Here is a 72,089-nt window from a genome sequence, read left to right as displayed (position 1 = left end):
TTAAACAGTAAAAAAAAGAAGGTAATAATTAGTCAGAGTGAAACATATATATACCGGTCAAAATAACTGTAATAACTAACTTGAAGGGTTGTGAAAAACTCACCATGCCGCCTGTGACGAACTTGAGAAGCAAGCAAGCGACGGTGGAGCCCAAGCACTGGGCGATCCAGTAGAGGATGCCACTTAGAAGGCTGATGTTGCCGCCGATGAAGGCACCAAAGGTGACGGCGGGGTTGACATGGCCACCGGAGATGTTGGCTCCGACGGCGACAGCGACAAAGAGGGCGAAAGCATGGGCGATGGCGGCAGCGATGAGGCCGGACGGGGTGGTGGAGGCGTTGTCCGTGAGCTTGTTGAAGGCCATGCCGGAGCCCTCACCCGCAAAGACGAAGATTAGGGTTGAGATGAACTCGGCCAGCGCCGCCTTAAGAGTATCGGGATGCGTGGCCTCTTGCGGCCTACCGATTGCGATCCGGCTGATCGGCATGTCGTCTGATGAAGATCAAACGGTGGAGAATGAGAGATGTGTGGATAGAAACAAAGATTCTTCTACACTCTGCACTCAGAGACTGTACTGGTCTCCACATCTCATGTAATGCACCTACTTATATCCAGTGTTGAGACCATGACTACCTGTTATAGCCGGTTTCCCCGGTTGAATATATATATATGTATATATTATACGGAGTATGAAATTTGGCGGGTTTTGAAATGTTGGTGGAATACTAATAGGCATTTTAATTTGCTTTTATTTAATTTGTTGTTATTATTATTTTTCTTGAAAAATATTAAAAAATAAAAGAAATAATGGATAAAGGGCTTTATAATTGACAAGTGTGCAGGGCGGATAAGGGACCCGTAACATGGTTCTTCTGTAGTGGGGTTTTGTCTTTCTTGATTGGTCTCTAGAAAGATCGAACATATATATATATAATTATATATATTGATATAGATATGCCAATTTTATGTAAATATTAGGCATAAGAAAAGAAAAGAAAAATGTCAAAATTTACATATAAATGGGAGGGGTGTAGCAAGCATGATGAGTTGTCAAAAGTGGTACTAGTACTTGTGTGTATCTGATTTGAGCGTTCTAGCATAAACTGTGTCCCATGTGTAGTTTCAGAAAGCTACAAATTAGACGGCTCATGTTCATGTATTGGAATATAATATTAAATTATTAATATAGGCATCACTATTAATATTGACATGAAAGATCATGGAGTTCACGTTACTGTTTTCAATATTGTGATATCTCATCCACATTTTATGATAAAAGATAAGCACCAACAACTTGAATTTTTTTAATATTTTACTGCTTATTTTTTTATTATTTTTTTTTTTTTTATGTATTGTCAGTCTAAATCCAACTAGTAATATGATTAGGATAACAAAGAATTTTCAAATTTCACGGAATTTTCCGTAATGACCACTAGGGATGGATATTGAATTTGAATAATTGGAGATTTGTGTATTTATCACATCTTTAATTATTTAAAAATGTAAACCATATGCAGTTTCATATAGAATAGGGAAATTTTTAGCCTTATGGGAATTAGAAGTTCTGTTTCATTATTAACCATTATCACGTGGAATTATTCTCGCTGTTTTATTATTAACCATTATCACGTGGAATTATTCTCGTTACTTATTGTGTGAGTAAGGTTTGTAGTATTGGTCGTAATCGCGATATTGATTACATTTGCAGTGTAACATATTCAAACAAAATCAATATAAATTAACCAATACAAATTGAATTTAAAAAAAAAAAAAAATCACGTATAAATCGGTACTCTACTACTTTGTGAGTAACTTATGAAGCAGGGTAACAATGGAGTCAATTTGTGTTACTATATTTGTAGTGCAAAAATTTGAAAGAAAACTCAACTGCTACTTACAATCTAACACGTGAATTCACTAATGACAGCATTGATGTTCACGGAGGTAGAAAGGGTTAAAGATTGTAGGTGGACTTTGTTTAAATATTTTTTTTAATGGTATGGTCTCAAGAAAAGCTCTCATAATACAAAATTTTTTTTTTTTTTTTTTTTACACCTCATAATACAATTAACTATTCTAGGAGATATCAATATTGACGTGACCACCTATTTAGATATCAGATTCTAAGATAACGTGAACGAATTTTATAAGAGGAGTTAAAGATGGTTATTCTCGGTATATCCTCTAATAAACTCACATTTTTCTCTTTTTTCATAAATAATGAATTCACATTTGATTAATAATAGTATTTTTGTACACTGTTTATGTTTTTGTCTTAGACAAGAAACTGGGTTTGTCTTGATGAAGGCATTTCAATATCTTATACTGTATATGATGTATGGTCCCTTCACATAGCGTAGGGTTGTGCACATAAAATAAAAAAAAAAAAAGGCATTTTAATATCTTATATTACGGCATTGAAATTGTATTTATAAAGCATATGGGCCACAAAACATTATTTTAAAAAATGTGTATGATTAAAACACTTATTAATCACGAGAAACTATATTATTATTTTAACCATTATTTGTCAACACAAGTATTTGAATTTGTAACGATTCTTGATAATTAACTCAAAGTTTTCTTTTGATCAAATAAAAACCAGATAGGATGAATGAGAGAACTTTATTGATAATAATATGTTCATATTAATTTTGAAGGGGCATATAATATGTTCAAATTGATTGAGAACTTAATTTATTGATACTTCTCATTTATAGACTATATTGAATAGGTTACTAGTGTTGTGGTACATGGAAGGGAATGTGTCATTTATGGACATATAACCGTCATGACTCGCATTAGTAGATTATTTACCATAATATTTATGATGGCCAACTTAATGAGTCAATTTGATTTCTGGTGCACACTAATGACTATTTTACTAAATCATTACAGAAGTTATCATATGTACTAAGTGGGAGAATATAAGATTATTTATTTAATTGTAGCCCACGTGATTTGGATATGTGAAATGTTTTTCTTTTTTATTTCTTATTTTGATGGAAAGTGAAATTAGGTTACTAAAAGGAAAAGTGATCCCCTCTCTATTTTTATAAAAGTATACATATTCCATCAATTATATACAATTAATGATATAACACGTAAAAGTTTTATGTGTGTAAAAGGTCAAGAAAGAGAAATCGATTTTCCTGCTTTGACTATGGTAATTTATGACATTGTTCGTCGACGTTTGCCTTGATCTTTATAATATTTGTAATAACAAATTAAGATATTTATATTAAACTATAGAGGTGGTTGAATCAAAAGTGTCAAAATAATAACATTGTCGCAGTATCATAAGTTGGATGATGCCAACCATAAACAACATCCCTTCCGAATTCAGGGTAACATCAACATCATAACATTTATGTACACAAAAACGATGAAGAAAATTTGTTATGACCTTTTTATTTCCAAACGCCAAACAAGACGATTGTGAATAATGGGTACAGGAAATTAATTACATGAAGGTCAATAGTGCTTGTCAAGGTGGCTGAAAAAGAAAGCTTGATGAGACTTGCCCCCAATAAATAAATAAATAAAATAGCTCCATGAGCATAAATATAACTTTTTTAATATTTGAAGTGTTCATACAGGTGGCTGAAAAAGAAAGCTTGATGAGACTTGCCCCCAATAAATAAATAAATAAAATAGCTCCATGAGCAAAAATATAACTTTTTTAATATTTGAAGAGTTCATACATGTTCAATTGAGAAACAACTTTGCGAGCGAGAAAAAAAAACAGAAAGAAGAAGAAGTAGAAGAAGAAGAAGAAGAAGAAGAAAGAAACAACGTTGAAAAATGTACAAGTAAAAGTAAATTTTTTGGGAGATTATTACGTATAAATGAAACTAATGACTTATATTTATTATTTAATAGAGTCAAAGTCTCATAATTTTTAAAAGATGAATTTGACTAAAATATTAACGTGGACATGAAAAAATACTATTTACCCTCACTGAGACATAGAGGTATCACTTTTTGTGCACAGAAATATCACTTTTTGTGCACGTAGGTACTATTTTTTGTGCATCGATATCACTTTTGTTTTGGGCATAAGTACCACTTTTTATGCATCAGATACCAATTTTTTGTTCAAAATAAAAAGTGATACATGTATGCACAAAAAGTGATACTTATGTGCCTAAAATTGGTACTTCAGTAAGAATAAATAGTGTTTTTCATGTCTTCATTTTTTAAAAATTATAGAACTTTGACTTCATCAAATAATAAATATGGATCATTAACACCATTTATATATAATAATCCTTTTTTTTTTTTTTTTTTTTTTTTTTTTTTTACAGTTAATCCTTATATATATATCCATACATGTGTATCATACTTAAATAAATGGGCTTTATTAAAATAGAACTAAATCCAAGTTAGTCCTTCAACCTCCAATTCATGTGGTCCAAATTCAACTCCAATTTGATAAAGTTACTTACTATTATTATTTTGGGTAATTTTATTTTATTTTATTTTATTATTATTTTTTTAACTAAAAAACCAAACAATATAATCAGAGATGGCAATGTCTAACAGCCATTCAGCCACTGAGATCGAACACTCCACTCAAAATCACAACACTTGACATCAAAAGCCATTTTAACTTATTTTGGGTAATTAATTAAGTCACTTTTTCACGAGTCGGGGAGTGGAGTGGGGCTATTATAACTTATATCCATCTGGGAATATAAAAGTGGACCAGTTGAGATTTTAGGTGAAAATGAGTTAATTTCAAGGGAAGCTCAACGTGCAAAGTGAGACAAACAAATAAATTCAATTCCTCTTCTAAACAATATCAAGCATCAACCACATATGATTCAGAAAGTTTCAACCACGCACACTTGTGTTAAATAATACGACAATGTTTTACTCTTATTTCAAAGCTATCCAACCAAATATTAATTTCTCTTTTCTCTATCAAGACAAAATATTTAAAAAGCCCTAGTCTTAGCGCACAACTTATTTCTTTCTCCAAGGATTCTTTTTTTTTTTTTTTAATTCTTTTTATTTTTAACCAATGAACACTACTAGTCTAAGCTCGTCCTTCCAATGTGCAATTTCCGCGTTTTAATTCCAACAGAACAAAATATAATGAATGTGTATTTGCTTTACTAAGCTAAAATATACTTCCTAATCTTGTAGAAGGTTCAAAAACAAAAAAGAAAAAAAGATATTCAAATAAATGTTTTTTATTTTATTTTTTAACCATTATGCAGTTGCTATGTAGCACGTGAAAGGTCGGCCAGACACGTGAATAATTTGACATGATGCAATACCAGGCTGTCTTTGCCGAAAGTGGTAATGGGTCCACCACGTGCCCAAAGGGACCATTACCTCTTCTTAGAATTACAGGTTTGGCTACTCGAGAGCTCTCGAGTCTCAACAGATTAGGCAAGTTTTAATGGGAGTCTAATTAATTATTAAAAATTAAATCAATCCTGAGCATGTCAATCTGCTACCGCTACAACTATAAAGATAAAGTTTAAATATAATACTTTTTTTCTTTCTTAATTCGACCACACATATACTTTTAGATAAATTACATGGATCAAAAAGACATTTTGAAAAAGTAGCAATGAATTACCAAAATACCCCCGTTCCTTCCAAAAGCAACATTTTTTAGCTAGGATTATGAATTTTGCACAAACATTAAATTGAAGTGGGTTTTTTCTTTCAAATTATAGGATTATTGATAAAGTTTGTTGACTTTAGTAAGAGATAAAGAGAGTAATTTTATACCAACTCTGACTGTTTTGTATTAGTTCCTCCATTAATAAAAGCTTACAAGCCGATTTCTCCGGTTGTTTGCTAATATAGAATATATATATATATATATATCGAGTCTTCAGACCATGACTACCTGTTATAACCGGTATATATATATATATAATATATTATATGAAATTTTAAAACATGGACGTGTTGTGAAATGTTGCTGGAATGGTAGTAGTATTTTAATTTGTTTTTATTATTATTTTTCCTTCGGCCTTTCCTATCAGAAAATCTGGAAAATATTAGAAAATAAAATTAATAATGGATGAAGGGGTTTATAATTGACAAGTGTGTAGGGCGGATAAGTCATATATTATGAATTTCAAAATTTAGGGAATTTTCAGTAGCTTTTATGAATTATTTTAAGAGACAGAGAATGACATTCAATGATAGCACTAGGGGTGGATATTGAATTTGAATAATTGCAGATGGATTTGTGTATTCTTCCCATCATTAATCAGATTTAAAAAGGCAAACCATGTAAAGCTTCATACGGAATAGGGAAATTTTTAGGCTCGTGGTAATTAGAAGCTCTGTTTGATCATGATTAACCATTATCACATGTAATTCCCATTTTAAGAACTTTGGAAACAAAAGTTCACTTTAGTGTAAACTGTAAACACAATAGGTAATCTAACACGTGAATTCACTAATGACCGCATTGATGTTGATGGGGTAGAAAAGGATAAAGATTGTAGGAGGACTTGTTTAAAATATATATATATACTTTAATAGTATGATCTCATAATACAATTAAGGGTAAAGTGCATTAAACCCCCTGAATTATTGTGGTATGTGTAAGAAATCTCCCTAAATTATAAAAGTTGTAAAAAACCCCCCTAAACTATTGGGGTATGTGCAAGAAACCTCCTTGAACTATAAAAGTTGCAAAAAACCCCTCTGAACTATTGGGGTATGTGCAAGAAACTCCCCTGAACTATATATTTTTTTGCACTTTACCCCATCCGTGCAAATTGATTGACTGAAAGGGACAATGAAGCCGATGAATTTGTTGCTGGGATCGGTGGGTCTCCTGTCATAACTCCATCATAGCTGTTACACCACCCGTCAGATCTGTCGGCCATATATATCGCACTTCTCTGCATCATTGCGTCAGCCCATCGCCGTCACCGCCTTGCCCGCCGTTCAGCTCACCTTACTCGCTGGTCCATTCCAATCTCGCCGGTCCATTCCGCCATCTCCATAGCCGAGCACACCGCCGTCCGTGTTTCGAGCACACAACCGTCCACAGTTCACCGCCGAGCCCCTTTGAGCTCGTTGCCGCCTCCACAGTTCACGGTCGAAGTCAATCGAGCTTTCATCACAGCTGAGTCCTCCCCGCACAAGCCGCTATCATCTGAGACCAAGCCATCCCGCCAACCTCGAATTTCTTTGGTCTCTTCTCTCTCTCTCTAGCTCTCTGTTTTGGGTTGTGTTGGATGAAAAACATCTTTTGGCAGAAAAAAAGGTAAGAAGTGTATAAGTTAAAACGACGTAGTGTGTTATAAGGGTAAACTGGTCTTTCAAAATTTTCGATGCCGGAAGCTGATATCATGGGGGTAAATTACAACAAAATCAAAGTTCAGGGGGGTAAACTGCAACAAAATCATAGTTCAGGGGTTTTTTTTGTAGTTCAAGGAGATTTTTTGTAAATGACCAATAATTCAAGACGGTTTAATGCACTTACCCTGTAATTAATTATCCTAGGAAATAGCAATATTGACGTGACCACCTATCTAGATATCATCAAATCACATACTAGGATAACGTGGAAGAAATTTATAAGAGGAGTTAAAGAAGGTGATTCTCGGTATATCCTCTAACAAAGCCACAATTTTTTTTTTTTTTTCATAAATTTATTGTTTATGTTATTGTCTTAGACAAGAAGCTGGGCTTGTCTTGATGAAGACATTTCAATATCTTATATTATTGCATTGAAATTTTATTTATAAAAAGCATATGGACCATAAAATATTCTTTGTAGGATTAAAACAATTATTAATCAAAAGGCAGAATAAGTGAGAGTAACAGAAAAAAGAAAAGAAAATATATTATTATTTTAACCATTTTTGTCAACACAAGTAGTTGAATTTTTATGATAATTAACTCAAAATTTTCTTTTGATCAAATAAAAATCAGAAAATATGAGCTTGATTGATAATATGTTCAGATTTAATTTGAAGGGACAACAAAATCAAACGGTGGGTGAATCAAACTAAAAGTGGCAAAATAATAACATCGCTCGAATGAGGCCAACCATAAACAATAGCCCCTTCCGAATTTAGGGAAACATCAACATCCAAACATATATATATTTTTTTCCTATCAACATCATAACATTTATGACACAAAAACAAGTAAGAAAATTTGTTATAACCTATTTATTCCCAAACTCCAAACAAGACAATAATGAAATTAATTTACATGTAAGTCAATAGCACTCGTTAAGGGAGAAATTATTAGATAATTTTGGACCACTAATATTTAGTGGATTAATTAAATACAGACTTTTGATTGCGAAAATGGTCTAACAAGAGTATATTAATAAATTACAAAATTTCATAACTAGAGAATTTTTATTGAATTAGTCCACTAAGTGTCAAATAGATCAGAATCATCTAATAATTTCTCGTCGTGAAGGTGCTAAAAAAGAAAGCTTGACGGGCAAAGATATAACTTTTTAAATATTTGAAGAATTCAAATGCTCAATTGAGAAACAATTTGAAAAAATGTACAAGTTAGCTTTTTTAACAATTAATCATTTTATATATTAATATATATATATGTGTGTGTGTGTGTGTGTCATATTTATAGAGCAAAATAGAACTAAATTCAATTTAGTCCTTCAAGCTCCAATTCATGTGGTCCAAATTCAACTCCTAATTGCCCGGCTGGGAATTGAAAAGTGGACTAGAGATTGTAGGTGAAAAAGTGTTAATTCCATTGGACGCTCAACGTGCAAAAGTGAGACACACACATAAATTCAATTTCAGTTCCAAGCAATATCAAGAATCAACCACATATGATTCAGAAAGTTTCAACCACACACACTTGTGTAAATTAATACTACAACGTTTTACTTTTATTGTAAACTTACACAACCAATTATTTATATTATTTTTATTTTCACTCCAACTTGTAACATTTAGTATACTTCCTAACCTTGTAATTGGTTGGGAAAAACAAAATTTTGTTTTTTATTTTATTTTTTTACTACTCCATATTACGTAGTCATGTAGCACGTGAAAGGTCGGCCAGACACGTGAAAATTTTGGCATTACGGCAGTACCCAGTCTGTCTCTCCGAAAGTGGTGATTAGAGTTACAGGTTCGGCTGCTCTCTCGAGTCTCAACAGATTAACCAAGTTAAGGGCAGTCTAATTAATTATTAAAAATTAAATCAAGCATAAGCATGTAAAATCTGCTACAGCTTTGTAGCAATAAAGATCGATAGTCTCCTAATTTTACTTAAATAAAAATCCTTCAATAATTATGTTTTAACAATAATTAATTTGCCTATCAAGAGTCCTTTCAATTCACAAATGACTTGAATTGTAACTGCTAAATATTACAGTTGAAATTCAAGTGCATTAATCAAGTAATCTCATAAATAAATAAATAAATAAAATAATCAAGTTATCAAACATTTTATGTAAAACCAAAACAGCAATTTTAATTTAATAGACACGTTATTTACAGTAATTAATCCATGATTAAGTTTGTAAAGTAAAGTAAATATTTTTCAAATAATGACGTGAGTTGAAAATCATGAATATGTCATTAACTATGTTAAATGGTCTTTAAAATTTAATAAAAAAAATACTCCTCAGCGACTGTAAACTAAAGGTTAAATGTTTCCCTATTATGTTAAATGTTTTTTCTTCTAATAATATTAGCAGCGAACACATGGACAATCATATTAGTAAATTTTTTAAATTTTGATTGGTAGCTCCTTATTTTGAGCTAAACTTGAGTGGGTTATATTTATGGGTTTAAAAACCTTTAAAAAGATTTTCATATAACTCCAATATTTCCAAAACATCTAACCGACATTATTTGCTTCATAAATTCAAATATTTCTGTATAAGCAACCGCAGGTCGCTTTATCTTCGAATCAGACTCTGTTCTTATCATTAACCGGATAAGAACGAAGGTAAATTTTAGGGCAGAAAAATAAATACTTAGTTGGGACCCACTTAAAAACAACAAAAATTTGTGGCCACAATAAAACTTTAAGAGGTAACATTAAAAAAAAAAAAAAATTGTCAGTTGACGCACTAAATTTTAACACCATACTCTACAACATTATTAATATGTAATGAAAAGTGGATAGAATCAGAGTTCTACCTGTAGAGTATTAAACTCATCAATGAAGTTGAGCAATTGACCCCCTAACCATCAAGAATGGATTGCACTAGAAAATGTGGTTTTAACAATAAAAAATTTGTCCCATTTTATCCAGAAACCATATTTAATATATATTTAAGATAAAAAGTAATTAGCCCAATTACAAAATGCTTCAAAATCAATCTTTTTTTTCTTTTTTTTTTTTTTTTTTTTTTTTGGAAAATGAAGAAACTGATACATATATAAAGCATAATTACATGGAACGGGCCTTTGCCCAAAACAATCCAATAACTTGGAAAAAAAAAAAAAAGAAAGCCCAGCCCATTAAAACCCACAGATAACCCATTCAAAATCAATCTTACTTTCCTCATACAATGCATAGTGAAGAATAGAAATCAAAATCAGTACCGACCTGTTTAGGAAGGTCTGTTTCTCTGCCATTGTGTGCCATACATGGAAAGAAAGGAATCTTCTCAGAGGGTCGTGCTTGCTAGAGTCTGTTCCGCCATAACTGCAATTCTTAAGCTTGGCTTCCTTCAAGACTGTAATACGTCTAGAAGAATCCTCACAGAATGGAACATCTCCCACTCCTGCTGTCGCCCACCACCGCGTCCTCCGGATTGAAGAAAATACCGGCTTCCTTGCCGGAATCCTTGACCTAGGGCTCTCACCGGATTGTAGTGCTAATAACCTCCATTAACAGATACAGTCCGTTAATTCTGGTTATTAGTTATTGCTTAATGTTTGGGTTTGATATTCGGGTTGGGCCTGGTCCCTTGTTGTCCTCAATTGGGCTTGTTCTCCCCAAAGGGCTGTTTGGCCAATTGGTCAACACTGTAATTACATTTATATTTATGAAAGTTGCTTAAAATTCCAAAAAAAGAAAAAAAACAAATTCACCATTTTCACATGAATAAAATTTTGAACTAAGAATGGAATGATAAAGAAATAAAAATTGATTTTGTTCAAAGGCCCAAAATTAACATTTTAACTTCTTTCTCTGTTTGGTTTTTTTAAAATGGAACACAATTAACATTTAGCTCTTCATTTAAAAAAAAAAAAAATTATTTGAACTAGAAATCTCTAATTTTAGTCAAGGGATTGCAGATATATATAAGTGTCTAAGCTCATAGCATCAACTTTGACAGAACTTCATTGTGTTAGTGGTCTTTTGCTCCATAAATTGGATGGCCCTATTTGTGCTCTTGGAGAGTTGCACTCATGAAGAGCCGCTTTTGGGAAATCACTCTTAATTAATTGTTTATTTGGAAGAAACTTAGAAGAACTCGAACCTTGGTGGAACCTCTTTTTAACTTTCTACAACAATGGCATAAGTATTTTTAACGGGGAATAGATTTCAGTAATAAGAAACAGAGGACTCTGCTTTCTAGGAACATAATTTCAAATAGTCGCATTTGCGCAATCTTACTAATGATTTTATGAGCTTATTATAATTTTTATTTTTTTCACTTGTAATTTTTGGTCTGCTTCTTCACCATATGTTCCTTTTATACATTGTCATTCTCTTAATTGTCTCTAATGCAGACTACACTACTCTAAACCACTTTGCACAATAGTACTTGACCACTATGGTATCATTTGGTCAGGTAAAAAAAAAAAAAAAACGAAAGAAAGAAAGAAGAATAGCGATGTTAGCTAAGAATGTCTGCAAATGGTTAACTGGACTAATGGATATTGAAGCTGGCTCCTTTAGCTTTCAACTTTCAGTGGGTTTTAAGGCACATAAATAATGTTACGAAGTCCTGAAAAAGCAATGAAAAGCATGGTAATGCAAATTGCTCTCAATGGTTTTGTGATCACAGACTAACGATATGCATTACCGAGCAAGCAAGATGTAAACAGTGACGGACCTAGAAAATGTTCTAAGGGGGGGCGGCCTTTTAATTTGTTGGGAAAATTTATATAGCGGATCTATTTTTATAATTTCAATAGGGTTTTCTTCATAAATTTTAAAAAAATTAAAGTATAAAATGCAAAAGAAAAATTCAATGAGCACAAATTGTAATTTTAGTGGGGGTATCTTCATAAATTCTCAAAAAAATGAGGTGTAAAATAATAAAAAAAGAATTCTGTAAGGGCGAATTGTAATTTTAGTAGGAGTATCTTCATAAATTTTAAAACATTTGAAGTATAAAATAAAAATATTAAAAATCCATTGGGGGTGGATGTCGCCACTAATCCTATGTTGGGTCCGTGCCTAGATGTAGACAATGCAATTTCTTAATGTTGATATGGAGATTGAATAAAGTCCATTTACAATTTGAAACGAGTTGAATGTGCTTATGGTTGCACTTAAATGAAGTAGATTTGTTTCTCAAACAACATTCAAAAGCATGCCATTTTGAACTTGACCGTTCAAGTAAAACTTCATTCCTATCAATACATTGGTAATCACAATTAGTTTGTGATACGTGCAAATTAATCCGTAAAAGTATTTTAGGTGCAATATAAAATGCAGTTGGAGTGATTCATTTATGCAGCTGTGCGGAGCCTGGATTACTTAATTAGTTGAATGCAAGGCATTAGCTGAGTAATGGAATTTAGTTAATATATGTAAGCTAGTTTTATATACCAAGCAACATTGTAGTCATCGCTATAATTTATTCTACTTCTTATTTAGCAGGAGAATGGTGTGCATTAGATGAGATTAATCGCATATACATATGTCATTTGGTTACAAGAAGGAAAATTCGACGTCCAGTTAGTGAGCAACATTACTATTGTATTGTGATTTACCGTGTTTCTTTACTGGTTCACGTCTGTTTCTAGCTGTTTTGTTGTAATTTTTTGATATAATATCACAATGCTCAACTGTATAAACTTTTTTGACAAGTGAATGTTGAGTGTACTTGAAGCCAAATGTCATTTCTATATTTCAATTCCATTTGCTCATGGTATATTGCAAATAAGATACACTACTCAGTCAATGGTAAACGATTAAAATTGAATAGAAATGGTCAAATTTTAGATTAATTAATTTAGACATCCCAGAGCCATATATATACTTACACTGACATATATATATATATATATCTCTTTTTCTGATACACCCTTAGTTACTCCATTAACGGATTTCATCTAGTATCCATCAGTTGCAATTTCCAAAGTGCTTACTCAAACTACAACTACCCATACCAACACCCATAACAAAATAAAAACAGTTTTTTGAACTTGGTCCGCACATCAGCTCTACTCTGATTTCTTGCCACACCTAGATGTGTTTTAAATATTAAACATTAAACATTATATCATATTGATAATTTTCATAGTTATAATTTGGTCACGGACTTGTATGCACCTAGTTAAAAATGGTAAATGAGTAATTGACATTGTTAATTCTCAAACTAATTATGTAGTGTTAGATGACGTGATTCTCGACCAATCACAACGATTCGTGCCACCACTTGATCCAACCACTTTCTCCAATTCGGAGGCCTAAACATCCAGCGCACCACTTTACTACGGAGGTAGGGGTAATGTGGGTAATTTCGTACTCCTCTGCATATGGTATATGGTCCTCAATGATTGAGCCCTAGAAAGTGGAGCTCAACCCCATAAGACATGCTATTCTCAATCCTCTAGCTGTTTTTGAGTGGAGTGCATTTTAAACATTGTTAAAAATATGTCAGGTTGTATCTTCACCGGCATGATTGCTTGTTCCCCATTTCTTCTATGCTTCCATAACGGACATCTACGTGCTCCACTATATATTATACTCATATTTGTGTGTGTCTATATATATATATATATATATATATAGTTGTAGATGTCTGGAAGAAGAGTGTACTTGAAATAAGACAAAGTTAGGAACCAAGCCCAACAAATTAAATTGATGCAAGGAGTTGTGGGAAAGAAAAGAAAAGGATTCTTTACTTAACTGGCTCACTACTAACTATTGCTAATACATATATACATGCGTACATATATACATGGATCATGTATGTATAAATTAATGTATATATGTATGTATATGATGCTGGCATCGACCCTTAGTGCCCCTCACAAGTAACAACACCCCCTACTTCTTGAAGTTCCTTACGCCAAGAATCTATTTTCCATTGGAGCCACGCTTTGTTCTCCATTCACTTCACGCACTCTGACTGATATGGAGAAGAATTCTTGGTACAGCCACCGCCCAACACAATTTACACACACACACACACATATATATAATTTGGTTATTTAATTTGATAGTAAGTTCATTTATAGAGTTTCAAAAAAAAAAATAAAAAAAAAAAATAATAATAATAAAAAAAATAAAAAATAAAATTTTTTTAGGGACGTGCAACCCTAACTGCATGGAGTCAAGTTCAATGTAATTATTTGATTGCGTGTGACTGTGAGTAGCGCTGGTTCCGGACTTCATTATTTTTTTTTAATTCTCAGGTCACTAAAATTAAAAATGTGTTTGTGGATATCATATTATCATGCGATATAAATTTCAGAACAGTAGTTACCTCCTCATGATTAAGGGCAACTTACACAAACTACCCTTTGACCGTTTGACCACAAGGGATCAATATAAATTTATATTTTTTTACTTTAAAATTAAAATATTTGTTTTTAATGAAAAAAATAAAAAATATTATGCATTGGCAAGTTTCATTTTTGCCTCTCAAAAAGTGGTACACCCACTCACTTCCCTACACATCACCGGCACGTGCAACCACCACCAAACCCACCTAAAACATCTATTACCACCAACAACACCAGAACTAAATTGCAAAAGCTACAAAACCATCGGCAACAAAACCAATCACAGACCCAAATCCAACCACAGAGCCACAAATCATTCCGAATTCCTTCACAAAATTCCACGACCCTTAGGGGTCGAAATAGACCCAAAAACAATTAGTCGTTACTTAATCAATCAGAGTCGATGGGTAACGCTAAATGCATATTATTGCCCCTCGTCGATGCCGATGAATGCGTCGGCAATGATGGCGAACAACTGGTGGAGATAGTGGTTGTAGTAGAGGAAGGAACTGGCGTGGAGAACGTAGGTGGAGCAGCCGGAGAAGAGGGTGAGGTGTGGGCCCAAAATGTTGTAGATTCCGCCACAGAGGACGCCGAAAACGGCGAAGGTGGTGTAGAGGGCAGTGTTGGCGTTGTTCGCCACCGTGTGGTCGACTTGCCCACCATCGCCCATACCTGATAGGGCATTGAACATGCCAGGGCAACAGAAACACACCAGTCCGATAAGACCCACCTGAACAAGGGGCGAATTGTATCGGAACATGAATGATTTTTCGGCGACTTGGCTTGGCGTCGTCCCAACTTCGTTGTCTCCTTGGAAACCCATGATTCGATTGAAGTGTTTAGAGAGAGAAAAGAAAGTGATGTGGTAGGGAAGTGATGGGGTGTACTACTTTTTGAGGGGCAAAAATAAAACTTGTCAATACACAACATTTTTTATTTTTTTCATTAAAAACAAATACTTTAATTTTAAGGTCAAAAATGTAAATTTATATTGATCACTTGTGGTCAAGCGGTCAATATGGATCTTTCTGTAATATTGTTATAATTTCTATTTACATGCACAATATAAAAATCTCGAGGGTGATTTGTGTAATTTGCCCTATGATTAAAGAGGAACCTCCTAGCTCTGTTGATGCTCATGTGCATGTCATTAGATCAGTGTGCTCTGTTAATAATAAAAAAAAAATTAATAATATGATCCAATAATATTATGACACTTCAAAGAAAAGAGAGAGTTTTTCATTGCGCATAAAGTCGTATTATTGATTTAAAAGATTACTCCATACATCAGGTTTTACCAAGTTTATTTGATTTCATAAAACCAGAATTTTAAATAAAGCCTGTTTTCAATCCAAAAGTGAAGCCAATTAATAAACTTTTGGCATGCTTAGGATTGCGGTTACAAGGATTAGACGCACTATTATTAGCAAAATCTTGTGAAAGATCTAAGTATCATGTGAAAAGGTTAGGATGCATGCACCACCAAAATATATGTAATCTCAACCGTTGAAACTTATATATATATATATATATATATATATGACAGCAGTCTGACATGCAATCATTGAAATGCATTTTAAGCATAATAAGGTGAACTTTTCACACATTACAAAATCATGTCAACTTTAACGATGAAAACAATGTACTATAATTTACCCAAAAACAAAAAAACAAACAAGATTTGTTAAACAATGGACTAAGCTGGAGAAAGCACATGTTGCAGAGAATAAGAACAACCCATATTTGTCCACTAATAGGGATTAAAACAACGTAGCAAGTGATATTCGTCTTACTTACAAATTGTTTTATCCGATTCCATTTTTAACATTTAAAATATATAACACAGTGACATGATCTCACCACTCCAATTCGAGATGTAAAGTTAGCTGAAATAATAATTTTCTTTGCAAGATACATAATGTGATTGGAAATGTGCGTGGTGAGCATATATACACATACGAGTAAAAGTCAATTGCTATTGTTATCAAACAAAACTTGTGAGTGTGATTAGCGACAATTTGTTCTTTTTTATACAGTTGCATGTATGTTTGCATATCCTAAAAAGTCACTTGGTACAATAAATATATATATCATATATGTAATCTCTACTGTATAACACTGTATTCTAATAGTACTCCAGAGTATAATTCAGTGGGAACGTGGCATCTCTCCGTACCTTTACCAATCGCTAATCATTTTTATTTTACAGGAAAAAAACACTTAATCATTTGTAGGAGCATAAGATATTAGTGATCCAATAATTTGTACGCATACAGACGGCGCAAATTTTGGGTCATGGTCCATCCATCAAAGTATTTACGAATAATATTTAATATAAGGTGGATAGGGTTAATTGCACATGCAATTGCTATATGATCGAAGAAGTGTCTAATATTAAAAAAAAAAAACATGCAATTAACCAGAACCACACATTTTAAAAGTTTAAAGCACCATTAATTGTGACTCAAAAAAACACTCCCGCCATCGCTTTCAACGAGTGGGGTTGTATGAAAAAATTGTTTATATGATGGCTTGAGAAAGTCAACTTTATTAGCCTAATAAACGTGGAAAGTTATGTCATGGGTAATTGATTAATGAAGGTTAAATCAGTAAGTTCAGTGAATTTATTAGATAGTTTTGCAAAAAAACAGTCTCACAAAAATTTATTATTGTAATATTTATATTGTAAAAAAATCTCAAAATTAACTTTTGTTTGATTAATCCATGGTCCAAGACTAATTTATCGCAAGACGATACCAAGGGTGTGACCTAGGAATGCGTCACCTGACGCCACTACTACGGCTTGAAAGAGGCTTGTTTCTAACTTTGACTTTATAATTAATTAAACTTTCAAGAGTATAACTGCACCATATAAGACTAAGTTAATTAGTTCCATATGGGAGTGGTTTAACTTTAAGTATAAAAAGTCATTATTGAAAGGTTGATATTTGTAGAATAAGTTTTCGTAAGGGGCAACAATGGGTGTTTGCATTTGGCTTGTGAAAAAAAAAAATGTTAACACTTGATTTTTTTTTTTTTTTTTAAAGAACATGCAATACATGTCTTTGACAATAAAGAAAATATATATATATATTTTTGAACGGTGCATGGCTTGTAACAGAGTTGGAGCTAAGTACTATTTTATTTAATTTAATTATTGTTAGTATTTTTATAATCAATAGACTCGTTATGGAACCAATCAGAAAAAAAAAAAAGAAAAAGAAAAAAAAAACAGAGTAAGCTAGAAAGGGAAAAATGAAGAAAAAGGTTTGGGGGGTGAAGCTGCGAAATGTGTGTGGGGGTGCCAGGCTTGCACTCTAATCTTGTACAAGGAATCGCTGGCAAAAAGTAATGGGGGGAGTTTGCTTCAAAGCCAACCGAATCTCACTCCTTTCCTCCCTCTCAATCTCTTCCTACTTGTTACATTGCATTTGCACCTCTCTCTAAATATACATGTATATACAACTGTATATCTATACATTTGCATATATATATATGTATAACTTCCAAGGTTGGAAATGCTAGCTTGGACATACACATTCACGGTTACTGTTCACGGGGGCGGCTTTTTAACACACACTAACAACACCAACCCAACCCCCTCTAACCATTCACTCCTCTCTCTCTCTCTCTCTCTCTATAATAACGCCCACTCCGTTACCTTAATTGCCTGCTCTCCTCCACACACAGTCTCTCTGTCTCAGCTTTTTAATTTAGTCAGTGGTGAATGAATATGGAAGTCCAAGAAGAAGCTATGGTGTTGTCTAACGAATACACACACATCATCATCAAAGGAAAGCGCACCAAGCGTCCAAGACCCTCCTCTCCCCTTTCATTAACCATGTCTACTACTTCAATCTCATCATATACCATACCACAACTCCAAAACAGCGGTGGTGGTGGTGGTATTAGTGACAATTCAGGTGGCCGATCGTTTGATCCCACCACTTCCTCTCCAACCAACTTGGTCCAATTGACACAAACTACGACGGAAGAAGAAGACATGGCCAATTGTTTGATTCTTTTGGCTCAAGGCGGCCAAACCCCTAAACCAGCCCAGACGGTCAACAAGGCGGCGGCGGGCCCATTATACGAGTGCAAGACATGTAACCGGTGCTTCTCTTCGTTTCAAGCATTAGGTGGACACAGAGCCAGTCACAAGAAAGCCTCCGTCGCCGGAGAAGAAAAAAAGGTGTTAGCGTTTATGCAAGAAGAAGATTATAAATTCAACCACCATAGTACTACTGCCCTTTCTCTTCAAATTTCTAACAGGGTTTTATTATCAAGTAGTAATAACAAATATTCTAAGGTTCACGAGTGTTCGATATGTGGAGCTGAATTCATGTCCGGTCAAGCTTTAGGAGGTCACATGAGGAGGCATAGAAATAGAAGCATGCCATCAATGGGTACAAGTAGCAGTAGTAGTCCTGCAGACTCATCTCAAGATCAAGCCAAGAAACCAAGGAGTAGTAGTAGTAATGTTCTATCATTAGACCTTAATCTTCCAGCTCCGGAGGTGGACACTGATCATCCCGAATCCAACTTGATTCCTTTCTCCTCCAAAGGACAACTTATCGTCTTCTCACCATCGTCTTTAGTTGATTGCCATTACTAATTCATGTAATTCTTTCATGGATTTATCTTTTCCATGGCCAACATCAATATTGTGAATCGTTAGCATTTCATTTTTCATAAACATGATTAATTGATCGAATTCTTTATATATATATTTCTGTAGTAATCAGTGTAAATTGTGGCATTCATTTCATTCACACAATTCACAAAAATGTTGGTTATTCATCATCTTTTGTTTTTCTTCTTTTCGGGGTTTGAAATCCATTTTTTTGTTTTTTTCAATGTGTGGAATTTGTGTGCGTGTGTGTGAGAGAGAGTCCATTCTGAAAAGTGTTAGACACAATTAATCAACTTACCAGCACAACGAAAAGAGGTGGGGTTTGGTTCCCAAATGGTTTCATTCACGTACAAGAAAGCTGAAGTATCTGCTAGCTTCATTAAAATAACAATCAATTAAATACTGTAGTAAGTTCACGCAAACGGTGCAAGTGGTTGGTTGCTCTATATTTGCAATTCGTATTCACACCTTGCACACTCACCCTCCCCTCTAACATCTAACATTCAAGGTACTCAAAAAAAAATATAACTTCCTTTCTTTTAGTATAATTATGGTTTATGGATCTGTACTAGCTTCTCTGTCATGCCATCAAGTGACATGCCTTAATTAATGTCCAATTGAACCAAGTTTCTTTAAAACTCCCTTCGTCCCTTAATAATTATCCACCTTTTTTTTTTGAATTATTCTAAAATACTTGTCTACTTACTAAATTTAAACAAAACATTTCACAACTTTTTATAAAATATCCTTAAAATTTAAAAAAATTTCAAACTTGATTTTATATATATTTAAACTTGAAAGGGTAACTTTGTAATTTTTAAAAGAGACAATATAATAATTACATGTTCCCTCAAAAAGTTCTACTCCCCGTAAGAGACATCTATTATAAGACGAAAGAAATATATATATATATATATATGCTCTCCAGTCTCCATTAATGAAATGAGTAATTTTTTTTACTAGTGCTTCGTTTGATCATTCATTAATGAAATGAGTAATTTTTTTTACTAGTGCTTCGTTTGATCATTCAATCCAATCCTAGGGAGCATGACCACTGTTCCCACACAAACAATCACTACCTTACGTTTTGAAGAAGTTAACTATAGGTATATTTATAAGAGATTAAACGGTCTTTCTGGGAAATGACAGCAAAATTGGTCTGGCTTTTGCCTAATATCATATTATAGTATTTAATAGTTATGGAACTCTAATGATCACAAAGAGAACACATGGGTGCATCATAATCCATGCATTCTCTTGCCAACACAAAGCCGTCTTTTAGAATCATACATACAGTGCTATAATAAATTTTACTTCCATATTTATATATATATATATATATATATATTTGGAAAATTAATTTTAATTCCATATTAATAATAGACTCATACATGATTTTTCCACTTTATCACATGTGAAAAAGTACAATTCAACACTGGGAGCATGTGAATGTAGCATAGCATCCCTACTTGCTCAACACTACACTTCCAACCAAAACAACAAAACAAATCCAACCAAATTCTAATTTTTTTTTGTTCCAAAAATCAACCAAATTCATGAACTACATGGTATCCTCTATGATCAATCCTACCAAAAGGGCAAAAGTGCTTTTATGGTATCCGTGTTCAAAGTGCACACTAAAACACATTTATTGCACAGCGTACACCTGAAATTGTGAGGGTCCACAGTTCCAAAGCATTCTGTTTTTCCAGAATACTGTTGTAGATAGTAGATAGTAGATAGTGTGGACCAACGAGTCCAAAAAAGTGCAAAATACTGGAAATGTTTTTGTTGTCATAAAGTAGATAGGAAATAATGCCACCATTCAAGGTAATATAAAAGATGACAGCTTTTTTATACCTCCTTTCAATTTATTTTTCGCTCTGTTCTTTTCACTAATTAAAGAAAAAACATACTACATTTACCCCCACACACACACACACATATATATTTTATGCATAGAGAGGGAGAGGGAGAGAATTGGGGAACTTAAAAATAGAGGCGGTGTCATCCAATGCCTCTAGTGTTTGTTATATGCATTTTTTGGGGCCTTTGAAAAGCCACGCATGTCAGCATTCACATACGAGAGAGAGAGAGAGAGAGAGAGAGAGAGAGAGAGAGAGAGAGTCATTGACATTAATTAGCACATGCTTGGTGGTTAGTAGTTACATGAATGTCTTAAACTCTTCAGAAACTCTCGAGTATTAATGGGTCACAAGGAAGCACTACATTTGATATATTAAAGCTAGGGTTTTGATGCTTGGGCAGTGGATAGTACCGGTCACTCAAGGGTGGAAAATCACCTCCAGTGAAATAGTGTAAATATTTGTTCTATTTTTGTGAATGAATAGTACTTACATAGTGGGTAAAAAATTAAATTTGCCTTATACAGAATTTTTGTGTGTATATATATATATATATATATATACTCTTTTTTCCTCCCTTATTTCTTCTTCCCTCCATCCTTCATTTCAGCAACCCATTTGAAATAAAATTGAAATCCTACCACCTAGCCCTTCTTCTCTCCCAAAATATCAATCAACCCAGTTTAGAATTTGATTTCTTTCCAAATAGATTTTGATTGAAATCCCGCCACCCAGCTACCCTTCTTTTCTCCCAAAATATTAATCAACACAGTTTAGAATTTGATTTCTTTTCAAATAGATTTTGATTTCTTTCCAAATAGAAACATGAAGTAGGCTTTATTTCGAAATAGAATAAGCGATTCTATTTCCAAATTGAAAGTCAGATCAGACTTCCCTAAATTGAAGCAAGATGTACGATTTCTTTGTTTCTACCATTCTTATGGAAATAAGATGATTTCCTTAAAAATAAAATTTGAAAATCATACTTGTATCCCAAATTATCCTTATTTGCTACATCATAACAATTTCTCAACATTTTCGTAACATATATCCCAACGTATTTGTAAAGTTGTGCATCACAATATTTTCCTAAAGTACATCCCAACATTTTCGTACAAACATCCCAACTTATTTGTAAATTGCATTCCAACATTTTTCTAAAGTGAATCCCAACATTTTCTTAAGTTGCATCCTAACATTTTAATTGCTGGTGTATCATTTAAAATGGTACTATTTTCTTCTTCTTCTTCGCCTCATACCGCCGTTCTTCACTTCTTCTTTTTCGCCTCACTGCCATTCTGGTGCATCCCAACATTTTCCTACGGTGAATCCTAACATTTTCCTAAGGTGCATCCCAACTTTTCCAACCTAGCCTCAGACATTCTTCACTTCTTCTTCGTTTTCCCTTATTCGAAATTCAAACCCTAACCCTCAGACCTTCCTTTTTCCCTTCTTGTTTGCCTCAGACCTTCCTTCTTCCCTCTTCTTCTTCGCCTCAGACTTTCGATCTTCACTTCTTCTTCTTCACCTCAGACCGCCGTTCTTCACTTTTTTTTCTTCGCCTCATCACCGTTCTTTACTTCTTCTTCTTCGTCTCAGACCGCCATTGGTACTATTTTCTTCTTCCCTTTTAAAGAGAAAAAGGAAGACAGCCACTTTTAGAGAGAGAAAGAGAGACAGCATGAGAGAGAAAGGGAGACAGCCGTGTATTTTAGAAATAATATTTAAAGTTTATATACATATGAAATACAATATTTAAAGGGGTGGTAAAAAATTAGTTAACCAATTTTTTTAATTGATGTGACACATTCTCAGCCACTTATTTCAAATGATGGAAATGGTTGCACTATGCAACTGGAGGTGATCCTGGTCCCTCACTCAAGTAATGAAAGGAGCTCATGCTAGCTCCATGTTGTTCATATGAATTTCAGTTACTTCATACAAAATAAGTGCAACACTTTTTGCCAATTCCTCACTTGTGTGGTGTTACTAAACCAATCCTACAAGTATGGCTCAATATATAACTCTTCTGTATAATGCCTTTACTGATTTTTCTTTTTTATTTTTTACATAAATAAAATATCATACTAACACATACTTAACTTACTCATACACCCACTATATATTAGTCTTCTCTTCGTCTCTATCTCCTTAATAACTTTTTCGGATACAAAATTTGTGTGTACAAATTTCTGACATGCCCAGTGAGACCTCTCAACCTCTCATATCTATCTCCTTAATAATCTTTTCAACACCTATCCAATGCTCTCAACAATGGCCTCTGAGACCGTTCAACACGCTCAAGGCCCGAAGAATGCTAGTAAGAACGCCAAAAATTTCAAGTGCAAATTTCGTGTCTGAAAATCTAGGAACGAAAATGCAGATAAATAATCAATTTTATTAATATTTAGAAAAGAGGTATAATTATTCGTGGTCGATTCTATACAAATAAAATCTTCCTTTGATTAAATCTCCTTGGAAAGTCGACCTAAGGGCTGTATGAGCTTGATTTTGAACTAGTGGTTGAGCTTTCTTTCAAATCTTCGAGGTTGAAGAAGACATGATTGGATTTCTGATCAAGGGCCAATGGAGCTTGATCTCGAACGACAAATTGAAAGTTTTCAAAGAAGAATGACGTTTGTGTGATGTGCTTATTGTTCTTCATCTTCAGAATCATTGAATGTTGAAAGGCTTTGATGAAGAACGACACTTGTGTGGCGTGTTTCGTCTTTAGAATCTTTGAATGTTAAAGGGTTTCAATGAAGAACGACACTTGTATGGCGTGCTTGTTATTTTTCGTCTTCAGAGCGTTTGTTGATGCAGAGATTCAACAAGCAGGCTTTTGTGTATGTGTGTGTGTGTGTGATTTTTTTTTTTTTTTTGTCTCCATTCAGAAATTTGTATGGTGGGCTTGTATTTATAGGCCGAAAGGTGGGAAGTTTAATTTGAAAATTCCTTATAATTGTGCTATTTTCCATAAATAAGATATTTGTCTCATTTTATATGGAAATCGATTCAAATTTGAATTTGAATTAAATTGCATTTTCTTTAACGGTTTGAACCTTCAAGATTTTGACACGTGTCCATTGATAGGCCCGCTTTCATGAATTTTAATTAATCAATAATTTTGACTTCTTGACCAATTGGATGAGGATGAGACAATCTCAAAATTTTAGTCTCTACACTAGGTATTACCCAAAGGTCCTTGGTGGCTAGCCTGGTCCTTGTCTTGTACGTACATAAGCATGCAGGATCGATACTCTTAGGTGCCTAAGGGTTTATATCTCTTTATCGAACCATGCCTTTAAGTGGCATAGGGACATTAATGACTCTGTCAAAGCATTAATAGTGATGATATGGTTCTCTGTCACGTCACATTGTTCATTATCTCACTGGTCAGGGGCCATTGTTTGTGTTGGGCATCTTCTACCTTTTTATCACATCAATTGTAAATGTGCGAAAAGACACATTCATATCTCGATTTTCATTTGACAATTTGAGTCTTCAAGGTCTAGGTGAAGTCGAGATTTAACCTGATATTGTGCCAGGGTTTTTATTCGTGACTTATAATACCCCTAGTTTTCAAAAGGATAAAAAGGGAATTTAATTTTGTTTTTATAGCATTTTGATTTAATTATGTGACTTATGTGGTTTATTTGCTTAGTTGATTTAGTGTGACTTTATTTTAAATTAATTGGTTAATTGTTATTATGTATTTGTTTTATTTAATTAGTTAACTGTAATTATTTGTTGGTTGGTTTTATTTAATTGTTTAATTGTGATTAAATTTACTTCTTTGATTTATTGGTTTTAATTGACGTGTCTTTGGTATATTATATTTGGTAACTTTTATATGTTGTTTGTGTCGTAGGGTTTTATTATTTTTTTGTATTATTAGGTTGCCGACTTATATTAGGGTTTAATTAAAGCCTATAGAGATACGGATATAATCAGACTTAAGATTGGGATGCCTATATATATATCCTGATACGTCTGCTAGGGTTGGAAAGAACTCTATTCACGTGATAAAGTTTTGAGAGGAAACCAAAGAGAGGTCTTGAGAGGAAAACTAGAGAGAAGCTTAAGGGGAAACAGAGAGGGTTTTGATGATAGCTTGTGAGGCTAACGAATAATGAAGGGGTTGGTTTTGGATAGAATCAAGAAGTCACAGAGGAGGGAAACAATGGTCAGAGGAGGATAACAGTGTTGGGGTTGCCGGAATTTAGAGACCCGGCGTTAAAAGGTTTCAAACCGAAGCCAAAAGGCAAGTTTCATTCTATCTCCTTCCTATAAACTTGTGTTCTGTGCATTCTCTATAGTCTCCAGGAATCTAATTTAATTATTAAAACGGATGTTTATGCATGATAGAGTTTTTGTACAATTTTAAACCCCTCATCGCTTTCGAAACTATGAACTGTTGTGTTTTTGTTTTAAATTTTTGTCAATAATTTCACAAGGAAATTTAAGGAGTTTCTAGGGTTGAATAAACCTGAATTGAACCTTAAGAATGTAAGAAAAAGTTTTGGAATGGAGGGTTGAACTTCTCCGGAAGCGAAGAAAACAAACGGAGAAAACATAAACTGTTGCGATCATGGTTTAAGCTTTTGATAAGTAATTCATACTAGAATTGGAGACGTGTTTAGTGTTGTTAGGACTTAAATTAAACCTTAAAAATCTTTAACAAAGGTGGGACAGAGGACTGAGACCATGCCGAATGCGAAGAAGGCAATACAGAGGAAGCAGAGAAGGAAAAACGGAGGCTGGGGAAGTGGAGGCGGCTCCATTGAAGTGGAGCTGGCTCCACAAAGTGTTGAGGCGGCTCCAATATGGGTGGAGCCGGCTCAACTTAAAATTGGAGGCGGCTCCAATTTTGGTAAGTGCCCAGAACGTGTTTTTTGGTGGTTTTTGGACTGCAGGGGCTATAATGCAATACTGAAGTTTAGTTGGGGGTTTTAAAATATTACATATAACATATTTAAAGACCCAGGAGTAATGGTTTAGGCTGTGGGTAAGGGACATCATGAATTATAAACATAATTATGCATGGTGTCAAGGAAGGAGAAATATTTAAATTTCTAGTTATTTAAGCTAAATGAATGGACTGAAAGGGAAGTTGTTCTTGGAATTTTATATCAATGACCTATATAATCTAATCAAGTTCTAGGAACGATGGTTTCTGCTGTGGTTATAGATATCATGAACTTTAGATAAAAGTTACATGCTATCAGGAGTTGAAGGAATTTTAATCACTAGTTTTGTTTTAATCCAATTTATATGGATCTGTATAAAATACTTTTGGGGGTTTTATATAATGTGTAGTTTAGACTTCTGAGTGTCATTATATCCGGCACAGGATTTACAATTGAGAATTAAAGGGACGTCATGAGATTTGAAGATTAATTTACATGCCGTCAAGGATTGAGAAGGATTTAAATGCTAGTCTTCGTTTTAGCAATGTAAATGAAGTAGTATGGAAGTATTGGTTGGGAATTTTTATTATAATATGCTCAGGTTAAAATTCTGAATATTATTATGTCATGCCATGGATGATAAATGAGGAACTGCTAAAATTACTGTTCATTTAATTATGTGGATATGGATGATTTAAATTGTTGATTATGTTTTAGCAATTTAAATGGAAGTTTTATGGATATAATCATATACTGGATGCATAATGGGATCTTAATAATATCTATTTTCTATTATGCTGGTTTCTGGATATATTTGATGTTCATTTGAATGTGCATCATCTGTGGATCATATGCATGTATGTACCGGTATGGGACGGTGACATACGGAGGGACGGATTAAATCAAAATGCTAATTCCAACCCAATTATACATACGGAATGTAATACCCCGATATTTTAAAAAGGATTTATTAATTAAATTAATTTATATTATATTATTATTATTATTACTTTTAAGTGATTTGTTTTATTTAATTAGGTGCTTGATAGTTGTGATTTGTTTTATTTAATTAAGTGCGTAGGTAAATTGTATTGTTTTAATTAAATTATATTTTGTAATTTTATTTGTTAAATTTATATGGTGTTTGATTTGTGAAATGCTAGTTAGTGAAGTGTTTATTTGATTTGCGTGATTTTATGTTGGTGTAACTTTATTGTTAATTATTGGTAGCTATTAAATTTAATTTCATTATTTTAGGTATTTAAGTTATTTGGATTGGGATTAAAGGAAGTTGGACCAACGGATGTGGTATTGGGCTTGAAGGAAGCCTTGTTAGGTTAATTGGTAAAGGCCCGTGGTTGGGAGGATATTTAACAATTATCTTTGCATAATTATACCTATATAATTACATGTGTATATTAATTCATTATTAAATCATGTGTAGGGGCATATATGTCAATATAATTATATATTGATATATATAGGTATATATAATTTATTTAACTAATGGTTATATATGGAAGGTAATATATATATATTTATATTAAAATATATGTATGTATATATATTATTTAAAAGATAAATATTATTTATTTTATATGATAATCCTAATGGGAAAAGGATTTAGGTTTTTGGATGTGTATAAATAGACATATAAGACTTTAGGGTTAGGAGTTTTTCCACGTTAGAAAAATACGAGAATTAGAGAGAGAAAAAGAAGGGCTAACGAGGAGGAGGCCGGATCAAAGAACGTAAGAGGAGACCGGATCCGGAAAAGAAAAGGCGAGTTCTTCTCTACTTCTCCACTTAGAACTCATAAACTTATCACCTTGATTATTGAAATAATAATTGTATTGTATTGAATTAAATTATTAATCGAATTAGATGAGCATGTTTATTTTTTTGAAATTTTTTTTATAGATTTAAACATGTGAATATATGTATGAATTGTTTGGATAGTTTAAATATTATATGTGAGGGAAGGTTAATTAAATTTTATTTCTGAAATTTTCTTATAGTTTGTTTTAACTTTATGTAGCGTGATTAATTAAATTAAATGGACCAAAATATAATTACATATATTTAGTTATGGCCAAAATTAATAAATTAAGCTTGTGGATTTTTCCTAGAATTTTCTAGACTGATTTGATATTTTTTTAGAAAAATTCGGATATTTAGAATTATATATATATAATTATATATGTGCAAATTAATTATATATATATATACTGTATATGTTTACGCACTGGTGGTAGTTTAGAAGGGCGATATTCCAGTGTGGTGCGACCTATGCTAAAAGTATGTGCATGTGAATCTGGGGCATTGAATTTTGAAATACTATAAGAAAATATTCATCCATGCTTTTAATTATCACTATTATGTATTTCAAAATTCAATGCCCCAGATTCACATGCACATACTTTTAGCATAGGTCGCACCACACTGGAATATCGCCCTTCTAAACTACCACCAGTGCGTAAACATATACAGTATATATATATATAATTAATTTGCACATATATAATTATATATATATAATTCTAAATATCCGAATTTTTCTAAAAAAATATCAAATCAGTCTAGAAAATTCTAGGAAAAATCCACAAGCTTAATTTATTAATTTTGGCCATAACTAAATATATGTAATTATATTTTGGTCCATTTAATTTAATTAATCACGCTACATAAAGTTAAAACAAACTATAAGAAAATTTCAGAAATAAAATTTAATTAACCTTCCCTCACATATAATATTTAAACTATCCAAACAATTCATACATATATTCACATGTTTAAATCTATAAAAAAAATTTCAAAAAAATAAACATGCTCATCTAATTCGATTAATAATTTAATTCAATACAATACAATTATTATTTCAATAATCAAGGTGATAAGTTTATGAGTTCTAAGTGGAGAAGTAGAGAAGAACTCGCCTTTTCTTTTCCGGATCCGGTCTCCTCTTACGTTCTTTGATCCGGCCTCCTCCTCGTTAGCCCTTCTTTTTCTCTCTCTAATTCTCGTATTTTTCTAACGTGGAAAAACTCCTAACCCTAAAGTCTTATATGTCTATTTATACACATCCAAAAACCTAAATCCTTTTCCCATTAGGATTATCATATAAAATAAATAATATTTATCTTTTAAATAATATATATACATACATATATTTTAATATAAATATATATATATTACCTTCCATATATAACCATTAGTTAAATAAATTATATATACCTATATATATCAATATATAATTATATTGACATATATGCCCCTACACATGATTTAATAATGAATTAATATACACATGTAATTATATAGGTATAATTATGCAAAGATAATTGTTAAATATCCTCCCAACCACGGGCCTTTACCAATTAACCTAACAAGGCTTCCTTCAAGCCCAATACCACATCCGTTGGTCCAACTTCCTTTAATCCCAATCCAAATAACTTAAATACCTAAAATAATGAAATTAAATTTAATAGCTACCAATAATTAACAATAAAGTTACACCAACATAAAATCACGCAAATCAAATAAACACTTCACTAACTAGCATTTCACAAATCAAACACCATATAAATTTAACAAATAAAATTACAAAATATAATTTAATTAAAACAATACAATTTACCTACGCACTTAATTAAATAAAACAAATCACAACTATCAAGCACCTAATTAAATAAAACAAATCACTTAAAAGTAATAATAATAATAATATAATATAAATTAATTTAATTAATAAATCCTTTTTAAAATATCGGGGTATTACATTCTTCCCCCCTAACAAAAGGAATTTCGTCCTCGGAATTCACGAATCCATGAAATGAAATTTTGATTATTTGTCCCAAACTTTCATTTTCCCTTATTCCACTGTTTGCCATGTAAGACATTTAATATGTAAATATCTATAATAAAATGCTCACAATTGTGACTTAAACACTTAGTGGTGTAATATACTAATAGTCAATGATTTGTATATATATGTATAAATATATATCACCATCATAAGCCAAAACCATCCAGATACTAATGAACATGATGCACTTATATCTACTAAGTCATTTCTACATCTACCTTGAAATAAATAAATAAATAAATATATATATATATATATATATATATATATATATATATATATATATATATATATTACTTCAATATTTTTTTGCTAGGTTTTGGATTTTAGTGGATTATTCATTTAAATGTAATTTATAGCTAAAATGTTAAATTACTGGTTAGGTTGGAATTAAGGTGAGTGGAGTTTATTTTATAGGAAACTTATAAATGATGGTTTTGGTCTAGGTCTGATTATTAATTAATCGTTGGTAAATGGATTTAACAATTTAATTGCACCTATTAATAGTTAGGATTATTGTATTGTATAAAAGTATTTATATATATTTATAGCATGGTATATTAAAGTTTAAACTTTATTAGGGTTTGTTTTGATATAGATGATTTGTTTATTGGCTTTCAGAGGTTTGGTAGAGGGAACTTGTTCGTAGGGTTTAACCCGCGATTTATTTTTTCAGGTTGTTAGAAGGTTAAGTCTCAAGGTTGAGGATCCGCAGCTGAAGGACTTATCCATTCTTTCTATTTATTTACAAGTAGGATATTATTATTGTTACAGTTGAGATTAGTATTTATTTGGTTGGAATTCTACATAGTAACTTTTGGTTAAGGGGTCCTTGAGTTACGGGATTCCCGAACTGTAACCATTTGGAAGTTATTAATGGATTTACTATTAATTAGATTTCTTCAGCGTTTTATTTTATTCTTTATTTCATTTTGTAATCTGTGCTTGTTTAAATACTTTAATTGTTTTGATATTCCCTAATTTTGTGCGCGGACTTGATCAACCCGTGTTCCGAAATTAGGGGGTATTACACGGAATGGATTAACTAAAACAGTTAACTCCTACATGGATGCATGTCCTGTCAACTAAAACAGTTGAATGACATAATGGATGGTTGCTTTATTTTTCAATCTTAGGAAGGAATTTATATATACATTTATGGTACTGTGGTACGAGCTTGAGTCTCCTGATCACGGTTAGGGTGCGTATATCGCCTAGGATGGATAACTGGACATAGGTGTTGTTCCCTGGTAGGTCTAGGTACACATTACCACATTATATGTGATTTGCATGGTATCTCTACTCAGGCTGAGACCGACCTACTGGACCAGCGAACGTCCTATAGTGTGTACTTATATCTATATGGACTACTTTAGTTATTGTTGAGCTATTTAGGATGTATTTGCGTATCGGGTTTATATACGGATTGTAGTAGATTCGAACTTGCATGTGGGCCTGATCCATTCTTATTTTTCAGGTGTTCGTCAGTACCAGGTTTAGAGCTTAATTGTGTTGATACAGATACAGACTCTCACTCTTCCGACTACATACGAGTTTCTTTATTTTTTTAGTTTTGGATTTTAATTTTGTAAACATTTTATCAGTTGAAATTATTAGGGGTCCACTAGATGGATTCCCGAGTTGTATGGATTTGAAGGATTTAAATTATATTAATTTATTATTTAAAGATTGATAATTTTTATTTTAGATTTCTTTCAGTGTATTATTAATTTATTCTTAATTCAGTTTTTATTTCTGCTTGTTTACATATTGACAATTGATATCCCTCGGATCTGTGCTAGGACTTGATCACCCGTGGCTCTAGAATCGAGAGGTATCACATGACTCGAGAATTGTCTTATCGAAGTTTGATGACCTTGTGAGATGCTAGAGTTTTGTGGCTCGATGATTGTAATACCCCTAGATTTAAAAGGATATTCCTGGTATTTAATGTATTGTTTAAATAGTATTTTAATTTAATTAATTGTTTAAATTGTATTTTTCTTTAAATTAAATTAATTGTTATTTCGTGAGTTATTTGATTAATTGCGTTTTATATTAATTGGTTAATTATTGTATTAAATGGTAATTATTTAATTATTTATAATTGAGTTATCGTAACGTAGGGTTTAGGTTTTATCATAGCCACCGTCCGTTTCAACTTAGGTAGTTTCATGGGCCGATTAAGGTTGGAATTAGGGCTTAGTCTCTAATTTTTACACGGATTAGGGTTATTGTTTTGGGCCTATAAATATATCATAATGTGGGTTTAGGGTTTTGGCAAGTACGTACAACTCTGTTCACGTACCTAGATACAGAGAGTGAGAGACAGAGAAACAGAGAAAACTTGAGTGATCTATAGAGAAGTTCAAGAAGAAGGGGACAAGGGTTTTCTTCTGGGTTTAACCAAGAGTAGCAGAGGAGTAGAGCGACAATTTAGAAGGTGGTCGGAAAACCTCAGAGACGGTGGTTTAGAGTTTCAAAGTCTGAAACTCAAAGGCAAGTTCTATCTTCCTCTTTCCCTTTGGGCCGTATTCTGTGCACCTAGATGATCTCTAGGGAATAACTAATCAATGATTGAAACCTACATGTTTATTATATGCTTGGGTGATAGTCTGTTTGTTTTAAAATCCAATATATTTACAGTTCGTGTATATTTGTTTCAGTATCCTGTACGTTAAGTATATTGATTCTGTTGTAAATTTAGTCTCTGTATTTGATTGCAACTTTTATAAACACAGTATAGGAACACTACTGGGGTTATACAAAGCTTATAGGGATGCTATTATTCTATTTTAAATACGTGTTGCAATCCGTTCCGCTTCAATTTGCATATGGTTCCAGTGTTCATACTAACAGCATGTTAAGTTGGGTAGCAAACTTAAGCTTTGTAATTGACTTAAATAACTACAATCAAACCTTGGGGATACTATCAGGAGGGTGTTAGATCCTTTAGATCAGTTTAAGAAACAAGCAGAGGGGTGGGAATTGATCGGAGAAGGAGTAGATTGACGGAAACGGAGCAGAGATGAACTGGAGGCTCTCAAGAGGGAGAGAGCCGGCTCTAGAAAGTCAAGAGCCGGCTCCCCTTCAGCAAGAGCTGGCTCCTAGGGAATTGGAGCCGGCTCCAATAGGGGAAGAGCCCGCTTCTCCATTTCAAGAGCCGGCTCCAATTTGTTTTACGTCCAGAAAGTGTTTTCTAGGGCTCTGTTTGGTGTTTTGAGCATTATTTGAGCTTCTGAGTGATTCTAATGAACTGTAGGGACTTAACAGAGGATCTAAGTAGTTAATTCTAAGTGTTATTAAACTTATTGTTGCATAGTTTAAGTCTTTAAGACAAATGATGTAGCAGTGTAAAAATATGCAACGGTGTATGCTACTAACAGAAGAAAGGAACTAAATGGCTTGATTAAATTTTAGAAATTTAATGAGACTTCATGGAGGGATTAAATAGTTAATTTTTGGGTGTTATTAAGACCCTAAATTGATTTAAGGTTAATTCTAAATTAACGGATCAAACTGTATAACACTTATGTACATTGTATACGGTTAGTGGATAGATGAAGTTTTAAATACTTAAGCTTATTTTTAGGCATTCCAGTGGGATTTAATATATTTATAAAATGGTTTTAAATATATTATAGGGTCATTGATGTGTTAGATGTGATCTATGCAGGCTCTGGATGGTAGTGGTTGAATTATGAAATCATTCCTTACAACTATATGGTTTAAATGCTTGGATTTAATTACAAATACTTGGATATTGGTTTTGGATTATAAATCGCTAAACGATTATATATATATGTGGAATTTTAATTGCTGAATTAATAGATTCTGTCAATTACATGGTTGTGGAGGATGGTATGAACCGGTATGGGACGGTGTCATACTAGGGATGGTTTAGCTTAAAACGCATAAACCTAACCTATTGGATTTAAGGGAAGGATTGTAAAGTATTGAATCCTAAACCTTGTTTAGTCAGATCGACTGATTAAGTTGAAAGACTATCTGGATTAATTATGTTTGTGTGTAGTCGGATCGACTGATTAAGTTGAATGACTACCTGGATTAAATGTTGGTTGTGTTTAAGTTAGATCGACTGATTAAGTTGAATGATTAAACTGGATTAAAATTCTTATGTCAATTTAATAAACAATAAAATGGCATACCTTGGGTTAGACGGACTTTATATATATGTTATGGCACCACGATATGGGCATGAGTCTCAGAGTCGTTGGTTAGGGAGCGTATATGCATTGGGATGCATAGCTGGATATGATGGTTGAGGTGTACCCTGTTAGGTCTGGGTATTCATGCCCACATTTGGGTGCGATTTTACATGTTGCCTTCTACTCAGGTTGAGACCCCATTATAGTCCAGTGAAGGTCCTCTAGTGTGGATATATTTATGTATGGACTAGATAGATATTGTGAGGTATTTAGGTGTATCTGCGTATCGGGTCACTGTATGGATTGCAGTTAGATTAGAACTTGTTCGTGGGCCTGACCCACTCTTATTTTTCAGGTATCGGACGGTTCCAGTCTTAGGCTTGATCGTGCTGTGCAGGGATTATCATTCATTCCACCGACGATGTAGGATGTCCTTTCATATTTTAGTATTTGGTTTTATGTCAGTTGTTTACGTTTCAGTTGAGATTTTTATTTAGGGGTCCACTAGATGGATTCCCGAGTTGTAATTCATGGAAGTTTTGGAAGTTGGATTTTATTAAGTTTTATCAGGTATTGAGGATTTTATATTAGTATTCTGTTCAGCTTTTAATAGTTATTCTTATTCCATTTTTTTTTTTTCATCTATGTTCGTTTTAAAATACTTAAATGTTTGATTTCCCTCGGGTTTGGGCCTGGGCCTGATCAACCCATGTCTCGGAAGCGAGGGGTATCACAATGATTGCCTTCTTGAGGTTTGATAACCTAATGAGATGATCGTGTGGCATTTCAAATTTTCACAACCTAGATAGTCAATAAGACCCGAAAGTTGACCCGATAACGGATCCGGAATGCAGAAGCGAAAACAAAGAAAACAAGGTTCTTAGGGATAAACGGCATCCCAAGAATAGATTTCAAAAGTCATCCAAAAATTTCAAAAATAATATATGATAAACAACAAGTCATGGGCTTTCCAAATATCATATTCTTAATTAAATCTAAGCATGCTTTAACTATAAAATTAAATCATCATTTAATTAAAATAAAAACCATTTCTAGATCTAAACTTAAAACATGCATACAAGTTATATAAACCTCAAAAACATGTAAAACACTAGAATTATAAACATGAAACACCCCCTACCTCACTTTGAGATGAAAATCTCAAATCACACAAAAATCAAACTCCATAAAATGTGATGAAATTTCGGGATTATAACGGGGACAACAAGGAGAGCAAGAAATCCTCTTGTGACAAGACCCAAATCCAAGCTTGAACTCACTCCTTAAAAATCAAAGTGCTGCAAATCAAAAACCGATTGGAGAAAAATCACCGCGTCGTCGAGGACATCAAAAAAGTCTTTATTGGGAATAGACGAATCAAAGAGGGGGTAGAAGAAAAGAGAAGAGAGAGAGGGCAGCTCCAACCTCCTCTAATGGCGGCTGTAGCTGCTGTTTTTAGAAAGTAAAAAAGGTTAAATGACTTTCTCTCTCATCCACTTACCCTAAATAGGTCAAAAAGGTGTCCCGAACCGTCCGAACGGGCCTCGTCCAGGTCCAAAAAGTGAAATCTGTCAAGACGCGCTCAAATGAAAATGGTCCGTGAATGAAAAAGTTTCAAAATGGAATTCTAAGATCAACAAAAGAAATGAGGTTGAAAATCGAGCTCCAACTGAAAAGTTATGTCCCGAACAAGTTTGACGATTAACGGGGTTTGAAAATTCAAAACAAATGAAATAAAAATTCAAAAATATTCTGGAAGTGCCAAAGTTATAAAAAGTGAAAATAAACCCATCATGAAGGTTTGAACCCAAAATGAGAAACTTTTCTGAAAACTTTTCATAATTACACAAATGCCCCTCCACAAAATAACTCAAAAAGTGAATTTCCCAAAAAGTCCAAAATGAAGTGTCATTCAAAAGATATATTTAAAAGAACCTTAAATACAAAATTTTATCAAAAGATAATTACGAAAAACACACCAACTAAAGAAAATTATTTTCAAGAATCTTTACATTTATACCCCTACGGGCAAAAATGAACATCTAGCATGCATTTGTACAAAAGTAAAAATGTGCAACACATAGAAATCAAGTATAATGAATGCATGCAAGGCTGAAATCAAATCCGAGCACGACCCGATAGGTTACGCAAAATGAAAAGATAGTGAAAAATGACGGAAAAAGGAAACTCGGGGAAAAAAAATCAACAGAAAAAAAATATCAGTAAAATTTGAGGGAATGGAAAGAAATGAAAATGATCAGGTCATTATAGATCGACTTAGTAAGATGACAAGTTTTTACTTGTACTCGATCATGTGTCACATGGGTGTATCAGTCCAAACTCATACGACTTTTTAACATGTCAACTCGGGTACAATGATCCAAGCTTATTTGACTTTTCAATGGGCTATATATAGTAGTGTAATATGACAGGCTAGATAGTTCAACTTTTATTATTATTATTCAAAAGTTCATGTAAACTTGCACACATTTACAATATTACTCCCTTGTAATGCTGGAAAACACAATCTCTTATGTGGAGAGAACATATTAGGAGTTGTCCTCTGAAGAAAAATATCTATGTACTGCTGTTTTTTTTTCTTTCTCGTATTTGGCTTATAATTTGCAATTTTATTATAAACCAAGTTCTCTTTTTCTTTTCTTTTTTTGCAATTTTAAGCAATTGTTATAAATATAGAAATAATTACATAAGTGGGGCCTTTGGCCAAACAAGCCAGCCAAAATAGACAACCCAGCCCAATAGGCAAATACAAGGAAGATGTACCCCAATACAAGGAAGATATAGCCCAATACAATGGCCCAGTTCAATAAAACAAATAACCAAAATTAATGGTTAATTAGTCGTTAATGGAGGTTATCTGCAATCAATTTCAGTGAATAACCTTAATCATAGAGAAGGGAGAAAGAAGAGAATTAGCAGTTCAATTTGGTGGTTGTCGAGGGGGACGCCTACGGTAAAAGGAAGGAAAGACATTCCATTCACTTAGAATGCGTTTTGCAGTTGCACAGTCCATAAAGAATCCTAATTTGAGATTGAGGTAATGGTGGAGCAAATTTTGTTCAGAACAACTCTTTGTGATGAGTTTTTCCCGCGAAACATCCTATCATTTCTTTCCTCCCATGTGTGGTAGACTACAGAGGAGAGACAAATCTTTCGAAACATATTTTGTGTTGAATTTGGCTTCTGATTGCTGATCCTTATAACAAGAGTGTCCCAGTTTCTGATCTAAGTGTAGAAGTGGCATTTTTATTGTATATGTCTCCAAATTGGTGAGATGAAGCAGCAGTTGAAGAATAGTGGTCATAAGATTCAATGTGATTTTTGCATATGACACATATGTTCCATAGATGTGCCATTGATTTGCAGTCCAATGTGGGGAGTCTTGATTACATTGCTAACCATAAATTGAACTGCATTCTAGGGATTGTGGGAGAATGCCACACCAGATTTTGTCATGGGGCTGAAGAGATGTGACCTATGAAGTGAGGTGCTGTATGGTTTAGATTGTATACTCTAGCTGATGAAACAGTCTAACTCTTCTTGTCATCTCTGGATGTGCAAGAAGGATGTAGAGAAAACAGTTTCGGAATTACACTGATGATGGAGGAGGGAAGTGTAATGTTCTTGTTTTTCACCATTTTCCATTTTTTTTGGAATTTTTGTTGTTGTGAAGACATTTTTGTCTTTTCTTGTTTTACGTACCAAACGCTGTGGGGTGTGCTGGATGTGTCCGAGAGTTGGTTGGGGCATTTATTTGAGTTCAGGACTTTTTGAAATGCAATAACTGCCATTTCGGCATTTTTCCCTTTCTCGGGCCGGACGATCCCGAATGGGAATCGTTACTGGAGTTATTGTGCACGGGGGTTGTGTCACAGATCCATTACGTGCCATGTATATTTATTTGGTGTATGTTTACATTGATGTGGCTTAAAATTGTGTGGTTAGTAATATATATATATATATATATATATATATATATATATATATATATAAAGTGGGATATTTTCTTAGTGGTGGTACCCACCACTAAGCTTTTTGTGGCTAAGAGACCAATTTTGGTCTCATTTCCTCTCTCTCCCTCTTCTCTTCTTTTCTTTTTCCTCTTAATCAAGCATTCAAGGCTTGATTCTTCCCACACCTTTGGGAATTTGCTAGTACTACCTTAAACAAAGTTGGAGAGCTCATCGAGGCCGTCTATTTGATAGGAGCTAAGCACCATTTTGGCCAACCCTTGGATTTCGAAATTAAGGCTTGATTTCAGGGCTTCTTGTGGAGTTGCATTCCAATTAAGGTAGGAGATTTCCTAATGCCCAAGTTTTGAATTATATTTGAGCAAATTTCAACTTGTTTTCTTTTATATTGAAACTTGTGGTTTATAACTTGTGATTTGTTATTATAATTACCTTGTTTGTGTAAGTGGTGTAGTAAATGTTGTGGATATGCCTAAATTACAATTAAATGTCATTATGCAATGCCTTGCTATGTTAATTATATGGAAACTACCATATTGAAAATTTAATGATTATAATTGTTGTGCATTGCATATCATGGCAAGGGAAGGGAAATTTTGAAAGGGAATTGGGAAGTTTTTTTTTTATTAATAATGAACCGGATTTCGCGAGTCCAGGGTTAGGTTGACTTAGAGGGAACGTAGCTCGGTAGAGGGCGTGAAAAAGTTGGTACTAGGCCCAGTAACGGTTGCCAGAATTGAAACCGGAGATGGTTATCAATCTCGCCTCTGTAAAGTCAGTTAGCGGATTTCTAAAGGTACGGGTAGAGTCGGCGTAGACCAAATTTGGGATGGATGCACCACATTTCATTTCAAGTATATCATTTGATGGAATTATGTGAAATGCTGAAATTGTTTCTTACTAAGTTGTTTATGGTGTGTGAATTCCCATTGCATGACCCCGATATCTTTCCAACTCCATTATATGTTATTTGGCTCAAGGGAGTTCAAAACTAACGCCTTGGACGACTTCTACTGAGCTTTATGCTCACCCCTTATTTTAACATTTTCAGGTTCGGGAAAGGAAGTGGCGGACGAGAACCTACCATAATTCTAGATGAGATTACGGCTTTTGTTTTATTGTATTTTGTGTATGGAGCCTAGTTCTTTTGTAACTTGTATGAAGTTGTAACTCATGGACTCCTATAAATTTTAGTTTTTGCTTCATGGATTGTAGTCTCGTGTTAATACAATTACTTTGTTCATGGTTATTGAATTATGTGAAAGATCAAATAAAATGTTGCAAATAGAGGAAGTCTTTTATATGTATCTGATTACCATGTTCAAATGGATGTTATGATGTTATATCCAATGTTTATACATATATTAAGACAGGATTTATTCGGTTTTAAGGTTCCATAGCTAGTCTTATGCATATTTTCAGGTTCATAACAGTCCAGTAGCAAATCCCAGTTCGTAGAGCCATTTCGGTCGACCGAAACTTCCAGTAGCTTCATCTATTGTTTGGAGCACAACTGGCCTACCGAAGTGGCCATTTCTGTCGACCGGTTTAGCTGCTGTTGTGCATCTTGCCATATCTTCTTGGTTTGGTTAATCATGAATATTGGGAAAATGCTTAGAGCCTCCTTGAAACATATTTGGGACGTAAAAATGAGGTAATAATACTGGACTTGATGGCACTGACTTAGGTAATCTTGGGTTCTGGTAGGGACTCGGCTCGCAGGATTTACGGGTTCGAGTCGTTACAGGAAATGACGAGAGTTGTTTGCAATGAAGTCACCAATTGTGATGTTGTCATTGAGTCCAGCATTCTTGAGGATTTGTGATGGGAAAGCACAAAGGACCTCCAGGAGCCCAATTGTCCCACCAGAAGGAGGTTGCAGAGCCATTGCCAATTCTGTGCTTGATGAGAAACCTTGTAGGGTGTCTAAATTGAAGTAATTTCCTCCAGCTCCATGAACATGTTTGTGGGATCTTGAGAGTCCATAGATTTCTGGATTTGATGAGGTGAGTGTGACATATGTCACAAGTCTGTAAATCCCAAATGTATCTAGGAATGCTGGCTTTGTTTGAGAGCTCTAAGTTAGGGATGTCCAAACCACCAGCTTGTTTGGTCTTGCAAACATTTCTCCAAACAATTTTTGCCCGTGGATTTCGATTCAGCACCTGACCACAAAAAAGCTCTGAATACTCTATGTGGTCCTTGTTTCTGTATATGACTTTGGGTCACCTGAAAACCACAGACTCGGTTCAATTTTCTAGCCCAGATTCAGTATTAGCATTGTCACTGATGTTTTGCTGCTTGGGCCCTATCAAGAGCTGGTCCAAACAGGAGAAGTGTTCTACGATTTGCCCAGATAATAAGATTTGGAATATACATGATTTTCTATATTCATGAAAATTTGAAATGGTCGGGGAAGTACTGTATGTGTCCATTGGGACTGAATTTATAGATTGTAGAAACATGCATATAGTTCAAATTGAAATGTTAAATGGACAGTTTTCAGGATTTCCATCTTTGTGGGTACTGAGAATGTGATCTGATATCATAAACACCTCTAGTTGAGATAATGTCAAGGTTTTGGGGTTTGAGGCTATGGCTTAGACCTTTCACCATGATAACACTAATTAACATACCAAGCCTGGAATGCAGACGGAGTATAGTATCCCAATGCAATGCACATAGATCGATTGGCAACATCACGTTTCTCTGTTGCTTCTGTTAGCTACAAATTATGATATCATTCTTAAATTTAATCGTGAGGAACGTGTGAACTAAAGTATGAAAAAAAAAACAGGCATCAAACCAAATGAAATTACATGCAATTTTTCTTCCATAACATCTTGTGAGAACAAAGACCGAAAAGGCAGACAACTTCTTCATTTTTTTTTCCCCAGTAGAGAAAAGGAAGACAACTTTACACAAACTAGACCATTTCTTTTTTCTTTTTGGGCACAAAACAACAGTAAAATATAAGAGAAGAAATTATCATGTACATAATTCGGTCATGAATTGTGAAGGGGAAAAGTCGTACTCCTTATTTGCTATTTGCACCTCCATTTCATATGTATCTTTTCACATTGTGGTATTTGATGCAGCACTTTATGAGCAACAACCAGTACTAGGAGGCGCCTGGTATTCTTGTTTCTGTTTTAAGATGTTTCTCTTCACTGCAGTTGATCCTTCTTCCAAAAGACTAGGAACTTCCATTATCTGTTAGAAAGAATAAAAAAATAGTACATCACCATGTCGGTACTTTCGACAGAAAATGAACTGTATATAACCAAATCATGTAACTAGCACTAATCACATAACAGCCGCCTGTTATCAAAAAGGTTTTCAACAGTTGGAAAATAGCAATTTCTACTTCCTTATTACTCTGACTGTCTAATAACCCATTCCATACTAAGATTACATCAACAAATCAAGAGGTATTAGTTGTCCATCAAATATATAAAGATATTCATATAAGAACCCAAACATGAGCAAATTTTCAAATTCTGCATCGTTATCTACAAAATGTTCAATATCTCTGTAAAAATATGGGGAAATTAATTCCTACTTGTAACCAATACATGCACAAACACACATATTATCTAGAGGTTTTAAGAACTTGGTACTTGGTAATATAACTATAGCATGACCCTATTATATAGTAACTAAATGGATCAAAATGACCCGGATGGAGGTCAACCATTGGTGAAACACATTTTTCAGATTTGTTTTACATCCTATAGTTAAGACTAGTTTCTGAATTATTTATTAGTTTGATTCCACGTGACAATTAAACAGTATAAACTCTTTTATTCGTGTACCTTTAACGCAAGCTGTTCAAAGCACTGCTCCACATTTTCTCGAGTTTTAGCACTACATTCTAGAAATAAACAACCATGCTCTTTTGCAAGAGCAATCCCTTCTTCTCTACTTACAGCCCTTTCGGATTCCTGAAATCATGCAAGCAAAATATGTAAAAGGAAAATATTAAACTTTTAGAACGTCAACTTAGTTCATGATATGTGGCTAAAAAAATTAGACGACTAACTTTGCAAGTAAAGTTTGTATAAAACTCGGATGTTCTACAACTGAAAGAAAAATAAATTAAAATAAAAAGCTCTACAACTAAAGAACACGTTCCCATTGAAATTGAAGAACAGAAGCACAAATAAGCTATATAGCCTTTTCCTAGACATGATAAGTTTAGCAATTAGGAGTTATTGCTCGGTATAATGGCAAAGGCTCATACTAAGAGAGCAGTCACTTTGTGAAAAATAATGCAAAAGGTCAGGTTAGTCTACATTTTCCCCACCCACATAACCCAGTTTATATGAAACCACCCAGGTGGTTTGCCTACAAGGGGTTCTCAGTGGGAAAGAACATAGGGGGAAAAAAGAAAAAAAGGGAAAAAGAGATGGGGGGAAAAAAGAAAAAAAGGGAAAAAGAAAAACTTCTTTTAGCAGCCAACTACATAACCCAAATGATATGAAAGCAAGCATGTAGAAATAAAAATCAACATAAAGCAATTTCCATATGGTTATAGATGCATAGATCCCTCAACTATTTAATTTGATTCACTGTCTCAGATCATTCTTTTGGGCACAAAAATCAGAGTTCGGAACTTACCCTATCAACTTTGTTTCCAACAAGCATCTTGACACAATCCTGATTAGTGGAGTAAAGATCTACTTCTTTAGCCCATACATCCGACAAATTTGTAAAAGTTTCCCTCCGTGTCACATCATAAACTATAATTCAAGCAAATAAAATAACTAAGTTCAGTAAACAAAAACCATGTGAGAATTATACAATCAAAAATATAACAGTGTAGCTCATAACAATCTGCAGAGTGTACAAATTGAAAGCCTTATTGCATGTGTACGTATGATTGCAGTAATCAATACAAAAAGTTTAGGAAACTAGTCAATACAACTAAACCACAATACTGTACCATTAGACAAAGATCACAGGTTATTGAAGAGCAAAGGAGGAAGGTTTCTGACTTCCGAGAGTCTATTAGAATAAACAGGTCAATCATTCATGACGTTCCAATGGAGTGAATGCGGGAATGAATGTGTGTTTCTAGATCATAAAATGGAGAAATTTGCCATTAAAGATGATGGGATTATTGACTCAGGTTATTCAGATAACTTAAAAGCAGTCACTTCTTCTTACAAAGCTACCTAATCCATCTCTTCCACCACTTTGAGTTGATAATATTATTATCATTGAGTGATTCATTTCCTATTTTCAAAAATTTATTCTCGTGAATTTTGTGGCCTTTTTTCCAGACTCAAACAATCATAACTATATTCTCCAAAGAGGAAATTCACATTTGGAGGAAACCAGAGTTGCTTACGTAATTTGGTATATTGCTTCTGGAAAGATTTAGAACACCACCACTTTAGTTGCCTCATTAATCCTTAAGAACCATAAGGATAGCATGACACATCTATGTCTATATATTGGAACAAAAATAATTTTTTCTCAATGATGGGCACAAAAATATTTTTTTCCAAAGATAGGAATGAGAGGAAAAGAAGGCCTCAATTCAAAAGATGCTGATTTTTTTATATTTTATTTTAGGGAACCAAAAAAAAAAGACGTGATTTTTCAATATAGATGAAGCCACAGAGAAGACTTCTATCATATTTAGCCTTCAAACATCTAAAAAGCTGCCATACAGTCCGTTAATGAATCACTGATTACTTCAAACAAAAATCATTCTCTCAAAGACTAATTTAAGAGAATAGAACTTTACATACACTGTCTTGTAGAATGAAATGATTTTATGCTGTTGTTAGCTTACCAAGAATGATTCCCTGGGCTCCTCTATAATAAGAGCTTGTCAATGTCCTGAACCTCTCCTGTCCAGCTGCAATAGACATGATGATCATACAAACCAAATTCATTTTTTCCACACAGTTGTGGTAAAGAAAATGTTATTAGATTAATCAGAAAAGAAGGCATCAGACAAAAAAAAAAACTGTCACATTTATGCAATGTGTTACTGCATGTAGTGGAGCACAACATTAGAATTAAATTACATGACCACATATGACTATGTACCATTAATCCTATAATAAGCAACAAGTCCTAATCTCCAAAAGCCATTGAGTTCAGTGAAGGAGATATCTCTGTTCCACTATAAATCAACAAAAAGTAACCACTTACCCCAATCCATCATTTCAAAATGGGGTTGTAATCTAAATCATTCCTATTTCTAGAGGTAAACATCTTGGAATTTTGACTACTGAAAAAAGCATAAATGTGCAGTAAAAAGTACATGCGTCATATCCTTATACTCTAATCATAAGATAGAGAAATTACTCGAGCATAAAATTTCTTACAAAAATAAAAAAGTTTTTCCTAATCCACTCATTCTCCCAAATTTGTACCACTGAAGCAATAAAAAGTACATCCAACCAACCAAGGGTTTAGCCCAAGCGGAATCTCCTCCTCCTTCTAAATGAAAGGTTGAGCGTTTGAGTCCCCAATGGGACAAATTGGTGCGTGTGAGTGACTTACCAAAAAAAAGTACATCCAACCAAATAGCCAATCATCAAAAAATACTAATGGCCGGAGGACCTATATGTAACCAGTGGAAATTTTCTTTTGGAGGACAAAATGAAACAATATGTCATTGCCAATCATTACCAGTGTCCCAAATTGTAAGCTTCAATCTTTTCCCACCAACTGTGAACAGCTTGATTTTAAAATCCACACCTGGAGATGATTGAGACAGGCAAAAATATCAATCTGTGAAATCTCAACTATCATATAAAGAGCTATGCTTGCATTAAGTCAATTGCAACAAAATATTTAGACAATCTAATGATTACACTAACAGTTTCTTTCCTTGGGACCGAGTTTTCATACACACTGACAAATTTAAAAAAAAAAAAAAATGACAATTTTCTTTTAAAAGAACTAATATCATATTGCTGTTCTACTGAGGAACACACAGTAAGCTGTAAAACTAAAACAATAATAGGAGCAAAACTCACATACAATTGCTGAAAAGAACTGTTCTACAATTTATTTATTTTTAATAACTGAAGTAGTTACACCAATATTGAAAAGCTGCAAATCTCAGCAAACCTTGAACGTGTCAACGGAGTGACATAAATTTCTTTAGCGCATATGAAACATGGTAATATGATTCAATGCATACCAAGTACAAATGAAGTCAATTCTTTTATATACAAACAATAACGAACCACTTCTCTAGATCCACATGCAATATTGCCGAACACCTACCACTTATGTCATATGCATGTCCCTGCAAGCAGTGACAAGCCATATCTAGCTGAAGGAGAATGAGGTGAATATGAAAGTTGGTACAGAATAGTAGGTGCACTCAGAGCCATTCACCCTCCATGCATAAAAAAAAGGACCCTATTTTAGCATGAGGTAGACATCTCAGTACGGAGCTCCTTTTCATCACACACATTTTACCACTTGTCTAATTAATTTTACATGGTGGATTGTATTTAATTCATTAATATTTTTGTTCACTCTTTATTGTACCCTCCATTGTCAAAAACTAATACTACAATTAAAATCACTGTTCATTTGTAATCCGGTTACCACCTGAGTCTTAGTCTTTACTGTAACCCGGTATACTTAAGAATGTTAGGGTTTGTATTGTCCAGAAAGGGTTTGAGAAACTTTGTACGGTGATTTCCATTTTCTTTCATTTCATTTTTCTTGATATTTTTATTTTGTACTTTGTAAGGTCACTCACGGGATAAGGGACAAGACCCCTGTGACAGCTAGTAGAATGAAATTGCTTGTATATGGGCTATTTCTTGTGTATGAGTGATTTCTTGTGTACAGTCCCTTTCCTAGTACACAAGCAATCGCTTATAGCAGCTTCTAGGAAAGTTACTCTGTACTCCATTGAATTTCACATAAATATATGATTAGAGTTCTTCCAAAGAAATTAATGAATATGCGCACATATAAACAACTATTATATATTAATCTACAAAACTTTAATTAACTACAAGAGTCCAGCAAATCAAAACAAGCACAATAGACACAAATGTAGGTAAATAAAATTGCCAAAAAATAAATAAAAGGAAGAACACTTGGACGCCATATAACTTTACTAATTAAACATCCGCACTAACTATGTGAGTTCCAAAATCAAATACGAGATCAAGAATCTGAACTGCAAACACAAATACATATATATATATATATATATATATATTGTCTATAAATAAACGTATATACGAATTTTGTATTTCTATACGTATATGTATACAAGAACAAAGAAAATTTAATGGAGAAGTACCGATTGTAGGAGCAAGATCATCGACAGAGTTAGAGATGAAGCTGACTAGAAGACTGCTTTTACCGACGCCAGAATCGCCGATCAACAAGATCTTGAACGAGAGATCGTAAGTGTTGGTCGACGATGAAGCCATTGATCAATGTTTCTCTCTCTTCAACGACAGTGACAATGCGCATATAATGGGACAGAGAACCGAAAAAAGGAAAGCGCATATGGCATATATCTCTATCTTAAAAGGGAGGAAGAGTGTGTAGAGTTTTAGAGAGAGAAAGTATAGAAAGAAAAAGAAAAACTTCTACCAGAGGAGAGCTGACAACAAACGTATTCTTTTCTTCTTTCTCTAAAAAGAAAAAAGAAAAAGAAAAGACTCAGATGCGATTCCATTTTCACGGAACGCACGGTTCGTGTCATAGCCCACCAGAGATGGTGAGACTGCGTGGCGTTCTTGTAATTAATGGGATTGAGGCATGGGGCGTTGTCTTTGCACTGGAGGCAAGATGGAGAATTGGGCTCCATGGAATTGGTGAAAGGTCACCATCTTAGTGGGCACTGGGCTTATTATTATGGTTGTGGTTTGGGGTTCGAACTTAATAGTGTACTAATTTAAGCTTTATATGGGGAGACAATATCGTTGTACTTTTTTTATTACCTTGCGATTTGATAGGATTTTTTTTTGAAAAAAGAGCGGATATGTGACATTTTGCCTAGTACGGAGTAGAAAAATTGATATACTCGTAGATATCATAAACCATCCCGATAACATCATTTTTAACCACATAAACAAAATCAGCTCAATTTTTGAGATATTTCTATAAAAATGGAAAAGTGAATAAGGCATTTTTTTTTTTTTTTATTTTTTTTTTTTTTTATTTTATAGTTTGGTTGGAGTTTTACTAATAAACTCTTACTAATTAAACAAATATTTGTAACTCAAATCACTTCAACCGGTGTGCTTAATCATTACTCCATGACTTCCAGCGAAAAACGCATATAAGAATGAGTCAATTGATGAAGAAATGAGTCAAGTATAAATTTAACAGTTGATTTTCAAGGCCTGGCACTCAGTTGCTTTTTAAGGCTATGCGACTCAAATCACATAGGCTGGTGACTGGTCATTGGCCATGTTTAATCACGAGTTCGATCAAAACATATATAGTGATGATCGCAGAATGGAGCCATCGACGGCCGTGAGCGGCTGCGGAGACTTGCTCATATATATATATATATATATATATATATATATATATATATTGATTCTTGATTAACACTGTAAGTTGGGCTGGCCCAACTCAATCCAGTCCTAACCCAATCTTAACCCAAATTAAGTTGGGTGGGCCAACATGAATTGCACCCAACATGAGTCAGTTATGGTCATAACTCAATCCTAATATTTTTGGGCGAGTTGGATCGGGTTAACGAGTTGATTTTTTTTTTTTTTTTTAATTTTTTTTTCCGAATATATATATATATATAATATATTTGATTATATTATTATTAAAAAACAAATTATATATATATATATATATATATATATATATATATATATATTTGATTATTTTTAGGACAAATCATTTTAGCCTCCCCAATCGCCTCCGTCTCTATTCTTTCTGAACTTGCCCCCTCCCTCTCTCTCTCTCTGCGACTACAAATGATTTCAAAAGTTCAAAACCCATATCGGCATATCATTTCAGATTGTTCAAAAAATCAAAACCCAGATCTTTCAGTTTCCATAGTTTGCTGTTCAAGTTCGGGTTCACCGTTCGCAAGCTTCAGCCGCTGTCTCTCAACTCTCAAGCTTGCCCCCCTCTCTCTATGCAACCGCTAACTTGTATGTATGAGTTTTGTTTTAATGTTTTTTCCCAGACCGGATCATCTTCCTGAATCTTGTTTTCCTATATGAAAAAGAATCTCCTCATTTCAATGGGTGTGCTTCTTTCGTGAAAGATTATCCCATGAGATGATTGCCCTTGAAGAAATGAAAGAGACAGCTTCTCTCTAATTGGACTTGGCATTTGTATTTGAGTGTTCAAGCCATTTCCGCGATAGAGAAAGAAAAAGAAAGAAGAGAGGAGAGAGAAAGGTGAAAGAGGCAAAAAAAAAAAAAAAGAATTTTTATTTATTTATTTTGGGCTTTGGGTTGGATTAGGGCCCGATTCCAACCCAAAAAATGTTTGGGTTTTGACAAAATCCAACCTGAACATGAGTTCAATTTGTGAACTTAAAGCCCAAATTTCAAAATTTCGGGTTGGGGTTGGTCTGGGCTAAGCTAGCCCGCCCAAGTTGCAGCCCTATTCTTGATCGATTAAGTGACTTTGATGTTGTGATTATCTATGTAGCTACGAGTGCAAGCTTCGTCTGACATTACACAACAATGTGACACCAGACCAATTTGGCGAATAGAGTGGCTGGTGAGGCCAAAGATGCCACTGCTCAGCCTCAACCTCAACCTCACAAGTGAAAGATTGCTTTTAAAAAGTTTGGTTAAGCCTTCCACGTTTCTGATAATTGATCTAACTGTTGATTTTTTATTTTTATTTTTATTTTTTTTATCATGCATATTCTTCATGTGATTTTGTAATTTGATTAACTTGAGTTGATCTTTTATTAGTAAAATTATTGATATTGTATCTGTGACACGATAATGATTAGATGGTGTTAGTATCAACTGTATCATTATAATTTTATCGAGCATAAGGTAAAAAACTTCACTGCCACTCTTGATAATTTGATCTATGGATGCAATCATGAAACCACAGGGGAGGTCAGGTTATTAGTAACTAGTGCTGCATGTGCAAAGGTGCTTAATCACTTGCTTTTTAACTTTAGTATTGTGAAGGAGTTATGGTCCTTAGTTATCTTTCTTTTTTTGATGATTTATCGCAACATAGAGTTTTTAGGGTGTGGTGTAATATCCCTAATTTTAAAAGGATAGTCTCGGTATTTATTTATTTATTTTTATTGTATTTTTTTAATTGTTTAATTGATTATTTGACTAATTGCTTATGTGTTTAATTGAATTAAGTGTTACTTAATTAATTGGCTACTTATCTATGTGTTATTTGTATTTTGTCTAGGTGTTATTTGTATTATTTGTTTAATTAGATTGTGTGCTTAAATGATGTATTTGATTAATTGTAATTAATTATAAATTAAATGATTAAATGTTTTATTTTATAGTTATGCTTAGTGGTAATGGGCTAACTAATTGGGTCCCATGGACTACTTGGATAGGAGGTTGGATGGGTATGGATAATTACCTATGGATAGTTGTATATGTATATATATAGATGTATATGTATATACATATATATATAAAGGAAAGTAATTTATTAATATTATAGTAACTTTAGTATTAATAAATAATCTGATGTATATATTTTGTATATTTATATAATAAGGATATACATATATTTATACGCAACATGTTTTAAGTTACTTTTTTAATATTATGATAACTTTAGTATAAATAAATAATCTGATGTATATATTTTATTTATTTAATGAGGATATAGATAGATTATATACGTAACATGTTTTAAGTTACCTTTTAATATTGTGGTAACTTTAGTATTAATAAATAATCTAATATATATATTTTATTTAATTAATAAGGATATACATAGATTATATACGTAACATATTTTAAGTTACCTTTTTAGTATTTTCATTTTTTATTTTTCTTTATTAAGTTGACTTGGATTGGGAAAAGGAATAGGGTTATTATTTAGCTTATAAATACACAACTATAGGTTGAAAAAGGAGTGAAAATATATCACGTAATATATTCTAGAGAGAGAGAGAGTTAGAGAGAGAAGGAGAAAGAGGAAGAAAGGAGGAGAAAACCCTTTAGAGAGAAGATCAAGGAAGAAGAAGTTTAATTTTCGCTCCGAAAGTTTAAGGCAAGTTCTTCTTCTATTTCTTTTCCTTTGATTCGTGTTTCTGTACATGCCTAGGAAATTTCAGGATTTATTAAACACATAAAATTAAATAATTATACATGTTTAATTGGGTTAGAATATAGGTTTTATGAATTTGGTTCATATCTGTTCTTGTGTTATGAATTGATAAATGCATGATTTTGATTTGATTTCCAGTGTGGATTTTTACATGTTTAAATTATGTATTTTTCGTATCTATGGAACGATGGAACGTAAAAACATGTCTAGGATTCCTGAACATTAAATAGAAACTAGGTTTGGGTTTAAATAAATTTAAATAGACTCAATCATAATGATGTTTACTATTTGAATGTTTTAAACAAACGAATGAATTTAATCTTTTAATATGTTTTAGCAATTGAGATTAAATGTGTATGATGAATTGGATATGGAGAATGCTTATTTGACGGTATAATAAAATATCATCATATGTATAAGATTCAGTTTATGTAGGACATATGATATAGGAAGCTTAAATAAATAATAAGTCATTCCTATTTTGTGATAACTTGATATCATATTATCATAGTTATTTCTGGATTGTTTGATGTATTTCCTTAATCGTTACATTAATTGTTGGATTGTGTGGTTTAATGCACCGGTATGGGACGGTGGCATTCTAGGGACGGATTAACTTATCAGTTAAGTCCTACCTATTTTATATAAGGGAATGGATTAACTAAAATGTTAAGTCCTACTTATATTCAAGTTAGGTCAGCTGAACAAGTTGAATGACTTATGAATGATTAATTTATTATATAAGGGAATGGATTAACTAAAATGTTAAGTCCTACTTATATTCAAGTCAGGTCAGCTGAACAAGTTGAATGAATTATGGAGGATTAATTTATACCGGATAGGATGGTTACTAGATTTTATATATATAAGTATGGTGCCATGATATGAGCTTGAGTCTCAGGATCAGTGGTCAGGGATGTGTAGCTAGATATAGTGTAGTTGTGTACCCTGGTAGGTCTAGGTATTCATGTCCACTATATGTGCGTTTTGCATGTTGCCTACTATTCAGGTTGAGACAACCCTATAGTCTAGTGAGGTTCCTTTAGTGTGTATATATATATATACGGACTACTAGTTACTGTTGGATTGACTAGGATGTATACGTGTATCGGATCTCTTCTTGGACTGTAGTAGAGTAGAACTTGTTTGTGGGCCTGACCCACCATTATTTTTCAGGTGTTCGTCAGGAGTAGAGGTTGTTCGTGCTGAGCAGGGATCAGTCTACTTCATTCTTCCGATGCTGCATAGGAGTTCTTTTATAATTCAGTTTCCTGATTTAGACAGTTATTGCTGTCATTTCTTTAGTTTGGATTTTCTAGGGGTCCACACAGTATGGATTCCCGAGTTGTATTTTGGAGGATCAGTTGTATCAGAAGAGTTTATTAATTAATGGAAATATATTATGAGGTTTATTATTAGATTATCATTTTAGTTTCTTGTCAGCATTTTATTTATTCTTCTTTATTCTTTTGTACTCTGTGTTCGTTTATTATCAATTTGTTTTGATATCCTCGGGTATTCGGGCGTGGGCCTGGCCAACCCGCATTCGAAAATCCGGGGGGTATCACAATTGGTATCAGAGCACTCTAGGTTCAAGTGTCCTTAGTAGTATTTTTCGTTATGTGACTTCCGCGTTGCGTCTCTTAAAACTTAGAGCCTGTATTAGGATTCGTTGTACTCTATTTACAGTTTATTGGGAAGGAGCTGATGTCAATTATATTCTGTAGTCATAGAATGGTTGGCACTAGGAAAAGGATGGGTTCAAGGCGAAAGCGGTAAAGACCCAAAGGAGTAAAGGAGTACGTTATCGATTTCGTTACCAGAAGGCAAAGTTAGGGATCGATGGTTTAGGTTCATTTGGCGTTACTTTAAAAGTATAAGCCAATGAAGGATTTAAGTGTACGTGATAGGTCACCGCATATCGGGGCTAACACGACTTCAGTTGATCTCAAAAAGGAGACAAGCGAGGAGTAGGAGCTGAAGAGGATCCTAATGGAGGAGATTTATGTGCATCTAATAGAGAGGATACTAAATCTTGAAGATGGAAGATCACGCGAGGTGATCTGAATTGCTAATAGTATAGCGAATGTTATTAGTAGAATTGGGGTTGATCAATCTACAAATAATTAAGCTTTCTTATCATCTCTAAAAGAGGCATATAAGAAGTATTGTTTAGGAGTTTGGGGATCGGATGTGTTCTTATCAGAATGAAATACATAATTTTTAAATCACATACAAGAGGGCATTGGTATTATGTTGTGACATTCTAATTCGATTTATAAAGTCAAGTAAGACAGTTTACATTCCGCATATAAGGAGGATGAGGGTTAAGCCCTTGGTATTTGCTTAGGAAAACATTTGTGCTTTTAAGCGATGTTTTAAAGGATATGTTTCGAGGTGAAATGATTATTTACGAAACTATAAAAGGAAATTTTGAAACAATCTAGTAAGGTTGATTTCAAAGGAGACTTTCTTTTCTAGAAAGAACGATATCCTAAGTAGGAATATATTTTCTTTTATTGTATTTATCATACGTGTTTATTTTTATTATTATTATTATTATTTTTTATTATTTTTTTATTTTTGTTAATTACTCGGGATTTGGTATGTGGTTTAGTTGGGGACATAAGTGTGTGATCAACTAATTATTGTTTTAATAACATGGAGTCATAGCGCTATTTACGCTAAACTTGTTAACATACGGTCATAGGATTTGGTAGATACCCATAAATCTAACCAATCTATTGGACCTGGACATGTGTCATTATGGTGTGTTTTGGGATGGGATAATTAAACCATCACTACGAGTCAAACAATCTTGAACGATTAATTTGATATACTTTACGTTAGGTATGGATTCGTATCATATTACAACGTCATGATATTGGTGATTGTTAATGTTTCGGTATGCGTGAGGTAGTGGTAAATAAAGATCACTAAAATGCCATGATGATATATCAGAGGTGCTGGATTTGCTGAACATCTTCTTGAAAATTTCAGAAGTTGTTACCAAGTTAGAAGGAGGATTTAGTACTGGATTAAGTACTTATTGGAATGACACCGAGTGAGGATAGGAGATTGAATAAATATTCATCAGTAAATTCTTAATCAAGAATTTATTCAAGAGGGTGTGTCATTGGGAGGAATTTGTCGGTGTTGTACATGGAGGAGGAAACTAAGTCTCTTCATTTCCATAAATAAAATGGAATTATTTTTTTAGTCACAATTTGCAACAATTAGCTGTTGCAAGGAAATTGATGACTTATGTAGAGGATGGGAAGCTTTCATATTCTTTTGAAGTTAGATAAAGAAGTCGGATTGTCATTAACTTGTCTTAAAGAAGCAGGGTGTGTCAAAGACAAGATGGTGAGACCAAATACTTATATAAAGATGAGGTGCATGATATGTTTGGAAAGGTCGTAGTTTGTTGACTTTTGTTGAGTTAAAGTCATAGTTAACTATTAATAAATTGAATATCGGCAAGTTTATCACGGATTAGTGGTGGATAGATTTAGTTACAGAATTCGCTTTTGAAAATACTCCCATTTAAAAGTTGGGTACATACGAAAGCTGGTGGTACCAGAATAACGGTACTTTCTATAGACAAATTGGATGGAGGATGCACGGACTGAGTTTCACAACTTTTAGTTCTTTATCCTGGTGGAAACATGATGCTTCACGATAGGCAGGAGAATGGACATAGTGATTTATCTCCAAGTCTAATATTTATTAGATAGTAGAGATGGACCATCAAAGATCACTAGATCCTTTGCAGCCATTTCCTATACTAAAGTGGAAATGAGAGAGCATTTTACAGATTTAGTTGCGGGATTTCTGATTTTACACAAGGGTCAGGATTCTGGATGGGATATTGGTTGACTGATACATTAGGTCAACTTGATTCTTGTCTATTTCGAACTGGTAGGACTTTAGTTCATACGAATAGAATGGATCACGAGACGGTGTAGATGGATTACAGTGGTGATTCACATTTCATATCAAGTTTCGTCTGGTAGAAGCAATGATGTAATGGATGCTCTCAACAAATGATAGAATATTTAAATCTTTTGGTTAGTTGTTGAGTTATTAGATGCATTTATAGCAGGTGTAATAATAACACTTGTTATTACTACGGTAGTTGAGAATGTCAACTTTGAATATTGGAGCTGACCTTGGCGACGGTGTTACCTTACTCAGATGGAGTTTAAGGTACTCAAGGAGGATTTCGTAGTTTCTGTAAATAATGATATGACGGTCGGGCGACTGATCGGTTGGTCAATCATACATCAACCTTCGTAATAGCACGAATCATTGTAAAATAGGGCTATTGGTCGGGTAAGTCGAACCACTGGGACTGCGCTAATCTATGGCAACCTAAGTGTCTAGAGTCATTTTAGAGTGATAAGGGGTGTTCATAGAGGGTTTGTTTTGTTTGTTACTAAACTACAAATTCAGAATGCATAAAACAATAAATTGAAGGAGATTAAAAGAGAAGATTTAGAGAAGGAAGTCTAGGGAAGTGAGTCCACTCCAAACCTCTACACAAGCTAATTATATGATTAATTTGGGGAATTAATGTAGAAATGACCTTGATATATAATAATACATGACTACTGTAATATCTTCAAGAAATTCAATTAATTAAAGAGTAAGAATAACCTATCAAAGCTTCACATGGTTGAGTTACCTAAACTAAGATGCAACCCTAGACATGCTCACTAAGCTAGAGATTGTCAAACAATTAATCAATTGGTGGTAGCACATGATATCAAGTCACAAGATTAACTCATCAAAAGAAATTCTTAAGCTATGGATTAACAAGCTACTCAAAACCATGCCATTAAAACCGTTCCATAATCTTAGTTCCATTGTCACTATGAAACTATAAGCCATACAACTATGAGATTAAATAACCTAAGACAAGAGTATGTAAATCAACATAGTCATTCAAACATTCAAAATCTTCATTACAATTTGTAACATGCTCTAGACCATGGAACTAGCCAAATATACATTTCATTCCCCAAAATAAATCAAAAACTAGACATACTTACAAGGTAGAGCTTCATCACCTCCCTAGATGGAGGTTTAGTTACCCATTGATGCACTAGAGGAAGGAGGAATCAAAGCCTTGACCTCCATTTTCGAGCTCCCCTTTTCTAGCTCCAAGAACACCCTTTTCTTGCTCTTTTCTCTCTCCTCTATCTTGCCAAAATTCAAGGATATCAAATGTGTGGTCTTTGGTTGCCTTTTGTCCTCCAGCAAAACCCTCTCTCTCCTCCAAGGAACACCTCCAACCACTTCATAAAGAAGGAAGATGGCATTGAGGAAACCAATGTGCAAGTGGCTGAAATTGAGCCATTTTCGAGTGCAATCTGCCTGATTTTCGAGCACTCGAAGAGTGGTCTCGAGCACTCTAAATTAGTGTAATGTGCAACATGCTCTTCTTGCTTAGCACTAACCTACTTTGGTAAAACTGTTATAACTTTGTGCCCTGAACTCCGAATGATGATCTGTTTAAAGATTTGGAGAGCTGATTCAGTGCTTTAAAAACTTTATGCTTTGATGAAGACCCAATTCTCAAGTCTGGTTGGTTGAAAATGGGGAGAAAGGCAGTACTTCAGTGCTGCCAGGCAGTTCTATGCACCTCTGTTAAGAAGATCATAACTCTCTGCTCCGAACTCCGAATGATGAACCGCTTGAATATTTGGAAAGCTGGTTCAGAGCTCTAAATTTTTCATGTTATGATGGAAGTCCAGTTCTTGAGTTTGCTAGGTCGAAAATGGCGACAAAATTCAGGTTCTACTGCTGCCAGAAATTCAGAATTGGCACCCTTTTTGTTCAAAATTCCACAAGGCATCATTTTTGCTTCCTTTTTGCACTTTAACATGAAAATGCACAAAAACATGCAAATGGAGTTAATCTACATAAAATAATCAATTAATGGACTTTGTTAATGTAATTTAGGGCGCTTGAACATACAGTATTCAGCGCTTATCACACCCCCAAACTTACATTTTGCTAGTCCCTTAGCAAAACCAAAATGCAAAGCTCAATGGAATGAAAACATGGGAATGCTATTACAAAAATATTCACCATGGTAAAAATAAATATAAACATAGCTCAAATACAACTTGGAACAGATAAAGGGCTGGAGACGAGATCATTGGGAAGACTACCTTGCATAAATAAAGCATTGATACAAAAATTGAGAAAAATCATTTCAACATGCATGCATCAACATCATAGTCCATATAAATAATTCAATTGTCATCTCTCAAATGGAAATAACTCAAACTTCAAGTGAATTGAATTCTCAACATGCGACTTTTACTTTCTTTTCCAATTCCAAAGCACAAGTTTTCAAATCATTGAATTCCCCTTTAAATGAGGTCCCTAAGGCATGATTTTATTTACAAGACAACTTTTATTGCTTGTTGACAATTTATTGTAACTCATTAGCGAAACATAGAATGGTTGTGCAATGCTAAAGTCCCTTAAGCTTTCTAACCAATCCTTGTAGCAAGCGTTAGGCCAACAACTCCCAAACCAGATGGCTTTAGGGTGTTAAGTGTAGAGACACTCCAAAGGGCTTAATAGCTCAAGTTGGAAAGGCTACGAACTCTAGCGAACTATGTTTATTACAATTTTTTGAATGACCGTGAAATGTTTAAGTCCCTTAAGCTTTCTAACCAACCCTTGTAGCAAGCGTTAGACCAATAACTCCCAAACCAGACGGCTTTAGGGTGCTAAGTGTAGAGACACTCCTAGGGCTTAGAAGCTCGAGTTGGAAAGGCTACGAACGTCAACTGGTCATTTTTTTTTCTTTCTTTCTCAGTTTTTTTTTTTTTTTTTTTTTTGTAAATCAACATAAATCATGCCAAAGATATTCATCTATCAGGTTCATCAAATCAGATTAACTAGGCCAAGGTCAAGGTTGATTAAGTTACATGCCTCACAGTTAAGTTTCCAGTGTGCGTCTATGCATTGTGAAGCTTATAAGAGTGTAAATCCAGCAAGAATCTAATTGAGGCATTTATACAGACTACATTGTATTTGCATGATCACTTCAAATTCAAATTTCTTTATTTTCAAAAATTTCTCAATTGCTTCTATACACAAGGTATTAAACATATGCTTTGTCTCCGACAAGTTCCAAGTTACACTATCATTGCTTTTCAAAAATATGATACCAAAACTATGCCAAGAATGCTTTGATGCACCCCCAAACTTAAACTACACAGTGTCCTCAATGTGGGACATGGATGTAAGTTAGAGACAAAAAGGAACAAAAATACCCAGGGGGAGGAAACGGCATGGGGATACAAAACCCCCAAACTTGAATTGGACTGCGCAACCTGGAGAGTATCACGAAGAACAAAAAGAAATAACCACAAAAAGCATTAATAGCACAAGCATAAATATAGAAAAATAATGTACATAAAGTTAACAGAAAAGAGAGAATTTGCATTGCAAAAAGAGTTTTTACATGATTACAAAAGAGCTGTACATAGATCATGTCTACCAGAGCAACCTATACATAGCAAATTCCGGAAGTTCAAAAGGAAAACAAAAGATACAAGAGAAATATGTACATATGAAACAAAAAGAGAAGGTGCAACACTCGCAACAAGCTACGGTCCGGAGGGTAAACGGGCGAGGATGGAATGGAGGAGAGATTGAGTCTTACGCCGTTCGGCGGAAGCCAAACGACGTTCCTCAGCTGCGACACGGCGGTCTTCAGCAGCAAAACGACGATCTTCTTCAGCACGTGAAGAAGTCTCACACAGAGTCCGAGTGTACGCGGACAAAGAATTCTCAAAACGATCCAGCCGCTCATGAATACCGGCAATACTAGCCCGGATGAAAGCCTGGTCCTGGTGAGAGCCGACCGGAGGCTCGACCCTTGCAGCGGCTGCTGCGGTGGAAGCATCCTCAGAAGGAGGAGGAGGTGGAGCTTGGATGAACAGGGGGGCAGCAGGCTGAGGGGTACTAGAATAGCTAAGAACATTGATCCACCGGCGCTTGGTAAAAATTTTAATCTTTTCGCCTTTTGGTTCATGGGGAGGAACAACGAAACCCTTGTGCTGAAGGAGCCGAGTGATGAAAAACGGCAAAGGCAATTTCCGATTTTCAACTCGTGGAACCCGTGCATTATGAGCGTCATGCCAAAACTTCATAAATGTGGTCCAAATGAGCTCCGGGATGGAGAACCATTGGCCTTGGTCCATGGCATATAAGGCTTACAAAAGGAGGCCCCTGCGCTCGGTGCTATGCACCAAAGGGCAGACATTATGCTTGAAAACAGTGTCAATGAACCAGAGGCGTTCCGGAAGATTGGTTTTGCGGATAAAAGACCGGGGCCTATTGGGATCGTCAACAGTGCAAATGGTAGCGGCAATCTGCTCCACAGTTAATGTATCCGGCTTCTCATATAAAGGGAGATTCTCACGATTGACAATGTCATCGGGGCACTTAATGGGGCAACCAGAAACCTGAATGATGTCAGTCATAGTGAAAGCATAGGTGGTGCCATCAATGGATGTAGTGAGAGAAATGGGTGGCTCTTCAGGGCATTGGAGATTCTGATAGAAGAGGCGCACACACGGGGGTAGGCAACCCTGGCAAGGGGCGCGCAAATGTGCTGCAGACGCCGGTTAGTCAATTCGGCTACAGCCCACGAAGTTGTGGGTAGAATATCAAAGGCATCGGTGAGCGGAAAAGAAAGCTCATAGTTGAGTTGTTTGCGATCCCAAAGATCACGTGGTCGCTCACGATTGACAGTGCGGGCACCCGCAGAGGGTCTAGGAAGGCGAGAATGACCGGCGCGAGACATTTAGAGAGGTGGACTTGGTTGAGGAATTTCGGCTAACACCTGGCGTGCACCACAAAAAGGAGAAGGTGAAAATGAGTGGGGTGGATGATGAAGCCCAAAAATTTTATGCACAAACAAGGCTCTAGCATAGAGCAACATCAACAACAAGCAACACAGAACCAAACTCTAACATTACAAACCCATCCTCCTTGTAAAACACCATGAATGAACAAAAGAAAAGAAAAACAAATGACGAGGTTATAGACTTGAATGTTAGTGTATCCGAGAGCAAGAAGGAAGACAGGAAGAGGTTGATGGCAGGCATGGGTGTGCATGGGTTTATGGGTTTATAGGTTGCTTCATGGCGCATGGTGTAGGGGTGGCATTGAGAGTGGGTTGATGGAGGGATGAAGAAGAGGAGGGAAGGGTGTGAGATGGGTGTAAGGGAGCCGAGAGGGTTGAGTGAGAGAGGCTTGGTTTTAAAAGAGAGAGGGAAGCTTGGTTCGAGCACTCGAAGGGTGTCTTCGAGTGCTCGAAATTGGGGCAGTGAGCTAGGGAAAGGTTGGAGGGGTGTAGATTGGTGATGGTGGGTTGTGGAATGAGAGAGAGTTGATGAGGGATGGTGGAGAGGGGTGTTGATGGGGGTTGAGTTGAGTGGTTGATGAGATGGTTTGAGGTTGCATGCATGCATGGAGGTTGTGGGTGGAAACCGAAAGGTGGTAGGGTTTCATGGTGTTGGATGGTGGGTTTGTGGAGGCATGCATGGGCATGCATGGTAGCTGAGAGTGGAGGTGGTGATTGGAAGCTGAGGGAAATGAGGTGTAGGTTGCTTGGGTTGCCGAAGGATTGCATGGTGGAGAGGGAAGTTGGTGCGAGCACTCGGCATGGTGGTTTGGAGGTGGAAAGTGATGTCGAGGGGTTTGTTTGTGGGTTGGTGCATGGATAGAAGCGAGGTTGGGTTGATGATTTGCCGAAAGGGGTGGTGTGGTATGTTACCGAAAGAGAGGGAGTTTAAGGGTGAGTTGGTGGGTTTGTGCTGCATGGGGGTGGTATGCAGGTGAAGTTGTTTGGTTGGAGCCTAAGGAGAGGGTAGGTTGGTTTTGATGTAGGTCGTAGAGTGTTGCATGAGAGCTTGGTTGTGGAAGTTGGTCTGCAGAGATGCCGAGAGGGGGTTGTTGTGAGCATGGTGGTGATGCTGTTGGAGAGAGAGGAGTTTGGTGGTGAGGTTGAGCAATCTCGAGCACTCCAAATAAGAGCTTGGGGTGCGCGAAATTTTGACAGAGGGCTCGGCTGTTGAGTGAGGAGAGAGTGGGGTGCAATTCGAGCACTCGACATGGGGTCTTCGAGCGATCGAATTAGAAGCAGTAGCCGCGGAACTGAGGTAGGCAGCTGCGAGCACTCGAAACTTGGTCTTCGAGTGCTCGAAATTAGGACAGTGGTGTAAGCAAGATTGGAGGCAGCAGCGAGCACTCGACAGGGAAGGTAGATTGCTCGAAATTGGATCAGTAGGCTCAGAATGTTGTGGTTTAAAAGAGGTTGTGCTTGAGCTTGATCTTGAAACCATGGAACCATCGATGAGCTTGCAGGGATGGAAGATGAGTGCATGGAACCATCCATCCATGGATTGAAGCTTGCAAGGATGGACTTGCAGGGATGATAGATGAGTGCATGGATGAGCCTGCATGGATGGATGGTAAGTGCATGGATTGGCATGGCTGGTGCAATACCTGTGAGTGGCAGCCAAATTGAATGCAAAGAGCTTGCATGAGGATTTAAGCAACATTGACTGAGCTGGTGCACTCCAAAAATGAGGATTTAAGCAACATGGACACCTATGCATGCAATGCAGCAAGTTGTGAAGGCATGCAATGATGCTGATGGATTGTGCCACGGTTTCAAAATGTTTATATGCATGCAAATGTAGTGCCAGACAATATTGAAGTGGGATCACGTGAGGAAAGTTGAATGCGTGAACTCATGAAAGAATGCATGAATGCAATACAGGCATGCATGCATGCAACATTGTAACCAATAGATTGATCATTCTTATGCATGCATGATAAAATAAATAAATAAATAAAATAAAATAAAATAAACATAAAAATAAAAATAATAACAAAATAAAGTAAGATAAAATAAAATAAAATTAAATACTTCAATGGATGAAATCCCCCCCCCCCCCCCCCCCCCGCCCCCCCCTTTTTTTTTTTTTTTTTTTTTTTTTTTTTTTTTTACTTTGCAATTTCTAATGCATGGAAAAATTGCCAACTTTCAGAACATCACATAAAGCATGATTGAAATTTCCGGAGAAAATTTTAAACTTGCAAATTCATTCCATTCCAATGCATGGGAAATTTTGAAAGTTTGGTTTTGAAACCTTGCAATTTTTCAACCTTTTAATCATCTCAAATGCATGAAGAATTTTGAGAAAATTTTGGTTGCTAAACTAGGGTATAGAATGAAGTATCCTTCCTAAGCTATGAACTATCAAAGTCCTCAATTTGTGTGGCAAGTGCACATGAAGTCTAGAACTAAGCCATAATCCATCAAAGGTTTCCCTAAGCCATGGAATATCAAATTTCTTAAACAACATGCCATTAAAACCATTGTATAATCTCATCTTCATTCTCACTATAAAGATGTAAGTAGCATAATCACGAAGAAACAATTTCTAAGACAAGATAAGAGTCTCTACAAGATTAAATATGGAATGAAACACAAATACATCAAAGTGTATCTCTAGATTAGACAACTCGTTACATAAATGCAAAGTTCCCCAAATATAAACACAATTAATACATATTTACTTGACAAATGTTACATCAACTCCCTAGGAAGAGGTTTAGTTACCCATGGTAGCTCTAGATGAAGGAGGAAGTATCATCCTCATCTCCATTTTCGTACACCCTCCTTGAAGCTTCAAGAACTCCTTTCTTGCTCTCTTCTCTCTCCTCTAATCTTGTAAAAATGAAGCTTTGGCCGGCTAACCTTTCTAGGATTTGATCAATAAATGGGAGTGGGAAATGATCCTTCCTAGTTGATGAATTGAGTTTCCGATAGTCAATGCACACACGCCACCCGGTGGTGGTTCGTTGTGGCACGAGCTCACCCGCTGAATTTTCAACAACGGTGAGACCGGATTTCTTGGGGACAACTTGTGTGGGGCTCACCCACTTGCTATCAGAGATAGGGTAGATGATTCCCGCATCTAGCAACTTGATCACCTCTTTCATGGCCACTTCCTTCATATTTGGATTTAACCGGCGCTGGACCTTTCTAGTAGGCTTTGCGTCATCCTCCATATGAATGCGGTGCATACAAATAGAGGGGTCAATTCCTTTCAAATCTGCCACTGTCCAACCAATAGCTTCTTTATGCTCTTGGAGCACCGCTAAAAGGTTGGTCTCTTGGTCTTTTTGAAGGTCCGAGGCAATAATGACCGGAAGGGTTTGCTTTGGACCAAGGGACACATATTTGAGATGGGCCGGGAGCGGCTTAAGCTCAAGTTGTGGCGGAGATAACAATGATGGGACCGGAGGAGTGGTGGAAAGTTGGGGAAGTGGTTCTTTTGGAATTTTCCAAGGAGGTACATCCATGATAGCATTAATATCAAGCAAGGAATTGACTTCTTGAATGGCTTGATCAACATCAAAGTTTGAGAAGTCAAAATGGGACATGCAAGTTTCAAGAGGATCTTTGCTTAGAATGAAGGGGAGAGATTCTTCGACCACTTCATCAATGACATCCACAAGAAAACAATCATCCTCATTGGAGGGATGTTGAGTTGCATGAAAGATGTGGAGTTTGACTTGCATGTTTCCAAAAGCAATGTCCATCACCCCGGTTCGGCAATTAATTGATGCATTAGCCGTGGCTAAAAATGGCCTACCAAGGATCACGGGAATGTGCTTTTTTGGGTCATGGACCGGTTCCGTATCAAGAACCACAAAATCTACCGGGAAGTAGAATTTGTCCACTTTGATGATAACGTCCTCGAGAATACCTCGTGGATGCTTGACCGATCTATCGGCAAGTTGCAAAACCACGGAAGTCGGCTTAAGATCTCCCAAACCAAGTTGTAGGTAGACTGAATATGGAATTAAATTCACACTAGCTCCTAAGTCAAGGAGGGCCCTCTCGATTTTGCTGTCACCAATGACGCAAGAGATTGTGGGGGCACCCGGATCCTTATACTTCGGAGGAGTGCTGTGCTGAATGATAGCACTAACATTTTCAGTCAGCCTCACTTTTTTTGGCAAATGATTTTTAGAAGTGCGCTTTTGAGTGCACAAATCTTTGAGAAATTTTGCATAGGGAGGGATTTGCTTGATAGCATCCAAGAGGGGCAAGTTAATCTTCACTTGCTTAAAAACTTCCCACATGTCTTGAATTTTACAATTCTTGTTCCCAAAATGTGTCGACTCTTGAAGACGTTGAGGAAACGGAGCTTTTGGCTCATAAGTAGTTTCCACATTTGGGGTGACATGTGTGGGATTTCCGTGAATGGTATTTGGACAAGAATTTGGATTAGAAGAGCTTGAATTTGGATTTTTCAAAGGAGGGTTTTTCTCACTTGTGTCTCCATCAACCTTGTTGTCAACCACTCTACCACTCCGAAGTGTGGTGATAACTTGAACTTGTTCATGAGTCGGCCCACTCGGAGGAGGGGTTTCATCAATCACATGCATTCCTCTAGGATTTTCAAAAGGTTAAGAGGGAAGCTTGCCCTTGTCCTTTTGAAGCAATTGATTCACCGAGTTAGCTATTTGGCCCACTTGATTTTCGAGATTAGCTATGGATTGAGTATGAGAGTGAACCATTTGGAGAGTAGGCTGCAAGGATGTCAAGAGTTACTTGTTGGCATCCATTATTTGCTTATTTAATGATTCCATCATTTGCTTGTTTGCAGCTACTATCTCATCAGTTGGACACACAGGAGGTTGATTGGAGTCATTTGGATTGTAAGGAGGACGGTAGCTTGAAGAGGCTTGGAAAGGTCTACCTTGATATTGAGAAGAGGGCTGATTTTGCCGCCCTTGGTTTTGGAATTAGGAATTTTGTGGGGCTTGTTGCCGCCACGAGAAATTCGGATGATCTCGCCAACCCGGATTGTAGGTGTTGGAATATGGATTGTTCCCGGGCCGCGAGAAGATGGCATTAGCTTGCTCTTGGTTGGGATTGGGAAATTGCTCTGGTGTGGGGCAATCTTCCGAGAGATGGAATGGACTAATACATGAAGCACAAACTGAACTTGCCGAATTTTGAGACAATGAAGGAGGAAGATGTGGTGCCATCAATTGGTAGAATTTATAAGCTATGGGATCCACTTGAGATGATTCCTCCCTTATAGATTTTGGTTGAGAAAGGTTGGTGTTCTTTGCATTGGTTGAGGCCGGAGCCCTACGAGAATTATGTTGAAGTGAATTTTCGCTTAAATTCTCATGTAGGGTCCAAGCCTCATCCGCATTCTTGGACATGAACATCCCACCACAAGAAGAATCAACCATGAATCTATGGGTTTCGGTCAAGCCGGCATAGAAAGCTTGCACTAATTGCCATTTTGGGATCAAATGATGAGGACATTTCCGAAGAAGATCTTGTAACCTTTCCCAAGTCTCGTGGAGTTGTTCTCCATCAACTTGAGAAAAGCTTAGAATAGAACGCCTCATTTGGTTGGTTTTATTCACCGGAGAATACTTCTTAAGAAATTCTTGTTGCAATTGAGCCCAAGAAGTAATAGAGTTGGGAGCGAGGGAGTTCAACCAATATTTTGCCCTATCCTTTAGGGAGAATGGGAAAAGATGTAAGTGAAGTGCATTGTCCGGAAAACCTCTCAACCGGATGGTCGAACAGATTTCAAGGAACTCATCAAGATGCTTATGTGGATCTTCATTATCAAAGCCATGAAATGATGGAAGCATTTGAATGGTACTAGACTTGATCTCATATTGAGTTGCATCGATGTTTGGCATCACTATACAAGAAGGAGAAGCATAGGTGGTAGGAATGAGATGATCTCTAAAAGTCATTGGTTCTACATTAGGAATTTCAGCCCTTTCATTCCCCGGATTTCCTACGTTATCCCCCATTGTATTGAATTCAGTTTCAAGATCCCTTGTAAGAGTGGGTTCCCTAAGGTTCCGTCTAAGAGTTCTTTCAAGTGAATTTATATCAATAGGCGAGTCAAGTGTGGGTAGAGAGAGTGACCTACGGCCAAACATCAACAATTCACAACAACATCATCACAACAAATCTTTATCATCAACTCCACATACGATGTTCCCTTTCTCCTCAATTATCAAGACAGAAAATAAATGGCCACGACAAGGACCGATGCTTGAACACGAAATTAAAACAAGATAATAGCCTCTACAAGGGTTTCACAACTAAATTAACTACTTCTAAAGTTAACACATGCACAATATCCACAATTCGAAACTAGAAGTCACGAGACTTACCTGGGGTCTCTTAGACTCACAATTTGCTAGCAATCCCACGGCGAGCTTCGAGTCCCTAGAATCTTACAACACGAAGATGATAAAAACACACAAGGAATATTCACAAGACACAATATTAACAATCAAACTAAAATTAACCCTAAACTTTGGTTGCTAAACCGTTTGCGGTCCCCGGCAACGGCGCCAAAAATTGATCGGTTGATCAACTAACATCAACCTTCGCAATAGCACGAATCATTGTAAAATAGGGCTATTGGTCGGGTAAGTCGAACCACTGGGACTGCGCTAGTCTTAAGGCAACCTAAGTGTCTAGAGTCATTTTAGAGTGATAAGGGGTGTTCATAGAGGGTTTGTTTTATGGTCACTAAACTAGGAATTCAAAGTGCATAAAACAATAGTGTGCAAGGAAGTAAAGAGATGGAACAATAGAGAAGAGACTAGGGAATTGACTTCACCACAAGCCATATAAACATGCCTAATTGCAATTAACTTGGGGAACAAAGTATACATGCAACCATGATATGTAGAAGTGCAAGACAACTACAATATCTTCAAGAAGTTCACACATTCAAGAATTAAGTATAATCCATCCAAGGTTGGCGTAAGTCATCTATCTAAACTAGGGTATAGAATGAAGTATCCTTCCTAAGCTATGAACTATCAAAGTCCTCAATTTGTGTGGCAAGTGCACATGAAGTCTAGAACTAAGCCATAATCCATCAAAGGTTTCCCTAAGCCATGGAATATCAAATTTCTTAAACAACATGCCATTAAAACCATTGTATAATCTCATCTTCATTCTCACTATAAAGATGTAAGTAGCATAATCACGAAGAAACAATTTCTAAGACAAGATAAGAGTCTCTACAAGATTAAATATGGAATGAAACACAAATACATCAAAGTGTATCTCTAGATTAGACAACTTGTTACATAAATGCAAAGTTCCCCAAATATAAACACAATTAATACATATTTACTTGACAAAGGTTACATCAACTCCCTAGGAAGAGGTTTAGTTACCCATGGTAGCTCTAGATGAAGGAGGAAGTATCATCCTCATCTCCATTTTCGTGCACCCTCCTTGAAGCTTCAAGAACTCCTTTCTTGCTCTCTTCTCTCTCCTCTAATCTTGTAAAAATGAAGCTTTGGCCGGCTAACCTTTCTAGGATTTGATCAATAAATGAGAGTGGGAAATGATCCTTCCTAGTTAATGAATTGAGTTTCCGATAGTCAATGCACACACGCCACCCGGTGGTGGTTCGTTGTGGCACGAGCTCACCCGCTGAATTTTCAACAACGGTGAGACCGGATTTCTTGGGGACAACTTGTGTGGGGCTCACCCACTTGCTATCAGAGATAGGGTAGATGATTCCCGCATCTAGCAACTTGATCACCTCTTTCATGGCTACTTCCTTCATATTTGGATTTAACCGGCGCTGGACCTCTCTAGTAGGCTTTGCGTCATCCTCCATATGAATGCGGTGCATACAAATAGAGGGGTCAATTCCTTTCAAATCTGCCACTGTCCAACCAATAGCTTCTTTATGCTCTTGGAGCACCGCTAAAAGGTTGGTCTCTTGGTCTTTTTGAAGGTCCGAGGCAATAATGACCGGAAGGGTTTGCTTTGGACCGAGGAACACATACTTGAGATGGGCCGGGAGCGGCTTAAGCTCAAGTTGTGGCGGAGATAACAATGATGGGACCGGAGGAGTGGTGGAAAGTTGGGGAAGTGGTTCTTTTGGAATTTTCCAAGGAGGTACATCCATGATAGCATTAATATCAAGCAAGGAATTGACTTCTTGAATGGCTTGATCAACATCAAAGTTTGAGAAGTCAAAATGGGACATGCAAATTTCGAGAGGATCTTTGCTTAGAATGAAGGGGAGAGATTCTTCGACCACTTCATCAATGACATCCACAAGAAAACAATCATCCTCATTGGAGGGATGTTGAGTTGCATGAAAGATGTGGAGTTTGACTTGCATGTTTCCAAAAGCAATGTCCATCACCCCGGTTCGGCAATTAATTGATGCATTAGCCGTGGCTAAAAATGGCCTACCAAGGATCACGGGAATGTGCTTTTTTGGGTCATGGACCGGTTTCGTATCAAGAACCACAAAATCTACCGGGAAGTAGAATTTGTCCACTTTGATGATAACGTCCTCGAGAATACCTCGTGGATGCTTGACCGATCTATCGGCAAGTTGCAAAACCACGGAAGTCGGCTTAAGATCTCCCAAACCAAGTTGTAGGTAGACTGAATATGGAATTAAATTCACACTAGCTCCTAAGTCAAGGAGGGCCTTCTCGATTTTGCTGTCACCAATGACGCATGAGATTGTGGGGGCACCCGGATCCTTATACTTCGGAGGAGTGCTGTGCTGAATGATAGCACTAACATTTTCAGTCAGCCTCACTTTTTTTGGCAAATGATTTTTAGAAGTGCGCTTTTGAGTGCACAAATCTTTGAGAAATTTTGCATAGGGAGGGATTTGCTTGATAGCATCCAAGAGGGGCAAGTTAATCTTCACTTGCTTGAAAACTTCCCACATGTCTTGAATTTTACAATTCTTGTTCCCAAAATGTGTCGACTCTTGAAGACGTTGAGGAAACGGAGCTTTTGGCTCATAAGTAGTTTCCACATTTGGGGTGACATGTGTGGGATTTCCGTGAATGGAGCTTGAATTTGGATTTTTCAAAGGAGGGTTTTTCTCACTTGTGTCTCCATCAACCTTGTTGTCAACCACTCTACCACTCCGAAGTGTGGTGATAACTTGAACTTGTTCATGAGTCGGCCCACTCGGAGGAGGGGTTTCATCAATCACATGCATTCCTCTAGGATTTTCAAAAAGTTAAGAGGGAAGCTTGCCCTTGTCCTTTTGAAGCAATTGATTCACCGAGTTAGCTATTTGGCCCACTTAATTTTCGAGATTAGCTATGGATTGAGTATGAGAGTGAACCATTTGGAGAGTAGTCTGCAAGGATGTCAAGAGTTGCTTGTTGGCATCCATTATTTGCTTATTTAATGATTCCATCATTTGCTTGTTTGCAGCTACTATCTCATCAGTTGGACACACAGGAGGTTGATTGGAGTCATTTGGATTGTAAGGAGGACGGTAGCTTGAAGAGGCTTGGAAAGGTCTACCTTGATATTGAGAAGAGGGCTGATTTTGCCGCCCTTGGTTTTAGAATTAGTAATTTTGTGGGGCTTGTTGCCGCCACGAGAAATTCGGATGATCTCGCCAACCCGGATTGTAGGTGTTGGAATATGGATTGTTCCCGGGCCGCGAGAAGATGGAATTAGCTTGCTCTTGGTTGGGATTGGGAAATTGCTCTGGTGTGGGGCAATCTTCCGAGAGATGGAATGGACTAATACATGAAGCACAAACTGAACTTGCCGAATTTTGAGACAATGAAGGAGGAAGATGTGGTGCCATCAATTGGTAGAATTTATGAGCTATGGCATCCACTTGAGATGATTCCTCCCTTATAGATTTTGGTTGAGAAAGGTTGGTGTTCTTTGCATTGGTTGAGGTCGGAGCCCTACGAGAATTATGTTGAAGTGAATTTTCGCTTAAATTCTCAAGTAGGGTCCAAGCCTCATCCGCATTCTTGGACATGAACATCCCACCACAAGAAGAATCAACCATGAATCTATGCGTTTCGGTCAAGCCGGCATAGAAAGCTTGCACTAATTGCCATTTTGGGATCAAATGATGAGGACATTTCCGAAGAAGATCTTGTAACCTTTCCCAAGTCTCGTGGAGTTGTTCTCCATCAACTTTAGAAAAGCTTAGAATAGAACGCCTCATTTGGTTGGTTTTATTCACCGGAGAATACTTCTTAAGAAATTCTTGTTGCAATTGAGCCCAAGAAGTAATAGAGTTGGGAGCGAGGGAGTTCAACCAATATTTTGCCCTATCCTTTAGGGAGAATGGGAAAAGATGTAAGTGAAGTGCATTGTCCGGAAAACCTCTTAACCGGATGGTCGAACAGATCTCAAGGAACTCATCAAGATGCTTATGTGGATCTTCATTATCAAAGCCATGAAATGATGGAAGCATTTGAATGGTACTAGACTTGATCTCATATTGAGCTGCATCGATGTTTGGCATCACTATACAAGAAGGAGAAGCATAGGTGGTAGGAATGAGATGATCTCTAAAAGTCATTGGTTCTACATTAGGAATTTCAGCCCTTTCATTCCCCGGATTTCCTACGTTATCCCCTATTGTATTGAATTTAGTTTCAAGATCCCTTGTAAGAGTGGGTTCCCTAAGGTTCCGTCTAAGAGTTCTTTCAAGTGAATTTATATCAATAGGCGAGTCAAGTGTGGGTAGAGAGAGTGACCTACGGCCAAACATCAACAATTCACAACAACATCATCACAACAAATCTTTATCATCAACTCCACATACGATGTTCCCTTTCTCCTCAATTATCAAGACAGAAAATAAATGGCCACGACAAGGACCGATGCTTGAACACGAAATTAAAACAAGATAATAGCCTCTACAAGGGTTTCACAACTAAATTAACTACTTCTAAAGTTAACACATGCACAATATCCACAATTCGAAACTAGAAGTCACGAGACTTACCTGGGGTCTCTTAGACTCACAATTTGCTAGCAATCCCACGGCGAGCTTCGAGTCCCTAGAATCTTACAACACGAAGATGATCAAAACACACAAGGAATATTCACAAGACACAATATTAACAATCAAACTAAAATTAACCCTAAACTTTGGTTGCTAAACCGTTTGCGGTCCCCGGTAACGGCGCCAAAAATTGATCGGTTGATCAACTAACATCAACCTTCGCAATAGCACGAATCATTGTAAAATAGGGCTATTGGTCGGGTAAGTCGAACCACTGGGACTGCGCTAGTCTTAAGGCAACCTAAGTGTCTAGAGTCATTTTAGAGTGATAAGGGGTGTTCATAGAGGGTTTGTTTTATGGTCACTAAACTAGGAATTCAAAGTGCATAAAACAATAGTGTGCAAGGAAGTAAAGAGATGGAACAATAGAGAAGAGACTAGGGAATTGACTTCACCACAAGCCATATAAACATGCCTAATTGCAATTAACTTGGGGAACAAAGTATACATGCAACCATGATATGTAGAAGTGCAAGACAACTACAATATCTTCAAGAAGTTCACACATTCAAGAATTAAGTATAATCCATCCAAGGTTGGCGTAAGTCATCTATCTAAACTAGGGTATAGAATGAAGTATCCTTCCTAAGCTATGAACTATCAAAGTCCTCAATTTGTGTGGCAAGTGCACATGAAGTCTAGAACTAAGCCATAATCCATCAAAGGTTTCCCTAAGCCATGGAATATCAAATTTCTTAAACAACATGCCATTAAAACCATTGTATAATCTCATCTTCATTCTCACTATAAAGATGTAAGTAGCATAATCACGAAGAAACAATTTCTAAGACAAGATAAGAGTCTCTACAAGATTAAATATGGAATGAAACACAAATACATCAAAGTGTATCTCTAGATTAGACAACTTGTTACATAAATGCAAAGTTCCCCAAATATAAACACAATTAATACATATTTACTTGACAAAGGTTACATCAACTCCCTAGGAAGAGGTTTAGTTACCCATGGTAGCTCTAGATGAAGGAGGAAGTATCATCCTCATCTCCATTTTCGTGCACCCTCCTTGAAGCTTCAAGAACTCCTTTCTTGCTCTCTTCTCTCTCCTCTAATCTTGTAAAAATGAAGCTTTGGCCGGCTAACCTTTCTAGGATTTGATCAATAAATGGGAGTGGGAAATGATCCTTCCTAGTTGATGAATTGAGTTTCCGATAGTCAATGCACACACGCCACCCGGTGGTGGTTCGTTGTGGCACGAGCTCACCCGCTGAATTTTCAACAACGGTGAGACCGGATATCTTTGGGACAACTTGTGTGGGGCTCACCCACTTGCTATCAGAGATAGGGTAGATGATTCCCGCATCTAGCAACTTGATCACCTCTTTCATGGCCATTTCCTTCATATTTGGATTTAACCGGCGCTGGACCTCTCTAGTAGGCTTTGCGTCATCCTCCATATGAATGCGGTGCATACAAATAGAGGGGTCAATTCCTTTCAAATCTGCCACTGTCCAACCAATAGCTTCTTTATGCTCTTGGAGCACCGCTAAAAGGTTGGTCTCTTGGTCTTTTTGAAGGTCCGAGGCAATAATGACCGGAAGGGTTTGCTTTGGACCAAGGAACACATACTTGAGATGGGCCGGGAGCGGCTTAAGCTCAAGTTGTGGCGGATATAACAATGATGGGACCGGAGGAGTGGTGGAAAGTTGGGGAAGTGGTTCTTTTGGAATTTTCCAAGGAGGTACATCCATGATAGCATTAATATCAAGCAAGGAATTGACTTCTTGAATGGCTTGATCAACATCAAAGTTTGAGAAGTCAAAATGGGACATGCAAGTTTCAAGAGGATCTTTGCTTAGAATGAAGGGGAGAGATTCTTCG

General features: G+C 35.5%; 3 protein-coding genes across 3 annotated transcripts in view; 1 reads left to right on the top strand and 2 right to left on the bottom strand.

The window, feature by feature from the left end:
- The window catches only part of LOC132293371 (aquaporin TIP1-1), a 1,236-nt gene extending 639 nt beyond the window's left edge, over window positions 1-597 (bottom strand). Inside the window, exon 1 of the mRNA XM_059790824.1 lies at window positions 104-597. Within this exon, the coding sequence (XP_059646807.1) occupies window positions 104-487 (384 nt within the window). The 5' untranslated portion in view covers window positions 488-597. The remainder of the gene's footprint in view (window positions 1-103) is intronic.
- Window positions 598-18,166: 17,569 nt separating this feature from the next.
- On the top strand, window positions 18,167-19,336 carry LOC132285205 (zinc finger protein ZAT5-like). The gene has a single exon (XM_059787378.1). It carries the CDS (start codon window positions 18,355-18,357, stop codon window positions 19,240-19,242), a length of 888 nt encoding a protein of 295 aa, XP_059643361.1. The 5' UTR covers window positions 18,167-18,354; the 3' UTR covers window positions 19,243-19,336.
- A 21,507-nt stretch (window positions 19,337-40,843) lies between these two features.
- On the bottom strand, window positions 40,844-46,721 carry LOC132293370 (ras-related protein RABC2a-like). The gene is made up of 6 exons (XM_059790823.1): window positions 46,358-46,721; window positions 44,713-44,781; window positions 43,865-43,930; window positions 42,682-42,803; window positions 41,877-42,005; window positions 40,844-41,274 (listed from the first exon to the last, which is right to left on the bottom strand). Exons 1-6 carry the CDS (start codon window positions 46,488-46,490, stop codon window positions 41,164-41,166), a joined length of 630 nt encoding a protein of 209 aa, XP_059646806.1. The 5' UTR covers window positions 46,491-46,721; the 3' UTR covers window positions 40,844-41,163.
- Window positions 46,722-72,089: the final 25,368 nt, after the last annotated feature.

This window comes from Cornus florida, unplaced genomic scaffold (assembly GCF_030987335.1).
Source record: "Cornus florida cultivar Cherokee Brave unplaced genomic scaffold, ASM3098733v1 CherokeeBrave_3.0.0_Hap2_Chr02, whole genome shotgun sequence".
NCBI classification, from domain to species: domain Eukaryota; kingdom Viridiplantae; phylum Streptophyta; class Magnoliopsida; order Cornales; family Cornaceae; genus Cornus; species Cornus florida.
This window is presented reverse-complemented; position numbering and strand designations above follow the sequence as displayed.

What these genes read in the sequence shown, in the direction of transcription:
- LOC132285205 (XM_059787378.1), top strand. Translation starts at nt 18,355, where the DNA reads ATGAATATGGAAGTCCAAGAAGAAGCTATGGTGTTGTCTAACGAATAC.
- LOC132293370 (XM_059790823.1), bottom strand. Translation starts at nt 46,490, where the DNA reads ATGGCTTCATCGTCGACCAACACTTACGATCTCTCGTTCAAGATCTTG. An exon ending in GCTTACAATTTGGGACACTG is followed by an intron (nt 43,931 to 44,712) that starts GTAATGATTGGC and finishes TGTCTATTGCAG; the next exon opens with CTGGACAGGAGAGGTTCAGG. An exon ending in AGCCCAGGGAATCATTCTTG is followed by an intron (nt 42,804 to 43,864) that starts GTAAGCTAACAA and finishes CTTGAATTATAG; the next exon opens with TTTATGATGTGACACGGAGG.